This window comes from Marmota flaviventris, chromosome 7 (genome assembly GCF_047511675.1).
Source record: "Marmota flaviventris isolate mMarFla1 chromosome 7, mMarFla1.hap1, whole genome shotgun sequence".
Classification (NCBI taxonomy): Eukaryota; Metazoa; Chordata; class Mammalia; order Rodentia; family Sciuridae; genus Marmota; species Marmota flaviventris.
Genome location: NC_092504.1, coordinates 60,283,226 through 60,345,056, shown reverse-complemented (window position 1 = coordinate 60,345,056; position 61,831 = coordinate 60,283,226). Strand labels below are relative to the sequence as shown.

The 61,831-nt window shown below is 39.8% G+C and overlaps 2 protein-coding genes across 2 annotated transcripts in view; both read left to right on the top strand.

Annotated features, from left to right (window-relative positions):
• The window catches only part of Naaa (N-acylethanolamine acid amidase), a 21,048-nt gene extending 4,898 nt beyond the window's left edge, over window positions 1-16,150 (top strand). Inside the window, exons 4-11 of the mRNA XM_027939808.3 lie at window positions 2,303-2,393; window positions 4,656-4,732; window positions 9,021-9,193; window positions 9,340-9,402; window positions 10,088-10,154; window positions 10,545-10,573; window positions 15,319-15,396; window positions 16,029-16,150. Coding sequence (XP_027795609.1) covers window positions 2,303-2,393; window positions 4,656-4,732; window positions 9,021-9,193; window positions 9,340-9,402; window positions 10,088-10,154; window positions 10,545-10,573; window positions 15,319-15,394 — 576 coding nt within the window. The 3' untranslated portion in view covers window positions 15,395-15,396; window positions 16,029-16,150. The remainder of the gene's footprint in view (window positions 1-2,302; window positions 2,394-4,655; window positions 4,733-9,020; window positions 9,194-9,339; window positions 9,403-10,087; window positions 10,155-10,544; window positions 10,574-15,318; window positions 15,397-16,028) is intronic.
• Window positions 16,151-28,018: 11,868 nt separating this feature from the next.
• On the top strand, window positions 28,019-60,954 carry Ppef2 (protein phosphatase with EF-hand domain 2). Its single transcript, XM_027939855.3, has 16 exons — window positions 28,019-28,073; window positions 36,952-37,079; window positions 37,584-37,641; window positions 38,499-38,674; window positions 40,145-40,259; window positions 41,298-41,344; window positions 42,107-42,273; window positions 42,757-42,793; window positions 42,885-43,034; window positions 47,960-48,346; window positions 49,882-50,067; window positions 51,314-51,456; window positions 55,025-55,131; window positions 56,104-56,267; window positions 57,361-57,448; window positions 60,749-60,954. The coding sequence occupies exons 1-16, from the start codon at window positions 28,019-28,021 to the stop codon at window positions 60,952-60,954; spliced, it is 2,214 nt and encodes a 737-aa protein (XP_027795656.3).
• The last annotated feature ends 877 nt before the right edge of the window (window positions 60,955-61,831 follow it).

Sequence of the window (61,831 nt, the reverse complement as noted above, 5' to 3'; positions counted from 1 at the left end):
ATGGGATTTGTTGGTACATCATCACACATGCATACAATGTACAATATAACAATATAATTTGACCTATATCACTCCCCATTTTTATTTCATTTTGAAACAGGGTCTTGCTAAGTTGCCCCAGACTAGCCATGAACTTGCTATCCTCCTGCCTCAGCCTCCCAAGTCACTGGGGTACAGGCCTGTGCCACCATGCCTGACTAGAAATATTCTTATAAATAGAGAAAATAATAAATGCAATAAAAATAAACTATTTCAACTGTTCCTCTAAAACTTACCCTAACAATTGTCACTTCATTTGTTTCTGTTTGCCCTGGATCTCCCATGAGAAGCAGTCCCCTGAGGTGGCTTCACTCTCAGATTCTTACTGAATCTAGTCAGTATACACGTGGGTATTAAGTTTTAGCAGAGAATTTGTGGCCAATAAATTATTTTGCCAAATTAAGAACAGGTAATCCACACAACAATTCATTTCTCATTTGTGTTTAGTGTTCATGATTTTAAAAATAGTTTTCTATATAGGACCTCATTTGAACCTCTGAGCAGCCTTGTGAAGTTGGCCCAAGTCAACATTTTCATTTTTATTTTAAGGGGGCTGGGCCTCACAGAGACTAACCTGCCTCAAATCACATGGTGGAAATGAGGTGTAGGTCTTCAACTCCTAATGGCTTTTTTTTTGGCCAAAATTCAACCTCAGTTAAAATATAAATTAGAGTCCCCTGCTAAGGGTTTTTTCATTTTAACTGACTTGGCAAAGACAATTGGGAAGTACAAACATTTAGAAATAAAGGCCAATTTGCAGAGCTGCCTGATAAAATATCTTACAACATTATGTATAACTTGAAACTACAATGTGATTTTGATTTTTAGGAACTTTAATTTCTCAACCCTTCAAGAGTGACAGTAGTGTGAGGGCCAGTGTGTCATGTGAATGGAGTGACTGTATACTTACATGTTTTGTTTTTCATATAATTATTAAAAGGCCTTTAGTAGTAACATAAGCTTACTCCCGTTTCATGGCTGTGAATGGAGATGGGGGAAGTCACAGAAGGCTCTCGGATAGTCCCAGCAACTCGAGAGGCTGAGTCAGGAGGATTGAAAGGTCAAAACCAGCCTCAGCAATATCGAGGCGCCAAGCAACTCAGTGAGACCCTGACTCTAAATAAAATACAAAATATATAAAATAGGGCTGGGGATGTGGCTCAGTGGTCGAGTTCCCCTGAGTTCAATACCTGGTACCAAAAAAAACAAAACAAAGGCCACTTGTAATTTAGCTACTTTACCCTGTGTTTACAGCCAGAGGAGGTGAAGATAAATAATTCAGTGAAAAAGGTTGTTAATTAAAGATTAAGCTTTCTAAACAAAAAGATTAACCTAGGCCCAATTTATTTCTCAAAATATAAAGATACAAGTTAACCCTTGGACAGTATGAGCTAAGCACTGTTCAAAGTACTTCCTTGAAAAATAAAATGTGGTATTGGAAATAACTGCTAGACCTTGATTTTTTTCCTGGGGTATTATAGTGGTATGTTTTGATCACCAGAGCTTAATTTAAAGTGGGGTGATTCATATCACATAGGATGATCATAAGGGTTAAATGAAAGATATGTAAGATAACTTTTTAAATATTTAAAATTTAAATGTGATTCTTATTGGTGAGCAGTCCCACTTGTTTCCTCTGACTTCACAGAGCTTATCAAATGTGTGAGATTGATCTCTTGTAACCAAGTCAAAACAAGTTTTTAAATCAAACACCATTTTTGACGTCTGGAATGAGGCTTATTTGTGCATGGATTTCCTAAAATAAGATTTATGGGATTATAAAAGAACCCAGTTATATTGAAATACAGTTATTTCAGTATTATATGTTTAAACACATTAAGTAGTAAGATTTAGCAGTGAGTTTAATAACTACCATAATTTCAGAGCAGTGACAACTGAAGGAGGCAGCATTTCAAGTTATCTACAACCACCATGGTGCATGTGAAAATAGCTGCCATTTCTACTGGGGACAAAATCACCACACCATTGTCACTGCTTGGTTTGTCATATGCATTCATGATAGAGGGAGTTAACTTTCAGTTAGAGGTTAGTGAAAATAAAGATGTACCTTTTTTCCCATCCAATCGTTCCATTGAATTCTATTCATGGATCCCCAAGGTTAAGAACCCCTGTTCTAGAAGGCTATTTTAGAGTCTTATTCTGTTAGGAAAAAAAAAAATCCAGGAAATTATGGGACAAAACAATTGATTTCAATGTATGTTTTGTTGGAACAGTAAAATGATACCTTGTCTCTTGATTTCAGGTTGCATTCACAGGAACCACTTTTATTGGCTACGTAGGATTATGGACTGGTCAGAGTCCACACAAGTTTACAGTTTCTGGTGATGAACGAGGTAATCAAACTCTGAGCATCTCCCACCCTATCCCTGTTCAGTTCTAGCCAGGTATTTCCTTTGCTCAACAGAATATGTGGGAGAACATCTACCACATGATAGGGACCTTCATCCTAGTGACAGGAGAGGGACGGTAGGCTTGGAAGCAATGAAGATGATCTCAGGGAGTGGTAAGCACTACCAAAAAAGCAGAACAGGAGGACAGGGAGAGTGCAGGACAGCCAGGGGAGGCCCCTCCAGGGGATCCCCAGCCAGTTCTACAGAAGCTGCTACCCTCGCCTTCCTGTAAATCTCTCTCTCCCCAGCACTAGAACGATCACGTGGTCACCCTGTTTAAAACCCACTGTAACTCAGGAAGACACATGATTTCACTTACATGTGGAATCTAAAACAGAGAGAATATCTACATATTTTTACTCACTAGAAGAACATTGAACTTACAGAAGAAAGGAGAATGGTGGTTACCAGAGGCTGGAAGTAGGGATGGGGAAAGGAGAAATGTTGGTCAAAGGGTACAGAGTCTCACCTAGGAGGAATAAATTCTGGTGGTCTGGGGTCACCTGGTGTCTATGGCTAATAATAATGTACTGTATATTTCAAAATGGCTAAGAGTAGATTTTAAACAGTCTCACCACAAAGAAATAATAAGGATATGAGGTGATGGATATGCTAATTAGCCTAATTGGCTCATTCCACCATGTGTGCAGGTATTAAAACATCACATGGTAGCCACACAGGTGGCACAAGCCTGTAATCCCAGCACCTCGGGAGGCTGAGGCAGGAGGACCATGAGTTCAAAGCCAGCCTCAGCAATTTAGCAGGTCCTAAGCAATTCAGAAAGACCCTGTCTCTAAATAAAACACAAAAAGAGCTGGGGATGTGACTCAGTGGTTGAGTGCCCCTGGGTTCAATCTCTGGTACCAAAAACAAACAAACAAACAAACAAAAAAAACCCCAAAAAACCCACATTGTACTCTATACATAAATACAATTATTATTCATCAATTAAAATAACAATACAAAATTTTAAATGTCACCCCCAAAAAAACTCTGCAGTGGATTTTCCATTTCACTTAAAACAAACTCAAGGTCCTGATTCTCACCCCAGAACCCTACTTGATCACCTCCTGCACCTTGTTGTATTCCTCTCTCCCTTGCCCTTCCTCTGCCTGCACCTCACTGGCCTTCTTTCTCTTCCTGAAGTCTGCCCTGACACTACGCCTTCTGTCTGCCCACCTATAATCCCAGTCACTGGGATTACAGGTGTGGCCCTTTGCCCAATTTTGAATTGAGGTGTTTTTGTTTTTGATTATTATTGTTGAGTTCTCTATATGTTCTGGCTATTAACTACTTATCAGATATCTATATGTAAATATTCCCTCCCACTCTATTACTTTCACTCTGTTATTATCTTTTAGTGCACAAAATTATTAAGTTTTTATGAAGTCTAATTTGTCAATTTTTTTCTTTTGCTTCCACTGCTTATTTCTTGCATGATTTTTTTAAAATAAATACCCTACAGAGACTTTTAAAGGAAAATAATTTGGGGAATGACTGAAAATATGTATGTTTTTTAAAAAATGTAAGCCCAAATCAAACTTAAAGTTCTTAGAGATATATGTTATAAAGATAAAAGTTCTATACATTCTTCCCAATATTTACTGAGCCGCTTTCCTTAAAAGATACATGATTTAATTTTGCCTGGGATAATTAATACAGTGTTTTCTTTTGCCATAATTATCCTTGTATCCAGGTACCAAAAATTCTACTTTCAACACTTGAGAGAATATCTGCATATTTTTACTCACTAGAAGAACATCTATGTTTATTGTATGTATGTGTACACACATAGGCATATGTATATGATGTTCTTATGTCACTATGAAATTCAGACTTAATTTTTGAAAACTGCGTACCAGTAAATCACTTTTTCTCACCAGCCTTTCTCTTCCATCAGCTTGTAAAATGGGAATGAAACAAAACAAAACAAAACAAAAATTGTTGTTGTTGTTGCAGTATTGGGAATTGAACTCAGGGACGCTTTGCCACTGGTCTACACCCTGAGTCCTTTTTATTTTTTGTTCTGAGACAGGGTCTCTAAGTTACCCAGGCTAGCCTTAAACTAGTAATCCTGATACCCCAGAGTAGTTGGAATGTCAGGTGTACACTACCACTCCTGGTAGAAATTAACAAAATTTAAGAAAAAAAACATTTTCATGGTGTTTGAGTAACAAACTTATTGTTTCTTCTTCACCTCGGCAGATAAAGGCTGGTGGTGGGAGAATATGATCGCTGCCCTTTTTGAGAGATACTCTCCAGTCAGCTGGCTTATCCGCACTGTGAGTATATTTATTGTTGAGCCCACCTCACACTAACTTCATCTTCTAGACCACTGTGTTCTTGTTGCGATGTTCTATGTCACTTAGAGATACTGCTTTTAATGTAAAAAGGTGCTGAAAAGAATCAGAACTTAAATGTTTGCAAACTGCACTTAAACCTTTCAATAATAAGTATCAAAGGTAAACAAAGCCAGGCCCTAATTAAAGTAGCAATTAGAGATTTTAATCAGTAATATACTACAATTAGAATAAGGACTTGGATTTGAGCAGAGGTGGTTGGCTATTTTAAAGGAAGAATGAGGGAGTAGAAAAGGAGTTGAATGGAGGCTTAGTAGAGTCAGGGAAGGGAAAAATTCTGAGTGGAAAGGAGGGGTTGCCCATGTGAAACCCATCTGAGTTTGCTAACTGGACTTATGGAAGTTGAGCTCCTATCCTCCCACTAAGGCTGGGAGATAGAGTACTATTTTCAGATGTTGGCTGGAATGAATTCTTTTGATGACCTTGAGTGTTCTCAGGCCAGCAGAGAGGGTCATCTTAGGGATACAGCCTTGTACAAAATGGCTAGTGTTTGTACTTCTTGATCGGTCAAAGTTAGGGCAAGTACAAGAGGACTCAGAGGAGCCCAGCTAGAGTTTGTTCAGGAGAGAATCTTTATCATAGGCTAGAATTTTGCACAATGTAAGACATTAATTTAGGTTCTTCTGTGGGTATAGATATATACACTCCTTTTAGAATCTCCTTTACAAATATCTGAATTAATGAATCAAATGCATTAGAATTTAGCTTCACATACCACTAAAGGAACATATGCTTTATACAAGTCTATTAAATGAGTAGCTTCCAGGCCATATAAACTTTATTTTGACTATAGAAAGCCCACTTTAGGGAGCACATCTCTGGTATCAGGATCTGGCCCTGTCCAGCTTTACCTTTCTGACCTTTTCTCACTTTGCTCTAAATCATCTGCCCACTGCCTGCCTCTCCTTGACCTCTCGCATTTCTCTTCAACTTGTTGCAGGAGCACTCCCTAAAGATGCTGTAAAACTATGCATTCATCACAAATGAACTTCTCTTCTTCCCTTCCAGCCCCCCTTATTGTGTGTTAGCATCCGCATAACAGAGAAAACATTTGGCCTTTGGTTTTTTGGGGGATTGGCTTATTTCACTTAGCATGATAGTCTCCAGTTCCATCCATTTCCTGGCAAATGCCATAATTTCATTCTTCTTTATGGCTGAGTAATATTTTGTGTGTGTGTGTGTATATATATATATATATATATATATATATATATATATATATATATATATATATATCACATTTTTCTTTATTGATTCATCTGTTGAAGGGCACCTAGGTTGGTTCCACAGTTTAGCTATTGTGAATTGGGCTGTTACAAACATTGTTGTGACCATGTCATTATAGTATGCTGATTTTAAGTCCTTTAGGTATATGCTCAGGAGTGGAATAACTGGGTCAAATGGTGATTCCATTCCAAATTTTCTGAGGAATCTCCATACTGCTTTCCAGAGTGGTTGCACCAATTTTCAGTCCCACCAGCAATGGATGTTCACTCTTATACTTTCATGTATCACCCTCTCAGGGCCTGGCACATGATGCCTGATACCCCCCACCCTCTCACCCCAGCCTTCCTTTGAAATATCCATGGAAGCCTCCATAGTTCTGTAACTCTTGTATTCTGCATTCCCACAAAACCAGAATTAAGTGGAAAATGCCAACATTTGCTGTCAGCAAGAGCAATAGCCAGGCTTTCATGGACCACAGCTACAGTGGCCTGTAAGTGCTTGGATGACTGAGCATGGTGAAATGAATTCTGGGGAAACAACATCATACATAGGCAGTCCTAAAAGAGGAGGGCATCCTCTGTACTTTCTTCTCAAAGCAAAGTATTTCACATGAGATTTTACTTTTACACCCTTGAGTCTACTATGGGTGGGGGTCTGGCCAGTTGTTGAGATGTCTTCAAAGCAAGGCATCTTTTCTGTTGTCTCTATGCCTATTGCATGGCTTAAGCTTAATGGTGCTAATATCTCCAGCAACCACAACTCCCTGGGCCCCAATTTTACATGTGCTTTTTTGGTCAAGCTAAATTTTTTTTCAAATCTTTCTGTTCCGCTTCTTGCTTCTGATTCAGACTTTATACCTGGCTAAAAGCCACTGCCTGGATGCTGTGTTGCCTTGAAATTTCCTCCAACAGATTAATTAGTCCATCACCTTTAAATTCAGTTCATACAAAATCTCACAGCATGTACAAAATGAGAAAAGTTCTTTGCCGGGATGTAATAAAAATGGCCTCTAGCTCAATTCTCAACAAAGTTCTCATTCTCATCTGAAACCTTGTGACTACAGTCTTTACTCTCTGCATTTATTTCAGACTTCTGATCTTCTGAACTCACACCAGAATTGTTCATTAAGCTCAGCTTACAATATTCTAGGGCTTCTCTAGCCTGTATTGCCAAACTTTTCCAAATGCCTCTCCATTCCAAAGGCCAGGTATAGAAACAGCACCAACCCCACTTCTCGGAGTTCATTTCTGTTTTAGTCAGTTTTTCATTGCTGAACCAAAATACCCAACAAAAACAAGTCAGAGCCTTTATAATTCAACCACTTCCCCAAATCCTCGCCTCTGAACACTTTCATTGTGGACCACACCTTCAACACACGAGCCTTTGGGGGATACTTCATATCCAAACCTATTTCCTCCATTTCCTGAAATAGATTCCCCATTTCTTCCATTTCCTGAAATAGATAAGGCACTTGTTTTCTTTGACTTTGTCACTTGAGTGAAATAAGTCACTAAATATGCCTTCACTATTTCTTATTGATGTTCTTTTGCATTGTTCACACAGAGCTCTCTGTAAGAAGCAACGCATTGTTTAATAATAGTTGGGTGATGATATAGTTGGGTGTTTGATATAATCAAACAAATATCCCATCACTCCAACTACCTCACTTTGTCATTTTTCTGAGTTCAGAACAAACCAATGGAAATCAAAATACCCCTCACAGCAGTACGTATAAGACAAGGAATAATCTACAAAATCCTGCCATGAGGTTTATGATTTATGGGTGCTGAAGGATGGAACATTTGCAGATACCAATATTTTGAATTATTCTTTTTATTTTATTTTATTTCTGGTACCGGGGATTGAACTTGGGGCACTCAACCACTGAGCCACATCCGTAGCCCTATTTTGTATTTTATTTAGAGATAGCGTCTCACTGAGTTGTTAGCACCTTGCCATTGCTGAGGCTGGCTTTGAACTTGTGATTCTCCTGTCCTGTCTTAGTCTCTGGAACTGCCACCACACCCGACTTTGAATTGTTCTTTTATTTGACCCTATCCCCACCCAAACCCTTAACAGTGTGTCTTGACAATATTCAAGATGAGTTAGCCTAAAATGTACTACTCTCAAAAAGTTAATTATGAAGGTGCAGGTAGAAAGAACAGGCCTTCTACTGTAGAATGTTCCTGAGCAGATCAGCTCAGAAGGAGCACCCATGGAAGCTGAGGATTTTGAAAGATTCCCTTGACTGCCCATGCGATAGAACTTTGGAAGTCTTCATGGACCCTCAGGGGTGTCAGAACAGCAGTTAAGCTCTCCATTCATATGTATTCTTTTATCTCAAGCCTTTGCTAATAAACCCATTGAACTAGAACTTTCTACCCCACTCCCTGTCCTCTTTCTGCAACCACCACTTTCATAATTGAGTTCAGCTCCTGTGATGCTTCCATGGGAAGCCATTTCTACTGCCCTGGGAGAGGATGGGCCCCCTGCTATGACTTCTGCCACTTTGCCTTCTCCAGTGCTAACACTTACTATTCTGTGTCCCCATTGCCTGGTTGACTTTTCTGTCTTCCTTGGAAATTTGGGAAGAAAAAGAACCAGGTCACTCATATACACTACTCCAGCCTGGCTCCTGCACAGTGCCTAGCCACCAGTAGGTACTCAAGGAGTGCCCTTGAAAGAACAAATGAAGGGAGAAACACAAGGCATCTGTTGAGACTGAGATCTGCCTGGAAAGCACCTAGCTTGTGTTTGGTTAACCCGGTGTGGGACCTGCAACAGTTTTGTCCTTTCATGAGGAATTCTTGCTGATTTTGGCCCCCACTGCAGCTGAGGTTTCTTCCATCTCAGGAAGATAAGTTAGAGTAGTTCTATGGCTCAATATATCAGGTGAAAGTGCTTTGGATCATTTTTGTTCATCATTGGGGGTGGACCATTCCCTTGGATGATGTTGCCTATGCTGGTTTGTCTTTTTGTTCAGACACTGAGTGAGTCGGAAAACTTTGAAGCAGCCGTTTACAAGTTGGCCAAGACTCCCCTCATTGCTGATGTCTATTACATCGTTGGTGGCACATCCCCCCAGGAGGGAGTAGTCATCACCAGGAACAGAGGTGGCCCAGAAGACATTTGGCCTCTAGATCCTTTGAATGGAGAGTGAGTAGAATTAAAGACTCTGGTCATTTTGTATCAAATCTTTCTTTTTAATTTGGTGAAACTGAGGTATTTTTATTTTTTAATATTTCTTCTATAATTATATCTCAACAACCTTGGATAAGACAAGATGATGTGCTCTGTTGTAGGTGGTTCCGAGTTGAGACAAATTATGACCACTGGAAGCCAGCACCCAAGAGAGATGACCGGAGGTAGCCTTCCATATGCTTTCTGGTTGGCCATGTTTTTTTTGTGGTCAAGAGAATATCCCTTTCCTACCACAGGGACTGGAGGTTGTCCCCTCCTAGAGAGCATACTCCCCCCCCTCACCAGTGTCTTGACCAGGGTGGGGAGTACAGTGTGTGGAGGAGAGTCATGGTGAGGGCCTTTTGGAAGTTGCTGGGGTTGGAAAGGATGAAGTTGGCCCTGGCCTAATGGCTAGAACCCCTGAAGCTCACCACCAACCTCACTAATAACTCTTTGTGTGGCCTCTTGGATCTTTGTTCACCCATCAGTAAATGAAAGGACAAGGCCAGACTCATGAACTTCAGTGTAGTTGGGGTTTTTATTGTCCCTTCTAATTGTGAAAATTCTATCACTCATTGTGGCTGCAAAGAACAGATGACTGTATACTTCACTTGCCTTTACTATCCCAAATTTGGTAGCAAAAATTTAATTCTGAAACTTCCTTGAGCACAGGAGCCAACAGGACCGACAGCTGAATGAGTCCCATCATGGTGGTGTGAGCCAACGCAGCTAATATGCTTGGGGGCCACAGTCTGTTTTGACATAGGGGAGATAATGAGACAGAGCCCTGGATGTGTAAAAGAGAATAACAGCTGATGGGATTCAGAGTTTCCTAAAGTACCTAGTGACCTTTGACGGTTGTCCTTGCAGAACACCTGCCATCAAAGCCCTTAATGCTACAGGACCAGAAAACCTCAACCTGGAGACACTTTTCAAGGTAAGTTGTGTCCTGATGTCCAGTTTACCCAGGATGTTTGGTGAAAAAAGAAATTCTCTGAAATCAAACAAATGTAGTAGATGAAAAAGTTATAGTAACAGTTCTACCTAGTTAAAAACTTTTTAAAAAGTTACATGACATTTATTGAGCTTTTTTCTGTATAGGCTAAAATTCCACCTTCACCTAAGTTTTTTATTCACATTAAAAGTAAACAGACATAGTTGTAATATATGTTTATTGTTTAAAAGAAAAAAAAGAGCAAGGATTAAAAGGTTTATAACTATAGCCTTGAGATACACTAAAGGGTTAAACGGTTATATTTTTTCTATAGATATTCTACACGTATTTCTTCTACCTTTTCATGTTTTTGTAATTTTTTTTTCTGTGCAGGTTTTGTCAGTGGTTCCAGTTTATAACAAGTAAGTTAAGCACATCTGTTCATCTGTCATCTCAGAACAGTGACTTCACTCACCCACTGTGGCATGTGGGGGCTCCTGGGATCAGACACCATAGGTGTTGTCAGTTCAGCAGTGGACAGAACGGTCTCCACTCTCAGGGGACTAACATTCTGCGTGGGGAGTGGGGTAGATAAACAAATACACCACAAGTCAGGTGAGAAATTCATGCCGAAAACTAAAGGTGAGGAGGACAGAAGATGGAGAAAGAGGAAGGCAGTGACATCTTCACCCTGATTCAGTCTGTTAGCTGTGGGCAGTTTTCACTGGCGATGAGCTCCTTAACATCACTTTGTTAGAACTAGATTTTTAGCACCTTTGGTGTTCTTTATCTTCCTGGAAGTTTCCACTACCTCCACCCCCATGTTGTTCCTCATTCCACACCCAATTTAGTAAGAATAGTTCCTTTAGCCTGCACCCTTGAGGGTAGCATTGTGTGAGCTGTGGTTTCTCTGGACTATAGTTCAGGATTTTATTCACACTTTTTGGGCAAAGCTCTAGGCCACGATTAGCTCTTAGCTCAATTTGAGAGGCAGCTGCGCCAAATCTGTTGGGGGAAACTGTGAAGGTCCATTGTTACCACCACTGCAAAGCTGAATAGGCCATCAACCCCCTCCTTATCATCCCCATTAGGGGAACACTGAGGAAGGGGACTCACCCCTAACTGCCTTATTCACACCCAAGACTACCTCTTTAGGAATGCAGGCACCTTCTTATGCTTAGTGGGGCAGAACTGAACTTATTAAAATAAATGAGGAAGTACCTGCAAGCAAAGATAGTTATCTCCTTCCTTTACTTCAGTAAACTCCAAACAGCATTTCCTACTTTCTCATCTCTGCTTTCTCCACAGCAATAATATCAAACTGTATTCTTCAAGAAATAACAAGTAAAACTTTAAACATCCAGTAGAAGCCAGGTGTTGTGGCACGTATCTGTAATCCCAGATACTAAGGAGGCTGAGGCAAGAGGATCCCAAGTTTGAGACCAGCCTGGACAATTTAGCAATATGGAAGGGCACTTGCTTAGCACATGTGAGGCCCTGGGTTTAATCCCCACTATTGCAAAACAAAACAAAACAAACAAAACAATCAAATACCCTATAGATTTTTTTTCTTTGCATTTGTATCTGGGTGCTTTTAAGAATCCTGAGTATAAAGATATTCTCAAAACTGTTATTTTGCACCATAATAGAAATCTATCTCCAAAATACCTCTTTGGAAGTCTTTTCATTGAGTATGGCCTGATACAAAGATTGACAAGAATTTATTTCATAATTTTCTAATAGCCAACATAGAAAACAAATTAATCAGTATTCTACCAACATTATGTAGCCATTTAAAATTTTGAAGGCTATTCAAAGCATAGACTATTTAAATAAATATAGTAATGAGTTATTACAAAACTAATTTAAAAAATATAGTCATTACTTATGTAACTATTTTAAAAACTATAAGAACATAGAAATAGTTTCTTAACCCTTTAATTTATTTTTATTATTTATTTATTTGTTTATTTTTTGGTACCAGGGATTGAACCCAGTGGCTCTTAACCACTGAGCCACATCCCCAACCCTTTTTATTTTTTATTTTGAGAAAAGGTCTCACTAAGTTGCTTAGGGCCTCACTAAGTTGCTGAGATTGTCTTCGAACTTATGATCCTCCTGCCTCAGTCTCCTGAGCTGCTGGGATTACAGGCATGCGCCACAGTGCCTGGCCTTTCCTTTAATTTCTTTTTATTCTTAAATTTTTAAAATTTTTTGGTACTGGGGATTGAACCCAATGGCACTTTACCACTGAGCTATAACCCAAGTCTGTCTTTATTTTTTAATTTGAGACTCTTGCTAAGTAGCTGAGGCTGGCCTTAAACTGGGATCCTATAGCCTCACCTTCCCCGGTCACTAGGATTACAGGCAAGTGCCAACACACCCAGCAACTCCTCATTTTAAAAATAAATATTCTAACAAATAAGCTATTTGGATAAAGAACCACCCCCAATACCCCCAATGATCTGTTTATAAATTAGTTCTTTGGGGTAGGGGAGAAAAACAAATAATTTCCCTGATTTTTAGCATCTGTCAATTTCCTATTGTAAATACAGATAAAGTATCCCTTATTCAACATGCCTGGGACCAAAAGCGTTTCAGATTTCAAGTGTTTTCTGTTTTGAAATATTTGCATGGACTTGACCAGTGGAACATTTCTAATCTGAAAATATGAAACATTCCAAAATCCAAAACTTTTTGAGGGCCGACGTAGTGCTCAAAATGTTTTGGATTTCAAAGCATTTTATATTTTGGATTTTGGATGCTCATCCTGTACTTTCACCATGGCTGATTTGAAGCTTTCAATTGGTTCATGAATTACCTATATATTTGACAGTTGCTCTCACTAGCCTGTAGGAGCCAGCTCTAACACTTTATTGGCTGTTTCCCTCCCACTAGGATATAATTTTGCCCTTCTAATATTCATTTTAAAAATAGGGTTTAAAAACTCGGCTTGGGGCTAGGGATGTGGCTCAAATGGTAACGTGTTCACCTGGCATGCGTGCGGCGCTGGGTTCAATCCTCAATACCACATAAAAATAAAATAAAGATGTTATGTCCACCGAAAACTGAAAATAAATATTAAAAACATTCTCTCTCTCTCTCTCTCTGTCTCTTTTAAAAAAAAAAACAAAAAACAAAAAACTGGGCATGGTGTACATGCATGTAGCCCTAGATGCTAGGGAGGCTGAGACAGGAGAATCCTTTGAGCCAAGGATTTTGAGGCCAACCTCGGCAACTTAGGGAGACCCTGTCTCAAAAAATTAAAAGGGATGGGGATATAGTTCAGTGGTAGAGCGCTTGCCCAGCATGTGAGAGACCCTGGGTTGGACTCCCAGCATTACAAAATAGGGGTTAAAAACTATCTTAGTGTGCTTACAGTTTTTGAAAGTAATTACATAAATGATTACTTTATTTTAAATTAGTTTTATAATTAAGCATTTAGTATATTTATTTTAATAAAAGAAAGCAATTTCTATGCTTTGAATATCCCTCATATTTTTAAATGCTGCACGATGGCTAATTGTATACATTATAATGAAATTAATCTTTCTCCACTTACTAGTTTTTCCTCCATTAAAACTAAAATAAACATATATGTATCTCACACACCCGCTACTTTTGGATTTTTTGAATTATTTCCATTGGCTGAATTCCCAGAAGTAGGGTTACTGAGTTACAGGCTCTGACTATTTAAATCGTTTCTGAAATGTTTGTCAAAATAAAATTGTTAGAAGTTATAAGTGGTTTACTGAGTAACATTTTTCTCTATTGTGTAATCAAAAACCCAAGAGGCAATTTAAATTTAAATTTAAATGACAGTCCTCACTGAACCAGAATGAACGCAGCATTCTAACTGTCAGGTCCTTTTCATGTAATGATTAAACCCCATCTGGGCTTGTTGAGTGTGTGAGGTCAGTAGAAATGTCAGAACATACCAGATTAGCTCTATGTTGCCCCCTTGTGTCGTACTCAAAAGTTAAGCCTGCTGGCAACAGAATGTTCTCTGTGGCCATCAGCAGAGAAAGCATTAATATAGAGAGGGAGACCTGGGTGTCGTGGTGCACACCTGAAATCTCAGCTACTCTGTCTGAGGCGGGAGGTTTGCAAGTTCAAGGCCAGCCTGTGCAATTTAGTGGTACCTTGTCTCAAAATTTGAAAAAATAAAAAAGGACTAGGGATGTAGCTCCATCCTGAGGGTAGTGGTAGGGAAGTGATAGAGAATAGACCTATGACTAAAGTAAGCAAGCATCTGAAGTCCTGTTCAGAGGACCCCTGATACCCTTAGTCAAGCTTTAAGCATGCTCACAGTGCTGTCTTCAGCTGGCTGTGTGATTCAGCTGTGGTGCTCAGTGCCTCTAATTCTGCCTGTTCCTGAACAACCCAGTTCCAGTTGCTTTGACCATGTGCCCCAGCTGCTCTCTAACACAAGCAATGGAGGAAGGGAGTGAAGGAATGGGCCTTAGCATGGGTGCACATGTGTTTGTGTTGTTCTCTTGCTTTGCAGAATGTGGAATAAATGACATTGTACTTTTTTCCCCTTAGTTCTGGGCAAGAGGGGCATCTACCTTGATCCCTGAGATTTTGAGGCTGTACTCTGGCCATCCTCTGGATGTGATCCTCCCATATAAGGAATATGCTGGGTCAGGTGTCCATCCAGAATCTGCCCCAGGATTTCCTGAAAAGCCCCAAGCCCATTTCCGGGGTCCAGGTATCCTCTTTCCTGGAAGCTGTCTCCTGATGGTGGTGAGCAGCCATTGTGGACACCCTGTCCTTATAGGGGCCAAGAAATGGCTGCTTACTGGGGGATATGAATGAAGCTTAGATGTCTGAGGTGTCATATATGTGCAAGAAAGTCCCCTTGTGGGGTAAGAAAGAGCCAGGGTCAGGGCCAAAGGCTGGCTGGCTCTCACTGCCATAGCAATGGAGCTTTAATGAATCTGAGAATTTTACATTCATCTTGGTCTTCCACAGTGTGGTCAAAGAAAGAGGAAAGAACATTTTGACCTTTTGATTTATACATTTTAAAACATTCTGACATATATGAACCTCTATTTGTATTCTTGTCCCAGATCTCAGTGTTAGGGAAGGGCTTGATATTTTTTTCCCTGTCTTTAGAATATTAGAGGAAATGATGTCTATATAAAAATTCCTCTTGTTATTTCAGCTATACAGTTTATACTACAGTAATGAGTGCTGCCAACCCAGAAAAGTACAAAACGAGCATCAGAAACTTGAGCTGAACGTGAGTAAGCTGAAGAGTGAATTTGTCCATGCTTTGAAAGAATTGTCATAGCTTGTTGATATTGGGGTGGGATGAGAGGTGGGTATGTGCTGGTATTTCTCACGAAAGATGGTGATACTTAAGATTTATATGTACATAGTATTTTCTGACAAGCATTTGGCATATGATTGACATCATTGGGTATTTTATTTTGAATTGTTTGAATTGAATGAAACTGAAATCTTCCAGTGCCCTGTGCCTCTTTACCTATAAATATACCCTGTTCTCAGGACAAGGTATTATCTCTTCACACACACAGAGGAGTACATATCTGGGAAGACTAATGTGTCCCCAGAATAATAGTGAGGCACAGCACCTTCCATAGCATTGGAAGACAGATTCTGAAGGCAAAGGACACTTCCAGAATTTATTCCAGGTACTGGTGAGTCCATAGGTAAGGAGAAGGACATTAAGGAGAAAGCAAGAGTCTCCCTCCTGCTACCCCTGAAATCAAACCAGGACAGTGCCATTCTAATTGCAAGAATCATCTGGAGTTTGTAAACCTGGCCTGATGTTTTGGTCACTGTTTTATCTTGGGAATGTTCAAAATCACTATTTGAATTAAATGCATTTATTTTTTTCTTCTGTTACAGATTTTTAAAAAAATGAAATTCTTGAAGAGCTGCACTTAAAAAAGGACAAAGTGGAAGTATTTTATTATTTTATGAACAATACAGACTCCTTCCTCATTATACTTTTCAACCTTATGAAATGGAGGTCATTTCGGTGGCATTTTGATGGAATGGGTAATAGCATTGTTTTGCATTCTCTTCCCTTCCTCGTCATCTTGATTTTTTTTTTTTAAGCTTCTACTCTGGCTTTACTCCCAGCTTCTCATGATTCTGTTATCATACCTCTGCTTATCCCCTAAAGAAGTCAGCTAGAAATACCTCTTTGTTCATTATGAAGTGCTTTTAGAAGAGCCCAGTTAAAAATTTCTTCTAAGGCTTAAATAGGTCAGTTGTAGAACTGTACATGCTTGAGGGCCCAGATTCTATCTCTAATACCACACACACACACACACACACACACACACACACACAGAGGCAGAAGGATTTCTTCTAAAAAAAATGGAGAGCTCTATTTTGAATAGAGCCTGTTTGAAGGTGTGTTCATGGGACCTTTGGTTGTATATTTCCATGTGATGGGATTCTCACTTTTTATATTTCTTTTTTTTTTTTTTTTTAGTATTCTTCATTTCACTTTCTTTAATTAAAAATTATGCCAGAATACTTTTTATATTTCTAATGTTTTTTACTTCAACCAGTGGACCTTCTTTTTTTCTAAATAATTTCTTACCACTTTTTGAGGGGAGTATGAAATCAAGTCATTTTTAATAGTTACTTATTATTTGTTAATAAAATATTGAAAGAGATGTTGGCAAGGAGAATAAAACTGTTTTTCAAGATACCAAGTGTTGTGTCCTCTGTGCTTTCTTACCCCTGGGGTCAAAGGGATCTAAACAGCTGTTCTGAGAAGCAGCTCTCCTAGTTGTGATGTTGTTTACAAGTTTCAGGATTTAAGGGAGTGAACAGCTGTTTTGTAGAATTTGACTCCCCCCATTCCCCCCCCAACCATGTACATGAAAGAAACTTCTTTGAGGATGAAGTCACAGAAGATTAAAATCATGAACACAGGAATTTTGACTGGATATTCTTGTTTAGTGTTTTAGCCAAATGAAGGAAGATAAATGTCTAGAAGGAAGTGTTACCTGGTCACAGAGGACCTCTACCCCTCTGCATGACACACCTATCCAGTGGCCTGGAATAGTCATGGTTCTTCTTGGATAGTGTTATTCAATTTCCATCATACAAGGCTTTCTTTAAATCAAATATCAGAGATAGTTTACTCATGCCAGATATATCACACTGTCATTGAGACTAGAAATTTCCACTAATTTATTTCATTCCATTCCTGTTTTCTTGAAAATATATTATAATCTTTGGATGGAAATTTGGAGAAAACCCTAATTTTAACCAGGCAAGGCCATGCTATTGAGGATTTCCCAGCAGGAGAGCAATCTCTGGTTGCTTTTCAGATGTCTGTCCTTTGTATTGTGTGGTTTGACTATCATATGTCTGGATATAGACTGGATTTTATTTAGCCTGTTAGGAATTTGTTGTGGTATACAAATTTCAAATTATGCCTTTTATTATTCAGTTTTGGTTAATTGTCAGTTATCTAAGACTTGCTCTCCTACATTCTCTCTTCTCCTGAACTCCAAGTATGTTGAAAGAGTTCAGAACACATCACTCAAATTATGCCATTTTAGGATAAGGGTTATTTTGAGCTAAAGGCACTTGAAAAACCAGCAGACAGAAGGTTGCTCTGACCCTCCCCTTTTCTTCCTTGAAAGCAGGAGAGAAAACCCTGTGTGGAAGATGTCCTCCCTATCTCAGGAGGAAGGCAACAATCTTATGAAGGACAGGCAGTAGAAGCAAGATAATTCTGTACAAACAAACCTTATTAAACTAACACTTATATTCCTATTAACTTCCCCACCCAGTTAATTCCCCTATTCTGAGCCCCTGTGCCTTGTCATGCTTTCTCAATTTAGTATTCTTTGTCCAGCTTGCTCCTCAACTTAGAATGGGTTACAATATGTGAGGTGCTTTTGTTACAATATGTGAGGTGCTCTTGTTACAATATGTGAGGTGCTCCTCAACTTAGAATGGGGTGACATCCAAAGAAAAAAAATCATAAGTTGAAAATATTCTAAGTAAAAATTGCATTTAATACAGCCACCTTTCAGCCATCACAGGAAACAACACAATACACAATACATTGCTTCTTCCTCATGATTGTGTGACTGACTGGGAGACATAGCTTACTGGAGATGGGAAGCAGGTGAGAATCATACATCAAAATTCAAAATTTGAAGTCTTTTTTTTTCCTGAATGTGTATTGCTTTTGCCCCATAATAAGATCAAAAAATATAAGTTGAACCAAGGTTGAGTTGGGACCATCTGTATAGTAAAACAAAGAATAAAAATGTCTTGAAAGATGTAAATACGATCTAAATGTCCATCCATGGATGAATGGATAAAAGAAATAGGATGTGTACATACAATAGAATATTCTTCCTTTTAAAAAGAGGGAGATGATACTACAGAGGAGAAAAAAATATCAAAATCTCTACCCATTTTAGGTTCTTGGATTGGAGTCCTGTAAATTAGACTAACAAAGACAGGTTAACAAACCAAAAAACAATTTTATTAACGTGTTTCATACTAAAACATGCAGGAGCACCCAGAGATGAGTAACTGAAAGATTTGGTCAGAGCATGAGTTAATATAGCTTCTAAGCAAAGAAACTTCTTAGCAAAGTGTTTATAGAAATGACAGAAGAAAAGGACCCTGAGTCTCTAGGGTGGCAAACTGTCGGAAGGTGTAACTGAAACTAGTGGTAGATAAAGGCTAGCTAGTCAAGTTTTGTTAGTAGATTTCTCTGCTGCCCTAGAGTTTTCTCCTGTGAGTAACTTTATCCTTACAGATAAAGAAGGGAAGAGAGACACTGTTGTAAATTTATGTCCTCCCTATATCAGGAGGACAGGCAAATAGGGAGGGGGCAAAGAACTTTTCCTATGTTTGCTGCTTTCTAATTGCCTTTTGCTCAAAATAATTCTTGTCAAAGAGGCATATTTTGGGTGACATTTGTTACAATATGTGATAACATGGATGAAACTTGTAGACATTAGGCTAAATGACAAAAGACAGATGCACAAATACTGTATGATTTCACTTACGTGGAGTATCTCAAATAGTGTCAGAAGCAGAGAGTAGAACCGAGGTTTTAGGGGTTGAGCGGTATGAAAAATGGGAAGTTGCTATTCAACCAGTATAAATCAGTTTTGCAAGGTGAGGGACTTCTAGGGATCTGCTGTATCACATCATGCCTATAGTTAATGATATTGTATGGTACACTTAAAAATCTAAGAGTATAAGCCAGGTATGATGGCATGTGCCTATTTCCCAGCTACTTGGGAGGTTGAGACAGGAGGATCCCTTGAGCTCAGGAGTCTGAGGGCAGCCTGGGCAACATAGGGAGATTCCGTCTCAACAACAACAATAACCCAAAAATGCAAGAGGTAGATCTCCTGTTGTATTCTTACCATGATAAATCAAAAATAAAAGAAGAGCAAAAATAAGAAAACAAATTTAAATAATTTGGCCTACAGTAGTTGCATGGAAGATGGAGAGTTGATGTTTTAAAAAATAGCCTTTTTAAAAAGTATACAAGTAAAATAAAAACAAACCAAACAGTACATATTGTATTCTTCTGCCTCTCTTCCCACCTTGTAGCTAATACTCCCTCCAGACTGTATTCACCAAGACAGTTTTTTAATATGTCAATCAATTGATGCTCTGAGAGCATAAAAGTAAGAGGATTTTATTTGGGCTTTTATGAATTAAAATTCAAGAGAATTTCAGATAGCACTGAATGAATGTTCCAAAGGTGACAGGGGAAGTAGGAGCTTATATAGGCAAGCAGTGCTGATTTATTGCAAAGTGGTAAAAATTCTCTCATAGGAAACTTCTGTTGAAGTAGAAAGAACAGGGGCTATGGGGTAGGGATTATGTAACCAATTAAATCTAACAAAAAGAATGTATTACGTAATAAAAATGTTCATAAAACAAGAGTCCAATAGTCCCTTGACACACATCTTGAATCTCTGTACATGATGTAGTTATTCTGGTCATTCCAGATGCCTGAAGTCAAGGGGTAAAGGTTACTAAATATTCACATTCCCTTGAGGGCTTCCTGACTCCATCTTGAAAAGCTCTTTTAGTGTCGCTTCTACTGTGATTTTCGTTTTATTTTCACAATGCATATATCTTTTAAATTTTAGATTTTATATTTATTTAGATATGGTGAGGCCAACAGGTATGAGAAAATTGCCATTGAAATTAAAACAGTTACCAAGAGGAGGGGCCATGCATGACCACAGTGGAGAACACTGAGGTGGGTCACAGGCAGAGAAAGAGACAGGAACAAAGGACAAGACACTCTCTATAGGAAACGAATGGTTAAGACAGGGTAAGCACAGTGCCTCACACATGCTAGGCAAGTGCTCTATCACTGAGCCATAACCCCAGCCCGAAAAATTGTGTTCTATATGTGTAATAAGAATTGTGATGCATTCTGCTGTCATGTATTTAAAAAATAAAAGCCAAAAAAAAAAAAAGAGAGAGAGAGAGAGGGTAAGCAGGCTATACAGGGCTATACAGGTTTAGGACAGGCTAGTTGGAATAATTTCAGCAGATTCCTGAGTGTAGGGACTACTCCTAGTTATTTGATATCTGGTTTGGGATAGTTTTCTTTTGGAATCAGCTAACCATGGGAGGGATACCTCCCTCTGGTCAGCAAGGCCCAAAGATGTCAAAGCATCAATATAGATTCTATACCTAGGAAGACCCCAAAAATTCCACCAGAAAACTTCTAGAACTAATAAATGGATTCAGCAAAGTAGTAGGATATAAAATCAACACCCATAAATCAAAGGCATTTCTGTACATCAGTGACAAATCCTCTGAAAGAGAAACTAGGAAAACTACCCCATTTACAATAGCCTCAAAATAAACAAATAAATAAAATACTTAGGAATCACCTTAATTAAAGAGGTGAAAGACCTCTACAGTGAAAACTACAGAACGCTAAAGAAAGAAATTAAAGAAGACCTTAGAAGATGGAAAAATCTCCCTTGTTCTTGGATACACAGAATTAATATTGTCAAATTGACCATACTACCAAAAGCAATATATAGATTTAATGCAATCCTAATCAAAATCCCAATGACATTCCTCAAAGAAATAGAAAAAGCAATCATGAAATTCATCTGGAAAAATAAGAGACCCAGAATAGCCAAAGCAATCCTTAGCAAGAAGAGTTAAGTAAGTGGCTTTACTATATCAGATTTTAAACTATACTACAGAGCAATAGTAACAAACATGGCATGGTATTGGCACCAAAATAGACTTGTTGACCAATGGTACAGAATAGAGGACACAGAGACAAACCCACATAAGTACAATTTTCTCATCCTAGACTGTGGGATCACTCGGTCCAGCTGAAGCCCACCAAATGGCTGAGGAGGGTGTGGCGATGGAGTTGAAAAGATACCTCCAGAGACCAGTTTCAGAGAACTTGATCCACTTTATTATTGCATAGGCAAACCTTTTATGTATAGCCTGTTACTGGACAAATTTGCTGAGGGTCATAATAATCCAATGAACTAGCAACACCCTTACAGATGGCAACCAATGGGCTAATACGTCAGTGGCAAAAAAAGCAGAAGGAAGGGAACATGCTGTGCACCAGCAGGTTACCATGGTAATGGGGCTGGTCATGGTTGGTGTTCCAAACCACAAATATCTAGACTCAGTGTGCTGAGCCCTGAGAGCCCCTCACATATGTGACATCACGGGCCCAACACTAGACAAAGGTGCCAAAAACATATGTTGGAGAAAAGATAGCCTCTTCAACAAATGGTGCTGGGAAAACTGGAGATCCATATGCAATGAATGAAATTAAACCCCTATCTATCACCATGCACAAACTCAACTCAAAGTAGATCAAGGACCTAGGATTTAGACCAGAGACCCTGTGCCTAATAGAAGAAAAAGTAGGCCCGAATCTTCATCATGTTGGATTAGGCCCCAACTTCCTTAATAAGTCTCCTATAGTACAAGAAATAAAATCAAGAATCAATAAATGGAATGGATTCAAACAGGAAAGTTTCTTCTCAGCACAAGTAACAATCAGTAAGGTAAATAGAGAGCTTACAGAATAGGGGCAAATTTTACCACATGCACATTAGATGGAGCACTAATCTCTAGGATATATAAATATATATATAAAAACAAATAACTCAATAAATGGTCAAGGAACTGAACAGATACTTCTCAGAAGAAGATATACAATCAATCAACAAATATATGAAAAAATGTTAAACATCTCTAGCAATTAAAGAAATACAAATCAAAACTACTAAGATTTCATCTCACTCAGAATGGCAGCTGTTAAGAATACAAACAACAATAAGTGTTGGCAAGGATATGAGGAAAAAGGCACACTCACACATTGCTGGTGGGACTGCAAATTGGTACAACCACTCTGGAAAGCAGTATGGAGATTTCTTGGAAAATGGATCCACCATTTGAACCCAGCTATCCCACTCCTCGATTTATACCCAAAGGACTGAAAAACAGCATATTACAGTGATGCAGCCACATCAATATTTACAGCAGCACAATTCCCAATAGCTTAATTGTGGAACCAATCTAGATGCCCTTCAGTAGATGAATGGATAAAGAAACTGTGGTACATATACATAATGGAATATTAGCATTAAGAGAGAATAAAATCATGGCATTTGCAGGTAAATGGATGGAGTTGGAGAATATTATGCTAAGTGAATAATCCAATCCCCCAAAACCAAAGGCCAAATGTTCTCTCTGATATGTGGATGCTGATCCATAATAGGGATGGGGTGGGAGGGGAGCATGGGAAGAATGGAGGAACTTTAGATAGGGCAAAGGGGAGGGAGGGAAAGAGAGGGGGCATGGGGAAAAGAAAGATGGTGGAATAAGATTGACATTATTATCCTAAGTACATGCATGAAGACATGTTTAGACTCTACTTTGTGAACAACTAGAGACATGAAAAATTATGCTGTATATGTGTACTATGAATTGAAATACATTCTATAACAAATTAGAATAAATAAATTTAAAAAGAAACCAGAAAATGGGGTGAATACCATACAAAAACAATTTTTAGGTTATTTTTTAATTTTTCATAATCACAAATAAAATAGTAATGAAATCCTTTATTTTTTGTTGGGTATAAAATTTAAGCTGAATTTCTGGATCAAAGGGTTTATATATTTCAAATTTGTAATTTAGTAGATACATAATTTACTAAACTATAATTAAAATAATCTAGGGTTAGAGTAGTAGCTCAGTGGTAGCGCACTTGCTTGGCATGTGTGAGGCCCTGGGTTCGATCCTCAGCACCACATATAAATAAATAAATAAAATAAAAGACCCACTGACAACTAAAATACATTTAAAAAACTTAATAGATTCCAAAAATGTAAAATGATTTACATTTTGACCAATAATATCTATACAAGACTCTTTTTTCTCTTACTCTCAATAATACAGGCTATTATCAGTCTTACAGTCAATTTGGAAAAAGAATGAAAGCAGTCAACCACTAATAAAAGGTAACCCAGTGTAAAAATATTAATATCAGACAAAAGAGAATTCAAGGCAAAAAGGCCTTAAAGGGGAGAGCGATATTTTTTTAAAAATATGTTTTAGGGGGGCTGGAGATGTGGCTCAAGCAGTAGCGCGCTCGCCTGGCATGCGTGTGGCCAGGGTTCGATCCTCAGCACTACATACAAACAAAGATGTTGTGTCCGCCGAAAACTAAAAAATAAATATTAAAAAAATTATCTCTCTCTCTCTAAAAAAAATACTTTTTAGTTGTAGATGAACACAATTTATTTTGTTTATTTTTATGTGGTGCTTAGGATCGAACCCAGTGCCTCACACTTGCGAGGCAAGTGCTTCAAGGCCAAGCTACAACCCCAGCCCAAAGGTAGAACGATATTTAATTGTGAAAAGTTGCCCTCTACCAAAGGAGTAACACGGTTATAAGCCTTTATGTATTATAATTAGGTAATTGCCAATGGCAATTTTATATGATCCAAAGTAATATATAATTATAGAACTTCAAAATACATATGTAAAGACTCAAATACAAGGAGAAATTGCTAAATTTCACCATAGAAATCTTCAAAACACCTTTTTTGAAGAAGGGCAAAATCAGAAAGAGTAAATAAGGATAAAGACTTGAAAAATATAATTAACAAGCTTAACCTGCTAGATACTGATAAATAAACATTATTTTCAAGTTCCAATGAAATATTTAGTATTTACCAGCCCACACTCAAGCATCTTAGATCAATTGCCAGTAAATTGAGACTGCGGATTAACAACAGTTTCGGTTATATCCTAAGGGGAAAGTGGCCACAGGAAGGGCATGATATTTCAATCAGGTTTAGAAACAAGCCAGCCACAAGGGAAAATGTCTTGTACCTCCTGTGTGGCTCCTGATGAGGACCCCTGAACTCTGGAGCCCCCGGGCCCCTCTGTCTCGTCAGCACTCTTCTATTTCTGGGTTAAGGAGATCAGGCTTCTCACACGTGGCTTGGGAAACGTGTCCTCCTAATCCAGGAGAGTAAGAAGATTTAGGACTGGGGAGGAGCTGGAGTGAGAGAGAGAGTGGAAGGGGGACTACCTGCAGGCGTGGGCCTGGGTGTGCAGAGGGCACCTGACTACAATCTCTCCTTTCCAGGGCCTGATCTGAGTAAGGTCTGGTGTGTCCAGTGCTTCAAGGTGGGGAGCCCTGAAAGTGTCTCCCTGTCACAGTGGATGTGTGGCCAGGGCTGTGGATATCATCATTGCCTTTCGGAGAGATAATGTGCCAGACTGAGACTGCATTTTATTTATTGGACCTGTAGGTCTGGAGAGATCAGATTGGCCGGATCCCTTGGCCAACTCTGAAGACAGAATGGCCATCGCAACTGTATGTTGAAGGTTTCTGTTTTCTTGTGCATCATAGTAAGAAACATCCAAGAAGGTAAGAACCTATTAGCCTGCAATACAGAAATGGGTCGTGGGGACTGTCAGGGCAACGAATGCATGTTTTCCACAGGAGATAAATACAGGTTTGGTTTCAGGACCAGATGGAAAACCCCTCTGTTATTTCATCAACTCAGCTAGAGAGGGTCTTTGGTGTGTGTGTTCCAGGGTCTTCAAGTCCTGGGTAATCAATCTTTCTTCCATTTATTGGGCTCATTTACTGGGCAGATAAATACTAATTACATTTTTAAAAACTGATAATTCCAGGTATGGCTATGCTAAGTCAAATTCTAGAGGGATAAGCAGTGGTAGAGATGTATCAATCACCTAAAAAGACGGTTCACCATATGGGTCACCAGGCAGAGAGCAGTTAGTTATCACCAAAAAGTACTAATTCAACGGGGTGAGGGTACAGCATACCTAATTTTATGAAGTTTTTACTCTTTGAGTTTTTCTCTTGAGAATTATTTCACTTTTCCTTTCTATTAATTTTTTTTTAGTGACTTCTGGAACATTCTCTACTAGTCTGTGTATAACTTCACTTTCTTCTCTTAACTCTATATGCAGGATCTATTTAGTCATTTTTTTTTCTATTTTTTTCTCATATGGAAAAATTGGGGGAAAATATCATTAATTATTTTTTGTGTTCTAGAGTGCTGGATATTGAACCTGAGGGTCTTCTTGTGTGTGCTAGGCAAGCACTCCACCACTGAGTTATACCCCCGCCCTCATTTATTACTTTTTTATTTGTTCTTTTTACATGACAGTAGAATGTATTTTAAGACATTATACATACATGAAGTATAACTTCCCATTCTTGTGGTTGTACATGGTGTGGTCATTTACTAATTGTTAATGATTAAAGTTATTAAGAGAACTATGTAAATTCAAGGAGATTTTTGTCAGGTATGGTGGTGCATGCCTGTAATCCCAGTGGCTCTGGAGACTTGAGGCAGGAGAATTGAAAGTTCAAGGCCAGCCTCAGTAATTTAGGGAGACCCTAAGCAATGTAGTGAGACCCTGTCTCAAAATAAATAAAAAGGGATGGGGATCTAGCTCAGTGGTTAAGTGCCCCTGGGTTCAAACCTGGGTACCAAAAACAAAAAAAGAGAGAGAGAACTTCTCTTACCCAGCTTCATTCTCCCAAAATAATCACTATTAACAGTTTGGTGTATACTCTTTGATCTTTATACACTTACTGATTGATTATTTTTTATATATAGATGAAAGCATGAGACAATATTAAACACACTGTTGTGCAATTTTATTTTCTTTGTTTTGCTTTCAGTACTAAAAATTGAACTCAGGGGTGCTGTAACACTGAGTTACCTCCCCAACCCATATATATATATTTCCCCTATTTGAGACAGAGTCTTGCTAAATTGCCCAGGCTGGCCTTGAATTGTCATCCTTCTGCCTCAGCCTCCCAAATCATGGGGATTACAGGCATGTGCCACCATGTCCAGCTGCAGTTTGCTTTTCTTCACATTACAGTATATCTTGAGGATATTTTCAGAGGGTTGCCATATGAACCTGCCTTGTTCTTTGTTGTTGCTGAAAACTATCACATTGTTTTTAGCATACCATGACTTTTTTAGTTGACTCTGTACTGAAACTATTTAAGGTGTTTTTATTTTGTAGGGAGAGATATTTTAGGAAATTTTTGAGAGTGTCATTTAGGAATGTTTCTAGTCTACACTTTTCATGAAAATGACAAACATTTGCAAAGTAGTCCTCATATATAACTTCCCTTCCCCCCAATAAAAACTCTGGTAGAAAAACTATTATCCATACACAAAGGAGAAACAGAGACCCAAGCAGGGATCGCATGCATCTTTGCTGTTCTAGTGACAGCTGAGAGCCCTCTGCCTGCTTCCCATTGGTTTATAGAAGTACATCCTTTTGTCTTTGGTGACCCAGTTACAACTGGATGTGTGGCCTTATGGAAGACTTCATCACTTCTTCGCTGTGCAGGAGTGCCATATTTCTATCTCCAATAACCTTTTTATATGGCAAATGACTCTTAAAATCATCTTATTCTGCTACTGTGTTTAGATTTCCAAACTCATAAGAAACAGGTACCGGGAGGCAAAAGAAGATTTATTCAATAATAAACGTTAATGCAGCAACAATCAGTATTTTCCTGTTGTTTTATGCTGAAATTTTGTGACTTCTAGTTGCTTCTAAATTTGAGCCAGGGACATATTTTTTATTGTTGGTAACTTAAAATAAATATGATATCAGTTAATTCATTCATTGATGAGGAGCCGGGCGTGATGGCGCATGCCTGTAATCCCAGTGGCTCAGGAGGCTGAGGCAGGAGGATCATGAGTTCAGAGCCAGCCTCAGAAAAAGTGAGGTGCTAAGCAACTCAGTGAGACCCTGTCTTTAAATAAAATACAAAATAGGACTTGGGGTGTGGCTCAGTGTCACGTGCCCCTGAGTTCAATCCCCAGTACCCCCCCAAAAAAAAATTCATTGATGAGGTCAGAGCTTTCCTGGTCCAGTCACTTCCCCAAAGCCTCACCTCTGAACATCGGTGCATTGGGGACCAAGATTTTAACATACAAAGAGCCTTAGGAGGACTTCATACCCAAACCATAAGAGGAGGTCAAAGGGTAATTATGATTATGAAGATTTGCTCTGAAAATGCAGCAGAAGCCAGTTTGTTTCTAGACTGTAAAGGAAAAGCCAGTAGAAAACAAGATAGAGATGGGGTGACAAATGGAAGGGGAGGAATACCTTGTGCACTGGGGCTGGAGAGGTGGGAGGGATGCTCTCACATGAGGGCAATTGGTCTCTCTCGGAGACAATTTGTCCTTCCTAACACTCTACCTGAATTTCCCTATTACAGATTCCCCCTCTCATCATCAAACAGCTCACTGCCCCGTGGATCTGCTCTCTGCGTCTGGTGGGAACACTGTACTTAAACCATGGGGAGCAGCACCTCTATCCATCATCATTTTGCTTTTCAGAATGCAGAGAAAGGTATGTGTTTCCCCTGTTCCAGGTACCCCAAAATCCATGTTGCATGTGGAGGGGCTTCTCAAGGTGGAAGCAGAAAACCATTACATTTCTTCTCAAGGCAACTCTTAGAAATCAGTTTCCCCTTGAAACATGACCACCAGAAGGCTCAAGACAACTTTATTTGACAGAATTAAAATTTTCCCAGAGAGTTAATGTCCTCCCTTGGAGTTTATCTCAAAACTAAACCCATACAAGTTAAAAAAAAAATAAAGGTGGGGAAAAAGAGAATGAAAAGCATCCCAGGCAGAGTACGTACAGCATGGGCAAGGGACACGTGACCGGAAGAACCAAGGTGTGGTCAAGGATCTGAAGGGTCTGAAGTGACAGAGAAGGAGGGTGACATGAGATGAGGCTGCTGAGGTAGGCAGGACCCAGGTCTTGGGGTCTTGTAGGATTTTAAACTTTGCCCTAAAAGGGTGAAGAACCAAAGAGGAATTCAAACTAGAGAGTTCTATAATAAGATTTACCTATTTAAAACATCCTTCCGGCTTCTGTGACGATGAGTTGGAGGGGTGAAGTGGATGGAAGAATGGTAGATGGTTGTTGAAGCCCTGACAGGAGATAACCTGGAGGCAGAGCAAGGGCAGAGCACAGCCTGGGGCCCAGGACAGTCATGAGGGACTCCAGCACTTCAGCAGCATGTGGATGAGGAAGAACCTGCAAAGGAGGCTGAGGAGAGGGAGCCAGAGGTGGAGGAGGCAAGCAAGGAGCACGTGATATCTTAGGAACCAAAAGAAGAATGTTTCAAGAGCACGGTCACCCTCAGCACAGATGAGATACTAATTAAACGCCGGGTAAACACACCTGCGATTTAGTGGTGGGACTATAACTGGAACATTGATAGAACCAAATCCAAGCTGAGGGTAAAAGTCAACCACAGCATGGAATGAAGAGTGATAGAAAAAAGAAAATGGAGAAGGGTGTGTAGCTGCTAACACTTTGACAAGTTCAGCTGGGAAGGTTTTTGTATCAAACACAGAGCATCACTACTACGTAACACAGAGTGAAGAGCCAGAGGGTCTGGGTTCAAATCTTGGCTCTACTACTTACCACCTGTAAATGAGATCCTTTTAATTTCTTTTGATCTTAGTATTCTTAGTTTTTAAACCAGAGAAAATAACAAGAGTATGTCCCCGCACGTGTTTTTTATGAGTATTAAATGAATGAGTTAAGACTCAGTACTTACAACAGAATGTGGCTCACAGTAAGTATCGAAGTAAGTATTAGCTACCTTTGGTACCAAAATTTGGGGGTGGCTTGAAAATAAACCAAGGTTAGCTGTTCGTGAATGTCTGAATGCTGGGATGAGGAGATATTCATGGACCTTGTGATCCTGCCAAGATGGAGAGTATCCAGAGAGGTGGGAGGGGAGCTTTTACATCCTTTGAAGGCTGTACTGAAAGTTGAAGTAAACAAGCAAAAAAATATCATAAGATAAAATTAAAAGTGGCTTTTACCTTTTGGGTAAGTAAGTGGTTAGAACAAGTCATGGATATCCTCCTAAAGTGAGGACTGACCAGCCAAATCTGGAGGGGAAGATGCGTAAGTCACAGTGACCAGGGTGAAGGGGAAAGAGAGAAGGTGTTTGAGTCAGAAACCTGGGCTCCTGCCCTGCTCTTCCCTGGAGGTGTGCTACTGGTCAAGGACACTGTGTTAGTCAACTTTTCACTGCTGTGACCCAGATGCCTGACAAGAACAACTTGGCAGAAGAAAAGTTTATTTGTGACTCATAGTTTCAGAGGTTCAGTCCATGGTCCGCTGACTCCATACCTCTGGGTCTGAGGTGGGGCCGAGCATCATGGCAGAAGGGTGTGGTGGAAGAAAGCAGCTCACCTCATGGCAAATAGGGAGAAGAGAGAGATCAGGGAACCAGGGACAAAATATAAATCCCAAAGGATGCCCCAGTAACCTCCTTCTTCCAGCCACACCCTACCTGCCTATAGTGACCACCCTCTTAGTCCATTCAAATAGGAGAGACTTGATTCATTTACAGCTCTCGTGATCTCATCATTTCACCTCTGAACTTTCCTGCATCAACACAGGAGCTTTTGGGGGACACTTCATATTCAAACCATAATGTGCTCTGTGCCATCCATGAAATGAAGATAAATCAATAAAGACAGTGGTTTTCCTTAGGGAGCGCTCACTACATGCTTTACATACATTATTTTATTTATCTGCTCAACAACTCTGTTTGATTAATCTCCATTTTAAAGATACAGATATAAACTGCCCCCCCCCACCTTTCAATATTGTCTTCCATGAAACAGGGTATGCAGAAGAACTTTTAAACCATAACATGCCAGTTAAATGTGTTATTATTTTAACTATCTTTGGAAAAGAAGGCTGTGATGGATGTGTAGGGTGGCGGGCACCCTGGAACCCTGAGGGGGGTCTCCCTTTCTCTATCCCTTCTGCACAGTCAGCTGATTCCTTTAACTGTGACCACCCATATAAGTCTATATGGAGGTCTATGGGTCTCCCATGGTGAAGACACGGGAAGAATTAGTACTCTGAGAAAAAATTAAGAGTCTTTGACTAACTTACCTCTGAAAAGTCTGACCTGTCAATGTGAATAAGGGGACAGTGGAGAAAGAATAGCATTTAATGTCCCTAGAGTGGGGAGAGCCAGCTTCTGTATGAACTGGCCCCACCAGAGGAACACAGTGAGGGAGTGAGGACGGGCACAGAGCTGAAGGAGGGGCTTGTGTTGGGGGGAGCACCAGCATCAGCACCTGGTTTGTCAGGGCATCTCTGGAAGCCCGTGGCTGCCCTGCTTCCTAGTGTGGCAAGGTGCCGAGCTCATTCCGAGTGGTTTTGCCTAGGATCAGGAGCAGCTGTTTCTCCAGGGCTCTGTGGTGTTCATTGCTCCCAGGCTGGGTGTCCTTTCTAGGTGTTTTCAGTGAACAGAGTCACAAAGCAGGTATTATTTGAAGAGAAACAAACATGACCAATTTAGGATGGCAATATTTTTACTTAACAGCCTTGATAATGATATTTATATACACTTTCTCTTTGTTAAACATTTCTATAATGACATTAACATAATGCTATTTATCCTACAATTTATATAGTTTCAGAACAACAATAAAAATATGAAAATATGGTTGCTGGAAACTCTTTAAGATTTCTTTGTAATTTTTTTTTGGTTCAAATATATCCTCTAGGGATGTACAAGTTTCTGAATTTTCAAGTTATTTGAAATAACTCCTTTCTGTGTGGGTGAGGCCACCAACTTATACAAGGTTAGGATCGCTTTACTTTTTGCTTTTAGTTTTTAGAGACTGTTCTCTTTTTTCATTTTGATTTAAATTTGTTTTATAATTTTATGAAGCTTTTATACCATCCCTCTTCCAGTTACATAAGGCTGTATAACAAACTATTGAAGTATTAGAGGCTTATGATAATTATTTTATTCTGCTCATGACTTTGTGCGTTCGGATATTGCCAAGGGCCTAGCTGGGTGGTTTATATGATGCCCGGTGCACCTAGGACTGGAGACTCTTCTTCTAAGTTGGCTCTTCACAAAGCATGTGGCTTCTCACTGTGCCCAGCCTCTCTCCCCAAGCCATACCTCATCTTGCAGGCCTCCCGTGGGTCTCGCTTCTCACACCATTAGTGGTTGGTCTCAGACTAGTCAAGCTGAGACTAGTCTGAGACCATGGCAGCTGGCTTCCCCTAGGTGAGCATTCAAAAGCAAACTCCAAGAAGCAGGAAGCAGAAGCGGTTAAATTCTTAAGATCTGAGCCTGGAAACCAGCACAGTCTCATTTCCGCTGCATCCTCCCAGTCACAGGGATCAGAAAGCCCACCTCGATTTGCAAGGAGTAGACATAGACTCCGCCCCTTGGTGAGAGAAGTATCAAAGAATTTGCTGTCATCTTTAGTCTTCCACAGTTCCAAAGTCAAATCTACAAAAGGTCCACTCAGAGAAGTATAATTTTTGTCTCTGTCCTTTACACTTGGTTTCTTCCACCTATAAGTAATTATATAAATTTTTGAAGGGGGTTGGGGCTATAGCTCAGTGGCAGAGTGCTTGCCTAGCATGTGTGAGGCATTGGGTTCGATCCTCAGCACCACATTTAAAAAATAAATAAATAAACAAATAAATAAAGGCATTCTGTCCATCTACAACTACAAAACTTAAAGAAATTTTTGGTTTTATTTTTCCTAAAAAAATAAGCATTGTGTGTGTGTGTGTGTGCGTGTGTGTTCACAGTTTCCCTTTTCTTAGATAAATGGTAATATCCAATACACCCTATCCTTTTCCTTATTTTGCTTAATAACATATTCTGTAGATTGTGCCATAGCAGAAGAGCAATATCCCCTATTCCTTTTTGTATCTCTCTATACTCCGTTATATGATAGTAGTTTTGTTTACTCAGTCAGGTCCCCAGATAACTGAATAGTTTATAGTGCTTTTCTATTACAACTCGTGCATACAGCTTTTCATATTTTTGTCAGTTTATTTCTGTCATAGATTTCTTTCAATATAATGGGATTGTGGGGTCAAAGAGTAAATCCCTATGTAATTTTGTCAGATATTGCTAAATTCTTCTCCAGTTGCATTCCCACCAGTGATGTTGTGTTGGTTTACTAGAGCTGCTAGAACAATACCACAGACTGGGTATCTTAAGCAACGGAAATGTATTTGTTCACAGTTCTGGAAGCTGGAAGTCCAAGGTCTTGATTTCCCCTGGACCCCCTCCCCTTGACATGTTGATGAAGGCCTTTTTGCTGTGTTCTTACACAGCTTTCCTTTGTACACAAAACTCCCTGGTATCTCTGTATGTCCATATTTCTCTTCTTATAAGGACACCAATCACATTTGATCAGGGCCCAACATATACTTTATTCTAACTTAATCACCTCTTTAAGGCCCTCTCTCCAAATAGTGTCACATTCTCAAGTACTGGGGTACCTCAATTTCAACAAATGAATTTGGGGGACATACAATTTAGCCTGTGGAAAATATCTGTTACCTCCCAGCCTCACTAACAGAGCACAGTGCCAAATTTTATATTTATAACCATCTAATAGGTGAAAATACATCTGTCAGCAGTTTTAACTTCTCTCTCTTATTATGAGTGAGGTCAAATATCTGCATAGGTTTAAACCTTGTGCTTCTTTTTCCACAGGACTGTCTCTTTACATCTCTTGTTTACCCCACCCCCCAGTTAATTGGTTTTTTTCTTCTTTCCTTTTTGAATTTCTTAATATAGTGGGGATATCAATTATCTGTAATATAAACTGCAAACACTTTTTCCCAATTTGTCTGCAAACATTTTTTCCCAACACTTTGTCTTTTTTGTGGACACATTTTTGAGTTAGCTTCGGCTCAGGTTTGCTTACCTAGTGACAAGAAGGCAACCCACACATGGCACAGGCTGAGACTTCCTCTCTCACAGGGGACTTTGGGTTTATGTCAGCTCATTCCCTGCTGTGAGTGAGTTTGGGAGGCAAAGATTTACCTGTTTCCATCAGGAACAGAAACTTCCCCAGCTCTTGCCTTTTTGCAGACTGTCAGTTATAGAGCCTCGCAGTCCACAGAGACCAGCTACTGGGACTCTCTGTTCCATATTCCCCTGGGAGCTGACTGACATCAGTGCCTCCAGGTGCTTTTGGCTATAGATTCTTTCCTCATTTCTGACATCTGGAGATTTCCCTTTAATTGTTTTTATTTCATTTTATTTTCTCAAAATATTTTTTTAGTTGTCAATGAAACTTTATTTTATTTATTTATTTTTTTATATGCAGTGCTGAGAATTGAACCCAGTGCCTCACATGTGCCAGGCAAGTACTCTACAGCAGAGCCACAACCCCAGCCCCCCTTTAATTGTTTTGACTTCAGCTCTCTGTTAATTTTTTTCCAAATCACTTTATGCAGCATTTCTCACTTTTGTATTGTTTTTCTGGTGCCAGGGATGAAGCCCAGTGCCTCATAAATGGTAGACAAGCACTCTACCATTGATCCAGAATCCCCGCAATATGCAGTGTTTTTTTGTTTGTTTGTTTGTTTGTTTTTAATGCATTGTGGGTATGGGGAATTCCACAATCTGTTTAAGCATTCCATTTCTAACTGGCACATAAAAACTCTGTCTACTATTCATGAGTTTGACGTCAGTTAACCCACAGGGTTTGCTTTTTAATCCAGCTTTATCCACAAATAGTCCATTCATCACTAGCAGTACCTCGGATTAGTTTTATATGTAGTCCAAGTAAGAGGTGTCCGAATACTTGGTATTGTGCTATTGAAAACAGATGATGGGGTAAAGGATCCTAAAGTATCCCGCAATTAAAGGTTACCTAGACCCCAGGTAGAGAGCTGGGAGAAAGAGGAAAAGTAGCCAAAGCAAAGCTGAGGATGTCTAGTTATTGGCAGCACTTGCTTTAGAAGGTTGGGGGCAAGGTATTAGCAACCAACGTCCCTGTCCATGATCTTCTTCAGTGGATCTTAACCTTGGTGCAAGTAAGAATGATGTGTGGAGCTTGTTGATTCCTTCCGGGGTTATACTTTTAGAAATTCTGATGCTGCAGGTCTAGAGCAAGTGCAGAAATCTCCGGATTTACCAACAGCTCCTATAGAATCTATAGTGCCTATTCTGCATATTTCATCAATGATTCTGGAAATGGTTTTACAGAATTTGATTGGTAAAACTTCGTCCTCATCATTTATTATTTAGCAAGTAGCTTTGAGAAATACTTACTTTTAATTTCACAGGAAATCAAAATTAACTCTGCTTAAATTCTTTCCAGTTTCTCTTTTCTCACTTCACCATCATCTTTCCTCTTAAGGAAATCAGCAAGAAATTGATCAACTCTCTAATGCAAGCTAAATAGATTAAGTCAATCTGTCTATTATTCACGAGGTTGACCTCAGTTAACCTGCAGGGTTTGCTTTTTAATCCAGCTTTGTCCACAAATAGTCCATTCATCACTAGCAGCATGTCCACAGGAGCTTAAGAAGAATCCAGTTACTTACGTTGGACAGCTGTCCCCTCCTCTGGCAACAATACTTGACCACGGTGACCCAAATGTCCACCAAGAACAATTTAGAGGGGGAAAAGTTTATTTTAGTTCATGGTATCAGAGGTCTCAGTCCACAGACAGCCAAGTCCATTGCGATGAGGCAGCACATCATGGGAGAAGGGCGTTGCAGGGGGAAGATTCTCCATTCATGGCAGGAGAGAGGGGGGTGGGGAGAGATGGAGAGATGTGTATTCAGGGGGAAGGGACTACACGGAAGATGTACCCTTGCAGGGCATGTCCTTGGTAACCCACCTCCTCCAGCTATGTCCCACCTACCTACAATTTTCATCCTGTCAGTCCATTCAAACTAAAATGGACTGAGGTCACAGCTTTCATAATCTAATCATTTTACCTTTAAATATCTCTGTATTTTTTAAAAAATATTTTTATTAGATATTAATGGACCTTTATTTTATTCATTTATTTATTTGTGGTGCTGAGGATTGAACCCAGTGCCTCACATATGCTAGGCAAGTGCTCTACCACTTGAGCCCCAGCCCCAGCCTCAATATCCCTGTATTAATGGGAGTTTTGGGGGAACAACTCATATTCAAACCATAAGAGGTCCTAAAGGTCAGATGAGGCTAACACATCCTAATTTTCCCTACAAGGTCAACTGACACAGGTCCTGGCAAAAAGGAGAAGCCCAAAGATGCAGTCATGGATATTTTATGATGGGTGTGCCTAAGACTCACAGAGATATCACCAAACAGGACTGGGAAATACTCTTCACCCCTGGCACTGTGAAATATTAATTTGGGGGTTTAATGCTTGTTTTCCCCATCTTCATCTAGTCCAACCCCTTTTCCAGATGAACACATGGAGGCACAAAATGAGCTGTCTGTGGCCATATAGCTTGGCAGGGCTGTTCCAGGCACAGGACCCAGATCTCCTGAGATTCGATCTATTGTGATAATATCAAATGTCCTCCCCTTTTCTCACTCCCCACATTATCCCAGTCTTCCAGGGTACTGAATTCTTAAAAATCTCTCCAGAATCCTCAGAGTACAACCTTTCTGTCTGTACAGTAGTCCCTCCCCCGCCTTATCAATGATTTTACTTTCTACTGTTTCTTTTATCCATAGTCAATCACAATCTGAAAATATTAAATGAAAATTTTCAGAAATAAACAATTTATAAGTTTTAAATTGCATGCTGTTCTGAATAGTGTAATAGTGTCCAGCTCCATCCCACCCAGGACTTGAATCATCTCTTTATCCAGTGTATCCATACTGTATACTCTACCTGCCCATTAGTCACTTAGTAGTCATCTCAGTTATCAAATCAACCATTGCAGTATCATAGTGCTTGTTTTCAAGTAAATCTTTTTTTTTTTTAACTTAATAATGGCTTCAAAGCATTAGGGTAGTAATGCTGGCAATTCAGATATATCAAGAGAAGCTGTAAAGTGTTTCCTTCAAGTAAAAGGTGGAAGTTTTTGACTCACTAAGGAAAAAATAAAATATATAGGTTTCAGTACTATCCACTGTTTCAGGCATCCACTGAGGGTTGGGAATGCATCCCTTCAGACAGGGGTGAGTTGGGATAGGGGAAGGGGTTAGTGTAACCTATAAATATTTTCATCAATAAATGGTATGAATGGAGGTGAGTTTGGGATGGGTTGAAAGAAAATGTCTATGACCAGAAATAAAGCAAATACCTTCCTACAGGCATCAATGGTTAGTGCTGTCCCCTCCATTTTGTCCCCACATGTGTAGTGGGAGAGGGTCTGTGTACTTCCCTCGCCCTGCTCCCCATCCCCCGCCTGGGGAGTCCCAGCTCACAGGCTTGTATCTCCATCTGTGTCACAGCCTTCAAGGCAGCGGTCCTGATTCAGAGATGGTACCGGCGCTACACGGCCCGCCTGGAGATGAGACGGCAGTGCACCTGGAGCATCTTCCAGTCCATAGAGTATGCTGGGCAGCAAGACCAGGTCAAGGTGCGGAGGGAGGAGCCGGGGCTGCCTCCAGTTCTGCTTTCTAGGCCTTGGGCAGCAAACCCCAGGTGCTCAAAAGGTGCAACCAGTCTGGACACGCCCAGGTTCTCTCTTCCCTCATTTTTTAAGTTTAATTTTTTATTTGTTCTATTTCGATATACTTGACAGTGGAGTGTTTTTGACATATTACACATACAGGGAGTAAAACTTATTCTAATTAGGATCCCATTCTTGAGATTGTATATGGTGTGGAGTTTCACTGGTCGTGTATTCATGGATGAACATGGCAAAGTTATGTCCCATTCACTCTACTGTCTTTCCTAGTCCCATCCCCCACCCTTCCCTTCATTCCTTTTTGTCTAATCCAATGAACTTCTATTCTTCCCTCCCTCCACCCCTTATTGAGAGAACATTTGGCCTTTGTTTTTTGGGGGACCAGCTTATTTCACTTAGCACGATAGTCTCCATTTCCAGCCATTTACTAAGGCTCATTGGGTTCTTTTACAGCTCCATGATTTCTTCAGTTACCTTATGGATCACTTCACCCCAGACAGCCACCATGAGAGTGAGTATGAACTGCCGTGGGGCATGTCCTCCTGTCTGAAGGTCGTAGATATCAGAGTGGGGTGGAGGATGCACAGGGATTGAGACCACGAATCTGGTGACAGCCAGTGAATGAGTGAAGGGCTGACAACAGACTGGAATTTTATTCTTGGTTCTCCCCCAAACATACCTAGAAACATGCCTAGTTAGGTTGTAAGGAGTTTGTTACAGTGCAGAAAACACTAGGGGGTGGATGTGGGGGGAAGCTCATGAAAGGGAGGCAGCCAATCAAGGGTGAGTCACTCAGCCAGCAACTGGGAGGGGAGAAGTGGGAAATAGCACAGAGCACAAGCCTCAGAATAGTCCCACCTACAGATGAGGGAACTAGGGTCTGTAGATGTCAGCTCTTGAGTCACTGATTGGGAGCAGGGATGGGAGGTTGGGTTGCACAGTCTATATGGCTTGCTACATGAGGCCCTCAGTGCATCCAGGCTGGAGAGGCAGAGGCAGGCAGCTGGAGGTAGCTTCAGGCACGGAGCCGGTTGGAAGGCCTACCAACTCCTCCCACCCTGCCTGTGCCCTTTCCTCCTGCTTACACACCCAAGCCTCACAAGTCTGCACTTTCTCAGTTTGACAAATGTTGATCTTTTAAAATAAAAATAGAGTCCATTACCAGTTAATGTCTTTATTAACATGAAAACAAAACCTTCCCTGCCACCCATACCAGGCGTCCTGGGTTCCCTTTTACTTTTCCTTTATGGGAGCTGATGCCAGTCTGGCCAGGTCCCACTCCAGCTCTGGTCCAGGGTGGACTAGGTTCTGTGGCGCCGTGGACTGCATGTCCGATCACAAGTCAGCCCCCCTTTTCTGTCTGACTAGGGGAGTTCCTGGACCGCATGTTCACTGAGGAGAGATTCCCCCAGGAGGCCGAGATGGAGAAATACAGTGACTACGAATCCATCGAGGTGCCAGACAGTTACACAGGACCACATCTCTCCTTCCCGCTCCTCCCTGACCATGCCACTGCCCTGGTGGAAGCTTTCAGACTGAAACAAGTAAGCTCACCTGGAGAGACTGGGTCCCCACCCACTCCATGCCATGTGCAAAGGGAGACCAACGGCAGCACAGAAAGAATGGCCCTGGCCTTGGGGTGTTCATACCATGCGCTGCCTGGTGAGACCGCATGTTCCCTTTGCTAAGCCAGGACCCTTGGTCCTTCAGCCGGTTTTCCTGAGTCAAAGCACCTCCTGATCATGTAAGCATCCTGCACATGATTATGGAGTCGGCTGTGGGCCCACACTATTCTGGGCACTGGGGATATAGCAGTGAACAAGACAGATACATATCCCTGCCCTCATGGAAGAGGCAGATAATAAATAACAAATAACAGTAAAAAGTCAATTCTGTGACATGTTAGAAGGCAACAAAAAGCGATGGGAAAGATAAATGTCACTTGTGAGGGGGAGGGTCAGCAATTTCATAGAGTGGCCTGGGAAGGTGATTTTTGAGCAAAGGTACAAGGTGGTGCCCTGTGAATATCTGGAGAAAGAGTATTTTAGGCAGAGGGGACAAATGGAAAAGGCTTGAGGCTGGAACTCGTCTGGGCTGTTCAGGTGTTTCTTAGGAGAGCCAGGGGAAGAGGAGATGAGTTGGGGAGGAGTGGAGTTTTTATTCTTCAGAGCAAGATGAGGAGACATTGAGAACAGTGTGTGGCTTCCTTTCAAATTTTATATATTTTTGTATCAGGAATTGAAATCAGGGGCACTGTACCACTGAGATACACCCCAGCCTTTTTTATTAATTTTGATACAGGGTCTAAATTGCGGAGGGTCTTGCTAAATTGCTGAGTTGTTCAAGGCTGAACTTGAATATAAGATCCTCCTGCCTCGGCCTTCTGAGTCATTGGGATGACAGCCATGTGCCCTCACACCTGGTGTGACTTGCTTTTTAAAATGGTACTTTTGGCTGCTGTGTAAGGAGAGCGCGTACAGGGAAGGGCTGATGTCAGCAGTTCTCATAATGCAGTGATCCAGGCAAAAGATGTTAATGGCTTGAAACCCTGTGGTAGAGGCAGAGGTGAGAAGTGGTCAGATTCTGGCTCTTTCCCCTCTTTCATACGAAGATGCCAGATGCCAGTCTTTCCCCTCTTTCACACGAAGATAACTCACTGCAAGAGCAGTGAGTTGTTTCTTGGCAGTGTCAGGGTCACCAGATGCCATTAACATACATGTACTTATTAATAGTCTATAGAAATAATCATGAGCTGCTCCCCAGCTAAAGGAGAGGAAGGATTTTAGGGAGTAACTAGGAAGAGCAAATGAGCTCAGTATCTGTGGAGGGGAAAATGAGATGATGAGAAGCAGATACAAGAGCAGAAGATGGGTGAGAGAGGAAGGCTCTGGGCAGAGTCCTAGGAGCAGTTCACTGGGGTCACTTTTGATGTCTTTAGTGATTGGGGTCGTTAAGCAGCAAAGTTGAGGGCCACCTGTGTTGTTTTGTTCCCTACCTCCTCTTCTTCCTAGTAGCAGCTCCATGCTAGATACGTCTTGAATCTTTTGTATGAGGCCAGGAAACACCTGGCACAGCTGCCTAACATCAACCGGCTCTCCACCTGTTACAGCGAGGAGATCACAGTGTGTGGTAAGAACCTGCCTGAATGACTCCCCTTGTTAGACACAAACTAGAAAGCTCTCCCTTGGAGAATGGCAGGAGCAGGATTTGTCCCAAGGGAGGTGCAGTGGCAAGTGGGCAGGTCAAGTTTCACGCCCTTAAATTGACCATTTACAGATTTCCCCATATTTAGTTAAGGAAGCCATGGTTCAGAAAGGGGGAACGTTGGAGCCCAGGGCTCAGCCTCTGCTTTAGTTTTCAAAGCAATTCATATTGACTGCAAACTCTCATTCCCCACTGAGAACAAAACCCCTGCAAACCACCAGACAGACCCTCCTTGTTAGAAGAGAATTTATTCATTGGTACATGAGCAAGCCCCTCAATGCCTAAGGAATTATTCCTTCCATCCATATACATTCCTCTTCCAGAGAGAAGTCCTGCAAATGAGAGGTTCTTCCATTTCCTTGTATTTTCTCATGATGTCAAGCATCCAAATAGACTGATGCCCACACTATATCCCAGGGAGGCTGTGTCCACGCCAGGGACCATGAACTGGCACTTCAAGGGCCACATGCAGCCTGTATATATGTCCTGTTTGCCCTACAATGTTTTTAAAGCTTTTAAAATCAGTGTTCTCAACATTTGAAAATTAGAGGATTTCATAGTAAAGTCTAGATTTTACAACTTCTCTTAAAGAATCTCCTCCTAACACTGGTCCATAAGTGAGTGGCAGCTTCCAACTTTAACAGGGGCAAAACTCTCCAGTTCTCACCTGGGTTGCGACCCTACATTATTCTGTCCCATCTTTTCTTCAGTGAAAAAATGTAGGCCATTTACTCTTTATTATAAAATACTACTTATGACAAACTTGTGCTTTCTGCTTTCAGTATTAACCATCTCTGCAACAAGGGGAAATGAATATTTATCTCACATATGGAAAAAATTAGTAACCCTTGATTTCTTAACTTTGTCAGATTTTTCTAGAAACAGTATTTTCCCTTTTATAGTAAAAATTAGAAACAATAGTAAGAGTCAATCAGCACTGATATTCTTTTTTTTTTTTTTTAGGAGATTTACATGGCCAGTTAGATGACTTAATATTTATATTTTATAAGGTATGAATGTTCCAATTAAGTTTCTTACTTGCTCTGAGGCTTAATTTAGAACCTAAAACACAATATCTATTAAACAAATGCTTAAATATTGCTTGGATTCTTAAAATATTATTTTTAATAATATTTGCTTCTAGGTAGAAAATATATAATATAAAAGTCATCATTGCATTATATTCTGGAAATATTATTTGTGAACTATGTTAGCTTAATAAGTAGAAGAAAGCATTATTCATCAATTGATTTTTTTCCAGATAAAGAAAACTGATTATTATCAAAGCAACCAATAGGTGTAAACTATTTTATATCTATTTTTAGCTATAAAATGTAGAACATGTAACAAAGTATATGAATATAATTGTGTTTTATCAATGTAATGTTGCTTTATACATATACTCATTTCCCAAAGCATTTTCCTACATATTGTTTAATCCTGAGGAATCCGCAGCAGCTGTTATTATGATGTTGCCAGAACTTAGGCTGGCCTTCAGATCACATTTCCAGTGCCCTTTACTGCACACCACATGGACAGTCTGGCTTTCTATAACGTGTCATTCTGATAATCATCTCATAAGCTCATCTTTGCTGGAAAGGAAATATAACAGTAGAAAATATTTCCATCTTTGAGTGATGTTTCACATTTGGAGGAGATGTGGAAAGCAAAGAATTGGCTATAGACCTGATGGTCAGATGGCCATTGGCTTTAACCAGATTTTCTATTCTCTTTCCCCCACTGGCTCTTGAACTCATCTTTGTGTTGGGAAGAATGGCCTCCCATCACCAGAGCGAGCATACGTGTTCAATGGTGACTTCGTGGATCGAGGCAAGGATTCAATAGAGATCCTGATGGTTCTTTTTGCCTTCATGTTGGTTTACCCCAAAGAGTTCCATCTTAACCGAGGAAATCACGAGGACCATTTGATGAACTTACGGTACAAGCCAAAACATGCTTGGGTATTTGATACTTGCTTGTTGCAATTGTAAAAAATTATCTTGCTAGAGCTTCTTATTTTAGATACTTTTGAAAAGTGGTTTTCTAATTTCTGAAAGTAGAAGACACAATATATAATATTTTAAAATATTTTTTTAATTATGTTATTCTATAATTCTAATAAGACTATTAATTTGTACCCATGTCCATATTATTTAGCATGTAAATTATAAGGATTCACCATAGAAAAAGTGGGAAATATGGATTATCAAAAGAAAGAAAATTAAAATATCTCACAATTTCTTTATCCACATATAATGTTATAACTGAACATTTTGGTGATTATTTCTCAGTCTCTTTTCTAAATATTTCAAATATATATATATTTATATATATATATAATGTGCTTTTTATAAAACTGTGATCATGCCTTAACTGTTGTCACTAAATTTATTTTAATACCTACTTTCCCTTCTGTATCTAGATATGGCTTCACCAAGGAAGTGATGCAAAAATATAAGGTGTGCCTGTCTTTATAAGCTAAAGTTTCTCTTCAATCAGATGAGTAAGTTATTTGAAACTTAACATCTTGCTAATATCATTTTTTTTCAGGTACATGGAAAGAAAATATTAAGAACTCTTCAAGATGTGTTCTGTTGGCTTCCATTGGCCACTCTGATTGATGAGAAAGTCCTGATTCTTCACGGTGGAGTATCAGACAGGACTGACTTGGAGCTTTTGGCTAAACTAGACAGGCACAAGGTACTGATTCATGAAATAATACAAATATCACCTTAATGTGCAGTTTCACTACCAACAAAAAATAAATGTCATTTTGCATGAGGACTCCTGGTGACTAAGAAGAGCATAAAGACTGAGAATCCATAGCTGGGATCAAGTATGCTGTAATCAACTGGTAATGTCTACCATGGACACACGAGTGGCAGGAGGTAGCTAGTGCTACGTATTTGCCTTTCCTGATCTAGATAGTTCTAATCTCTACCCTTCTATCCATTTCCCAAATAATTCATATCATTTTTAAACTCAACACATCTAGTACCTACCACATGCAGGGAAGGTGCCACTGGCAGATACATAGATGAAGATCAATTTCAATTAAACTAAAAAATATCTGTTTTACATGCTTACGATGCATAAAGAAATTGTTAGGGGAGATATCAAGATGAACCAGAGATGGTGCCTTTCCTGAAGGAACTTATAATCACCAGTGTGTGTTGGAAGTGGAAGGGTGGGAGAGTGGGAGACGGATGTATTATAGCCTATTAACAACAAATGGCTATTTTCCAATTCATTTTAGCAGTGAAAACCTTGAAAGTAAAAGTTGTATTTTCTTTTAATAGTAGACTCTTATATTTGAATTATACCTTATGGTACCCCTATTCCAACTGCCCATCCCACACAGGAAACTCTGCTACAACAGTCTTTTCTTTTTTTAAATTTATTCTAATTAGTTATACATGACAGCAGAATGTATTTCAACTCATTGTACACAAATGGACCCAAACTTCTCATTTCTCTGGCTGTACATGATGCAGAGTCACACCATTCATGCAATCGTACATGTACATAGGGTATTAATGTCCATCTCATTCCACCATTCTTCCCACCACCATACTCTTTCTCCTCCCCTTTCTCCCCTCCATCCAATCCAAATTTCTTCCATTCTTCCCTACTGCCCCCCACATTATGGATTAGCATCAACATATCAGAGAAAACATCTGGCCTTTGTTTTTTGGGGGGATTGGCTTATTTTGCTTAGTATGATATTGTTCAACTGTATCCATTTACATGCAAATGCCATAATTTCATTTTCTTTAAGGCTGAGTAATATTCCACTTTGTATACATACCACATTTTCTTTATCCATTCATCTATTGAAGGGCATCTGGGTTGGTCCCATAATTTAGCTATTGTGACTTGAGCTGCTATAAACATTGATGTGACTGCATCATTGTAGTGTGCAGATTTTAAGTCATTTGGGTATAAACTGAGGAGTGGGATAGCTGGATCAAATGGTGGTTCCATTCCAAGTTTTCTAAGGAATCTCCATACTGCTTTCCAGAGTAGTTGCACCAATTTGCAGTCCCACCAGCAATGTTTGAGTGTACCTTTCCCCCCACATCCTCACTAACTCTTATTGTTGCTTGTATTCTTGATAATTGCCATTCTGACTGGAGTAGTTTTGATTTGCATTTCTCTAATTGCTAGAGATGTTGAACATTTTTTCATATATTTGTTGATTGCTTGTGTATCTTCTGTGAATTGTCTGTTCAGTTCCTTAGCCGATTTATTGATTGGGGTGTTTGTTTCTTTTGGTGTTTTTTGAGTTCTTTATATATCCTGGAGATTAGTGCTCTATCTGAGGTGTGTATGGTAAAGATGTTCTCCCATTCTGTAGGCTTTCTCTCCATGTTATTGATTGTTTCCTTGCTGAGAAGAAGCTTTTTAGTTTGAATTCCATCCCATTTATTGATTCTTGATTTTATTTCATGTGTGTTAGAAGTCATGTTAAGGAAGTCAGGTCCTAATCTGACATGATGAAGATTTGGACCTACTTTTTCTTCTATTAGGTGCAGGGTCTCTGGTTTAATTCCTAGGTCCTTGTTTCACTTGAGTTAAGTTTTGTGCATGGTGAGAGACACAGGTTTAATTTCATTTTGCTACATATGGATTTCCAGTTTTCCCAGCACCATTTGTTGAAGAGGCTATCTTTTCTGAGAGGCCTAAAACCAGTTATTGTATTTCTTTTGTTAATTCCAATGTATGCTTTTGGCACCTTTGTCTAATATGAGAAAACTGTATTTATGTGGGTTAGTCTCTGTGTCTTCTATTCTGTACCATTGGTCTACATGTCTATTTTGGTGCTAATACCATGCTGTTTTTTGTTACTATATCTCTGTATAGTGTAGTTTAGTATAGTTATCCATTAGTATATCCATTTAGTATAGTTTAGGGTCTGGTATTGTGGAGCCTCCTGCTTCACTCTTCTCACCAAGGATTGCTTTGTCTATTCTGAGCCTCTTATTTTTCCAAATGAATTTCATGATTATCTTTTCTTTGAAGAATGACATTGGGATTTTAACAGGAATTGCATTAAATCTGTATAACACTTTTGGTAGTATGGCCATCTTGACAATATTAATTCTGCCTATCCAAGAACATGGGAGATCTTTTCATCTTCTAAGGTCTTTTTCAATTTCTTTCTTTCATGTTCTCACTACAACATTCTTGATGACATTTTCCTGAGCATTCCAAAGAGAGGGAACTTATCACCACACAGGCCAGGCTACTTCAAGTTTGGGCAGCTCTACTGGATATGAAAGTTTCTCTGCATGAGGCACACATGAAAGAGTCCACCAGATTGGGTTTGAATCTTGCATTACCCAGTAAGTGCCTGATATGGCAATTTGGTTCTATGAAGTTGTTCAGAGACTCAGGATTATTATGTCTCATTTCCCATCTCTAGAGTGCATCATTCAAGAAAACTTGTTACCACATTCAAATCCTAAGCAATAGGAGAGGGGAAGGAAAGGAATAAGAGTGCTCTTTTCACAGTATAGAACTTGCATATCTCCCCATTCTTATCCTATTGGTCAGAATGTGAGTATGTGGCTACCCCTCACTAGAAGGGAGGCTAAAAATGCTGTCTTTTTCATGGCTGCCAATCTCCCCAGCAAAAATTGAAAAACATATTTGGGAGGAATGATAGTCTTAGCCATGTCAGAGGTGTTATCAAGATTAAATGAAAACATTTGTGGCTTACAAAAGTGAAAATGGTATTTACTTTTGACTGAAGTGACAAAAAACTTCACGAAAGACATGTTTATATCTCTCATGTAAACAAAGGCTGAAAGAGAGCAATCCAGGGTTGGTATAGTGATGCTATGAAGTCACAGGATTTCAGACTTCTTCTGTCTTGCTGATTCACCATGTTACATCATGATCAAAGATGGCCGCTTGAGTTCCAAGCATTATGATCACATTCTAGTCAGCAGAAATTGAAATTAAACAGAGTAAAAGAAAGGCATGCTTTTTCCTTTTATATGATTGTATAATTGAATATCCAATTATGAAGCAAACCTTTTCATATTTAATTGACCAGAATTTAGTCATGTGTCTACATTTAGCTGAAAGGGAAATTTGCAAGTAAAGTCTTTATTTTAGGTTGTTATGTGCCCTCATAAGAATCAGGGATTCTATTACTAAGGAAGAAGGGTAGCTAGATATTAACACTGATTTAAGTTAGGGTAGCAACATTCTAGGTTGGTTTGTCCCTTTGGCTCCCCAAATTCCAATGCCAGCTCTTCTTCCCACACATAGAAAAAGGCTCATCCCCTTTCCAAGGGAGACTTTCAAGAATCATCCAGTAATTGCAACCAATTCAAAGGCCAAGGGTTCTGAACTTTGGTCTTACTTATCAGGTCTGGTTGTGGCTCTTCATGGTTTGGTAACTGAGTTCTATGTCCTATCCACCCAAACTCAGTTCAAAGAAGAAAAGGATAACTCTTTGGTAGAGGTGGAGGTGAGAAGGCCTGCAACTTCCTCCAAAAGTCTTGGATTTTACCAATCTTTTCTCTACCTCTGTGCAATCTCAACCCTTTTATATTCTTGAAGAGAGCATGGAGCCTGAGAGGCCTAAAACCAGTTCTTGGTATTTCTTTTGTTAATTCTGCATGTTTCCCGGCACCTAATTATTATTATGTTTTTTAGCTTCTACATTTTTATACCTTGGTGTTTCTTGAAAACTTTGAATTCAACCATTCTGTTAGGGTGTGTTGGCCCAAAGGCAGAGAAGAGACATTAAGTCACAGTAGAACATATCATGTCATGGAAGAATCATTTTTAATTATGAAAACAGAAGTAGGAGGAACTTTGAGGAAGAATACTAACAGCTGACTTTCTGTGGCTAATTAAAAAATAAACTAACTTCCTAATGTTTGGTTTGCAGAGTTCTACAAAATGGGTAATATAGTAATTTGTGTGGTCTGGGGAACACTTGGGAAGGAAGTACAGAGAAATATGGGCTCTGGAGTCAGAACTCTGTGGCTTCAGTCCTGGACAAGTCTTAGTATCTATGTGCCTTTGTTTTTTATCTGTACTATAAATAATGATGCTATCTCATAAGGGTGATGAAGGAGAATCAGTTAACTTGTGTGAACTGCCCAGAATTGTACCTATTTGGAAAGGGCTCAATATATGAATTTGAAACATATGAAAGTTAGGAAATTCAGTAAGGATTTGACCTTCTAAAGATTTGCCCTTTTCCATCTTATCTGAAAATCATAGGTTCTTAGAGAGAAACAATGCCCTAGGTTAGTGTTTCTCAAATTATCCAGGTTTTAGAATTTTCCAATTAGTCACAGATCAATAACTTGTAAAATACAATACATATGAATCATTAAAAAAATTAAATACAAATGAAAAATATGAGCCCACTGATCATGTGCTTGAATGTCATGGCAATATCAAATTGCTATACAAATTTTTAGGGCTTACTCTCAAAGGTCTGTACCTGTCTTGTTCTAGGCCAAGGGCCATCAAACAGTGCACAGATTGACCAGTAATTTGTCTGTGGAGCCCAGCCTTCAGGACTGACCTGTGTGCAAAACTGCTTTTCCGAAAGGATCTACAGTTTCATTATCTGTGTCTTTTTGGGACCTGTTTAGATCGTTTCCACGCTGAGGTACAAGATAAGAAAGGAAAATGACAGACAGGCAGAGGAGAAGAGAAAAGCCCACCAGACAAGCTCTGCGCAGACGCCCGCCCCGTGGTTTCTTCCCCAGAGCCGCTCTCCCCCTTCTCTACCCTTTCACCTGGGCTCAGACAAGGCCCACAAAGCCAGCCTGCCCTCCAGCGACCCCTTCGGCGCCCCGCTGGCGCACACCGAGCTGGCCTGGCTGGGGAGGCGCTCGGTGGACCCGGAGCTGGAGCGGTGCCAGCAGCGAGCCAACTTCCCGGGGATTGGGGAGAAGGAGGAGCCCTTGCCCCAGACCTCGGAAGCCCACGCAGTCCCTGGAGAGCTGCCCGAGCCCACTCTGCAGGAGTGGAGGCAGGTGGGTTTCCTAGAATTGGACTGCCATCGGGTGGGACCCAGGATTTAATAACAGCCTCAATCTCCTCCTTCCGTGTAAATTGAAGGTTATACTTTTGTGGGGTTAGAAAATGCCAGAAGAGCAATAGTATTTGCTTAATGATTCCTATGTTTTAGAGTTTCATAAAGAATGGGAAGACGCAGCAGGTGGGCTCTCTTGCCTGGTTTAGTGACTTAGCATCAGTGGGTAAGAAAGTAAGCTATAATTTATTGGAAGGTATTAAATGCTAGTTTGTACCTGTCAGCAAGATGGGTGCTACATCTCAAAGACAAAAGAGCTAGGCAGTAACTTCTGTCCTCTGTTATCAGGCAACTAAGACCTTTCCAAAGGCTCCAGAACTTTGTCACATGCCCTCCTCCCCGAGCTTCAAGGGAGACTGGAAAAAAGGAGTGTTTAGTTGGACTCAATGTCATCCCAGACATAATCATTTTGTTATATTGGAAGAAGAAGGAGGATGGATATCCAGTGGACACTACTCAATTAGGCACAATGCTTGCTAAAACCCATGAACAGGCATCCAGGTGAAGGGCACATTTCATGGGGGCAAGACTGTGGCAGCAAGGTCTTTTAAAAGACTGTTGTAGCTCAGTGGTAGAGTGCTTGCCTAGCATGTGCAAGGCCCTGCCTCGAACTGGAAGGCAGGAAGGCAGGAAGGCAGGCAGGAAGGCAGGAAGGAAGGAAGGAAGGAAGGAAGGAAGGAAGGAAGGAAGGAAGGAAGGAAGGAAATATTGTAGGAGATGATAGTGGTGATCTTGGGCAGTAGTGTTACTGAACTACATGAACTTGCTAGTATTTAATCATTATTTTACCTACAAAACCTACCATTTTATATGGTTCACCCAGTAAAGAAAAGAATTCAGAATTAAGATGTAAAATTAGCAGAACTGGCTGATTGATTGGAGGAAGGGTGGTGAGAAAGAGGAGGGGTTGCAGCTGACTCTTGAAGCTAGAAACCACAGAGAGAGAGAGAGAGAGGGTGAGTTTAGGAACATTCTCCCAGACATCCATCTGGGCTTCAATACTAATTTAGAATTGAAATATTAAAATTCAGGCCTTTCCTTTTGCAAAACATGACTCAATAATAATGTGCAAGTACTTGTAAATCACATTCAGGTTTTATTTTTTTGTTTGTTTGGTTTTTGTTTTGGGTACTGGGGATTGAACCCAGGGCCACTCAAACACTGAGCCACATCCCCAGCCTTTTTAAAAATATATTTTAGTTAGAGACAGAGTCTTACTGAGTTGCTTAGGGCCTTGCTAAGTTGCTGAGGCTGGCTTTAAACTCGTGATCCTCCTGCCTCAGCCTCCCAAACTGCTGGGATTACAGGCATACGCCACTGCACTCCAGCTTGCAGTTTTATACTTAGAAGTACATTTGGGATAAACAACTGAAATATACTCAATTATTTCACCTGATTAGGATGAGACTGGCAACCTCCTCCTTCTGCTTTCATGTGAATGACTCTGAATGAATACCTGTCTCTTGGTCTTCCCAGGTTGTCGACATCCTGTGGAGTGATCCCATGATGCAGGAGGGCTGCAAAGCAAACACCGTTAGAGGAGGAGGCTGTTACTTTGGGCCTGATGTGACAGAACAGTTGTTACAGAAATACAACCTGCAGTTTCTGATCCGTTCCCATGAATGCAAACCTGAAGGCTATGAGTTCTGCCACAACCGCAAAGTAGGTGAACCCACTGCAGCAGTGCTGGTTTGTGTGTCACAAAAGCGTCCCAAGAGCTCCTCCTAGGCCTGGACTGTGAAGTGCACTTGTTGCCAACTTGCTCAAAGCAACTGGGCCCTTTATAGTCATTTATCCATGACTTTTATAGCCTCTTTTTCTTTACTTTCTTTTTTCTTATTCTTATTCTTTTTTTTTTTTTTTAATGATACTAGGGATTGAACTCAGGACCTTGCACACACTGAGCTACATTTCAAACACTTTCTTTTTTTAATTTTTTCTTTTCTTTTTTTCTTTTAATTTGAGACAAGGTTTTTCCTAAGTTGTCCATACTGGCCTTGAACTTGGGATCCTCCTGCCTTAGCCTCACAGGTAGCTGGGGTTACAGGAATAAGCCACAATGCCCAACTTCCCATCTTTATTCTTTAAAGCTTACTGTCATATGTCTCAAGCAACCTAACAGGGTAATTAGATTTCTGCACTATTCCAAGTGGGGATTCAGGATCATTTGTTTTCTCAGGAGTAGAATGAATATCCTAACATCTTTGGGTATTTCCAAATCCTATAATATTTTTCTAACGTAATGCCACTAGAATGGGATTCTGTCTTCCTGGGAATACTAACTTTATAGGAGAATAAGGCATTTCCATGGCAAGGGGTGTGTGAGAGATCAACTAATGGAAGAAATGTTTGCTTAAACGGTTACATATGAGTTTCTTGGTTGCAAGACTTCTGAGAGCCTTTGATTTCCTATATTCATTGTAAATCTCCAGGAAGAGATACCATGTCTAGCAACTTCCAAGGTATCGACAATGGAAATCTCTTTCACAGAGAATCTCAGAGGAGGCACAGAAATCTGTATAGCTTTGAGGCAGCACGACAATTTCATAAACTCATTTGCCTGCTAGTTTTTTCATGGCCATTCCAGCTCATCAGACCAAACCTGCCCTTAAATTAAAACAAATGACTGGTTTTCTCTAAACCATGCCATTTTTATTTGGAGCAAAAATGTGAAAACATGTTATAGGCCTCCTTTTGAAATTCAAGTATTCCTATGACTTGAGTCACAATTCATGCCCTCGTTAAAAAAGAAGAACAAAGGAAAGAAGAAAAGAAGAAAGGAAAAGAAAAGGTTAATAGACCAGTGCAAAGAGGAACAGCAGCCCTGACATTGGGTTGGCCATATGGGTTTGAGGTTGAAGGGTTCTTCAATGAACATGAATGCTATCTCTCTTCTGTTTTGATTCAGGTGTTAACCATCTTTTCTGCCTCCAACTACTATGAAGTTGGCAGTAACAGAGGGGCCTATGTCAAACTGGGGCCATCCCTGAGCCCATATATTGTGCAGTATCAAGCTAACAAGGCAACCCACATGCTCACCATGAGGCAAAGGCAAGACATTTCAATGAATGGTTTTCAGAAAAAAAAAATGCAGTGTTTAGAGAACTTTGAGATGCCAAATGCAATTACATTTATCCAAATTCAATGTGAGAATTCAGAATTTAGCTATGTCAGCATACAGCTGTAGAATAGACATTATAGCCAGGGTCTTATAGAACTCCATTTTTTGTTTCTATAATGAAGTACCTGAGGTGAGAGATTTATGAAAATCGGTTTGTTAACACATAGTTAAAAGCTGAAAGTCTAAGATTAGGCAGCCCCAATGGTTCAGCCTCTAGTAAGGGTATAATAATAGAAGGTATCATGGCGAAAATGAGGAATGAAAGATCACAAATCGAGACAGGAAACCAGAGGAAGAGGGAGGAGCCAGCTTTGCTTCTTTTATAACAACCCTCTCATAAGAATTAACTCAAGGACTCAATGAAAACTTCCTTTATCCCTTCCAAGGGCATTCCTCCAATGACCTAAGAACCTGCACAAAGCCCCACTTCCCCAAGGTCCCACTAACACACTGAGGACCAGGCCTCTAACCCATGAACCTTTAGGGGACAAACCATATCCAAACCACAGCAGGTTTCCTCCTTCTCCTCCATATACTCTTAGTATCCATATCTACCCACCATTCATGGGAGCAATCAGTTTGCTTTCTGCAGAAATTCTCAATGGGTACATCTTGAGTAAGTCCATATATTAGGCCACTAAGTCTTGCTAAGGTTATTCTTCAATTTCTCTCATCCATAAAGGTTTGGGTTATTCCCCCTCCCCCAGTAAGCCACAACAAATGTTCTTTCATTATCTGGGGATTTGGCAGATAGATTTCAGTGCACATATTTGTTAAAGATATCCTTTCTTTCTGGCAAGGAAGTATGTAATATTACTAAATGCTGTCTATTGAGATGATTCTGGATGGTAGCCTTAGATGAGAACTTACTGCCTGTTAAGTATTATGAAGAGTTTATGTATATTTTCTCACAGTAAACTTATGAAGTAGATATTTTGATTAATTTCAGTTTGACAGATGAGATCACTAAGGAAAAGAGGTTAAATCAGTGGGCCAGTAGTGACCCAGGCAGTCTTGTTTCAGAAACCACATGTTTAATGACTATGCAGCATTGCCTCCCACAGAGCAGAGGGCCTTGGAGTATATAAGATGCTAGTAGGTACAATTTTAGTCTCCCAAACAAGCTTCTTTAATTATTCAGCCTAACTAAATTAAAAATCAAAATGGACAAAATTCGCATAAATCAAGTGGATAGAGAACACATTAATATTTAGTATTTACCCTCTATGAGTGCTGTAAAATTGGATTATTTAAAATAAGCCTTGTGTTATTAAATACAGATGGGCCCCAGCACTGGAACAGCCTCACATAAAAGGAAGTGCTTCAAAAACAGAACGGCGAACAGCAAGGTTGAGGAAGTGGATCGAGGGGGTGGGCAGAGGAAAGAGAAGGGGGAAATACTAGGGAAGAAATTATGAGCAAATATGAATATGCCACAGTGAACCCCACTATAGTGTATAAATATAATGTACTAATTAAAGAAAAGGAAGTGGTGTTTAAAAATAAATTATTATTTTTTTGAGACAGAGTGTTGCCAAGTTGCTGAGGCCGCCTCTGTCTCATTCCTCCTGCCTCAGCCTCCTGAATTGCTGGGACTATAGGCATGGGCTACTGTTTAGAGAATTGATTTGATATATAAAAATCTAAACTGATCAAGTGAGAATCAAATGTACTGTGCAGAAAAATTTTCTGTGGAGCTTTATAAAAAATCAGCAACCTGAGCTTCATCCACCCCTACCAAATCATCATCTCCAGGGGTGAGCCCCAGCACTGGAACACCATGATTCCTTAAGTGTTGTCACCATAAGAGTCACTGCAAGGAATCCTATAAGTAGTGCGTTTTAATAAGGCAGACAAAGAACTCTTTGAAATACTCATTGACTGCATTAAATAAATGCAACATCACCTGATTTTCCCAGAAGTTACTTACCCAATGACACCAACTCTCTGGAGCACGGTGGTTAACTTAAAATTTAGAGAGAAATATCTGAGCAGCTGTAATGGATATGTCAATGTCCATAAAGTCTCACTTGCTTTTCTTAGAGAAACCCTCATTCAGAACTTATTTACTTTTTGTTTAAATCCACTTCTCATGATTATGGCATACCCAGCCCGGAGTCCAGCTGTCAAGATGGCATAATGATTGTGCCCTACTTCAGTGGGTGTGGAAGGGTTAATAAGAGAATCCATGTAGAGTTCACAAGGGCTTCATCCATGCTGCCTGATGGCAGGGACAGAGAGCCTTGTACACCCAGATAGTTCTTAAGGGCATTGCCATATACTCCATCCCTGAATAGGTATTGATGACTATCGTTTACAGTTTCCAGGAAGCAGTTTAATTGCCTTACATAACTAGTGGTTCTTAAACTTTTTAGTGGTCCCACTTCTATCAGCCTCTGATAAAACAATAAACATGCTCCAGTTAAAGTGCATATGCTCACATACCCATGAAATTTGGAATGAGTTTCAGGTGGTTCACATTTTTTTAAGGATCTATAAAGGCCATTTACCAACTGTTAATTATCTTAAATTACAATGAACATTTTCATTAAACATGATTAAATGTTTTTTTTTAAAAACTTTGGCACTTAAAAAGATAGATAAGCTGGTTATTATTTGTAGACTGGCTGTCCCTCAATGAGACGCTACAAATAAAGTACATTTAATTTTTATTTCTTCTTATATTCTTATTCATTCAACTGTAAATGTCTATTGAGCACTTACTTTGGGCCAAATATGCTGCCCAGCAATATTCTATTAACTCAATAAGAATGAGAAAGCTAAATTAGTGTTATTTTATTATTCATAAATTATTGCCTTCTGACTGCTTATCATAATAAAATATAAGGTGAACATAAAGATTATAATGACTACCATTTGTTGAGTTATTTTGATGGGCCGGGATTTAGTGCTGTTCATGAATTTTCTCATTTAATCTTCTCAGTGATTCTATGGATAGGTACTGTACTTAGGCCTGTTTTACAGATGGAGAAACCGTGGCAGAGGCTTGTTAGACAACTTTACCACGGAGGTGATCTTTCTCCAGAATGGATCCAACCACTGTCCTAAACTGGGAAGGACAGCAGTCTCCCCACTCTTTCCCATTGTACACAAATAGGTTCCCAAACTGACCCTATTTGTGTACAATGGGAAGAGTAGGAAGTAGTGGGAAGAAATAAAAGAAGGAGTTCTTCCCTCAAAAACAGCTCCTGTAATCCCAGTGATTTGGGAGGCTGAAGCAGGAGGATCACAAGCTCAAGGCTAGTGTGGGCAACTTAGCAAGACCCTGTCTCAAAAGGGGCTGAGTATGTAGCTCAATGGTAGAGGACCTCTGTGTTCAATCCCCAGTACCAGAAAACAAAACGAAAAACGAAAGAACCTCATACCTGAGCCCTTGGGAGGTTACAATATTAAGATAAAGGAGAAATGTAGTAAAACCTGTAACTATTTTTTTCTATACCAACTTTTAAAAATATTTGTCTTCATCTTCTGTCCCAGGATTAGCAGAGTAGAGGAATCAGCTCTGAGAGCTCTGCGGGAAAAGCTATTTGCTCATTCCTCAGACCTCCTTGATGAATTTAAGAAGCACGATGCAGATAAAACTGGTAAGAATAAAGTAGGAGCTTCATGGAGGAAGGAACCCAGCCAGAAAAATCTGTCTCACAATAGATAGCAAATAAGTTACATGTTGACTGACTGAAAGACCTGAACTACCCTTGACTGCTTCTTCCTCTCATTCAACTTAGTGTCTCATTTATTTTTTCCAAATTTTTAAGTTCTAAATTTTTAATACAATATGAACGTGGCCCAATAGAGATGAAGATGATGAAAATAAATAGGGTCAAGGGAAGAAGGCCAGAATAAAAAAAAAAAAAAACAGAGTGGAAGAAATTACAAGAGTGTGCCCAAGACTAGCAAAAGGTCAATGACTTGCCGTCTTCTTCTTGTTGAATCTGTGCTTATCTGTTCCATGTTCTGTATTCCAAGCTAGAAATTTTGTCTTTGTTCAACTCAGTGGACTATCTACCCAAATTTGATTAACCACATCTCTATCAAAAATAACAGTAACATTTATAGATTTGTATCTTTTCATCTACACATATTGTAGCCTCCCAAGAATTTGGGTGAATGCTATATTCTAAGAAATCAAGAGATTTGAATTTTTTAACAATTAATGCTGTATATGGTCAATGTTTTATGATATTGTTTTAAGAGCTAATATAGCTTCTGGTTGTGTTGCCAGATTTAATAAGTGAAAATTTAGGATGCATAAAGTTTAAATTTTAGGCAAATAGTCAAGAAATAATTTACGCAATATTTGGCTCATACTTAGAGTTTGTTGTCTGCTGAAATTCAAATTTTACTGGCCATCCTGTGTTTTCTCAGGCAAGTCTGGTTTCCAGCCAGCACTGACACAACCAACAACAAACACTGACAATACCCATTATTTCAGTTACTTACAGGTAGTACGAGAATGTCAGGATGATAATGTATGTACATTGGTTGGGAAACGAGACTTCCAGGTGACACTTGTCACCTTCCAGGTGACAAGTCAATAAGTTAGCTTTTTCCTGTAGGTTTAATCACTCTGACTGACTGGGCGGCAGCCGTGGAGTCCGTGTTGCATCTGGGATTGCCATGGCGGATGCTGAGGCCACAGCTGGTGAACAACTCAATGGACAACACACTGGAGTACAGGTCCTGGTTGAAGGACTTGGCCAAAGAACAGCTGAGCCGTGAGGTAATCATGGGATAATGTGGATGAGAGTGTATCGTGGACAGAAACAACCATCTAGAACCAAAAAGGCAGGATGGATGAGAAATAAGAACAAGCATTTGCTGCATTTCTGTTGCTTTGTGTTAAGTGGTTTACATATATTGTCTGTTAATCCTCAGAACCATCCAAGAGGTAGGTATTATCAGCTCTATTAGATCTATGAAGACCTACTGAAGCACAGAGGTTAAGTATTGGCCTTGGGTCATAGAATTTGTAAACTGGGACTCAAACTTGGGTCTGACCACGGTTGTAGCTGTGGTAGAGCAGGTACTTAGCCTGCCCAAAGCCCTGGGTTTGGTCCCTAGCACCAAAACAAAACAAAAACAAACTCATGGACTTGAAGATCCGTTCTGTTTCCTCAATACTATGCTGCTTCCCCCATTTTAAAAAGTATTTAGTCAATGAATCTTTGATGACTATATAAAGTAGGTGAGGTATTATTTTTAAAACAGCTTTATCATAATAGAATTTGCACATGATGTTAATCATCCACTCAGAGTACATAATTCAGTGGTTTTGAATTATACAGAATCAACCCTCAGTATCTGTAGGGATTTAGTTCCAGGATCCCCTGTGGATCCCCAAATCTGTGGATACTCAAGTACCCCATATGAAATGGTGTACTACTTGCACATAACCTATGAACATCTTCCTGTATATTTTCAGTCATCTCTAGCCTAATGTGAAAACTTGCTATATTGTATAGAGAATAATGACAGTTTGTACGTGTTCAGTACAGGCACAGTTTTCCCCCAGTATTTTTGATCTCTGGTTGGTTGAATTCATGGAGGCCGATGATTGAATATGGACGGTGGACTGCATTTGAAAATCTGTGAAACAATCCTTCAGCCAATTTTAGAACATTGTCATAATGGGCTATGTGCTTCTTAACCACTAGATTATTTGGAAGGCTGAATGGGGTTAAGGGAGTGGTGCAATGATAAAAATCTTTAGGTTTTTGCAAGAGTGTGCGATTGTCAGAGTTTATTGTGTGTTAATTATATATCAGGACAAGCTAAAACATAAGACATAGAGGGAAATGAGTTTTTTCTTACAGAATATACAGTCAAGTTTGCTGGAAACCCTGTATCGAAACCGATCCAACCTGGAGACTATTTTTAGGATCATAGACAGTGATCACTCAGGTAAAAACCCTCATTATTCTTCCACTTTTGATGTACCACCAGTATTTTACCTTGAACCTTTTAGTCTCCTTCCCAATTCATTCCTGATTCATCTCCACTCAGACATTTTGGGAGTAAGGTAAGTAGTATTAATGTTTATAAATGATAGACTCTAGAAAAGTACTTGAGCAATACAAGAAGACTATGTAGCTATTTGGGAGGCTGAGGCAGGAAGATTGCTTGAGCCCAGGAGTTCAGGACTAGTCTGGACAGCATAGTGAGTCCTAGGAAGGAGAAAGAAAAGAAGAGAGAGATTGAGAGAGAGGGAGAGGGAGAGAGGGAGAGGGAGAGGGAGAGGGAGAGAGGGAGAGAGGGTAGGGGAGCTCATTTAAAAAAGAATGGAGCAGAGTAGAATGAAGACAAACTAAATGAGAGTTTCTCATAGGAAGAAGTTACTAGAAGATGTGATATCTTTTTTAAAAAAAATATTTATTTTTTTAGATGTAGTTGGACACAATATCTTTATTTAATTTATTTATTTTTATGTGGTTCTGAGGATCGAACCCAAGGCCTTGCATGTGCTAGATGAGCATTCTGCTGCTGAGCTACAACCGCAGCCCCATGATGTGATGTCTTTTATAGTTCCATTGAAGATTGCCACAAAGTAATGAAGAGTGCCTAAAACCTTCACCCTGATCCCCCAATGGTTCAAAGACTTTACGATACCATTACTTTTTTTTTTTTAAGTATAGTTCACATGCCATATTATTCATTTAAAGGGCACAGTTCCATGGTTTCTAGTATATTCACTAGGTTTTGTAACCATCACCACTATTTAATTTTAGAACATTTTCATCACCCCCAAAAGAAACCCTGTAGCCATTAGCAGTCACTTCCCACTCTATCCCTTGTCCCCCATTCCCTGGTAGCCATTAGTCTACTTTCTGTCTTTAGGGACTTGTTTATTCTGGACATTTATTAAAAATGGAATCATATATATAGCTATTAGTATGATAAATGAGTTCTTTCATTTAGCATGATGTTTTCAAGGTTCATACATGTTGAAGCAGTATCAGTTCCTTTTTTATATTTGGATATACCACAATTTGTTTATTCAGTTATCAGTTTATAGACATTTGGATTATTTCCCCTTTTTGGCTATTATGAATAATACTGATACAAACATTCATGTATAACTGTTTATGTGAATGTATTTTTAGTTCTCTTGGACCTTGGAGTGCAATCATCTGGTCACCTGGCAATTCTATTTTTAAATTTTTGAGGACTGCCAAAACCTTTTTTCCACAAGAGTGTAAAATGGCTGTACCGTTTTATATCCCTACCAGGAGTGTATGAGAGTTCCAATTCTCTACATCCTCTCCAACATGCATTATTTTTCATTTTTGTCTTTTACATTTTTACTATGGTCACCCTGATTGATTTGAAGAATTACATATGGTTTTAATTGCATTTTCTTAATAATCAGTGATGTTGAACATCTTTTTATATGATTATTGGCCATTTGCCTATCTCCTTTGGAGAAATGTCTATTCAAATTATTTGAATAGACAAATTTTTAATTGGGTTATTTGTCTTCTTTGAGTTATAGGAGTTATTTATGTATTCTGGATGCTAGGGCATTATTAGATATATGCTCTGTGAGTATGTACTCTGATTTTGTATATTGTCTTTTCATTTTCTTGGTTATGTCCTTTGATGCACAAAAGTTTTGAATTTTGAAAACATCTAGTTTGTCACTTTTTTTCTTTTGTTTTCTTGTGCTTTTGGTGTCATATCTAAGAAATTTTTCATAATCCAAGGTCACAAATATTTACAACAGTGTTTTAAGAGTTTTATAGTTTGGGATCTTACATTTGAGTCCATATTGAGTTGACTCTTATGTATAGTGAGGTAGGGCCTAACTTTATTCTTTCTCTTGTAGATACATAGTTATGTCCCCATCATTGTTGAAAAAGTGATTTTTTCCCCATCAAATGATCTTGGAACCCTTATAAAATATCAATCAAGCCCAGCATAGTGGCTTAGGTCTGTAATCACAGCTCCTTGGGAGGCTGAGGCAGAAGGATCACAAGCCTCAAGGCCAACAAGGGCAGTTTAGTGAGACCCTGTCTCAAATTAAAATTTGAAAAAAGTTTAGAATATACCTCAGTGGTAAAGGCCCTGGGTTCAATCCTCTAGTACTGGAGGGTGGTGGGTGGAATTGACCTGGTCTGGTAATATGCTTAGTGGTAGAACACTTGCCTAACATGTGATCCCTGTAAAAACAACAACAAACCAGTCAACTGTAGATGTATGATATATGGATCCAAAGTCTTTATTTCCCCCTTCTTTTTTTTTTTTTTTTTTTTGGTACTGGGGAACCCAGAGGTGCTCTATCACTGGGCTAGATCCCCCAGACCTTTTTGTTTTTTTATTTTAAGACAAGATCTTACTAAATTGCTGAGGCTGGCCTTGAACTTGTGATCCTCCTGCCTCTCAGCCTGCTGAGCAGTTGGGATTATAGGTATGTGCCACTACACCTAGCTCCTTTATTTTGACAGGATCACTTTATTTTGCACAAGCTGATCTTGAACTCCTTAGCTCAAGTGATCCTCCTTCCTCAACCTCCCCTGTAGCTGGGACTACAGATGTGGGCCACCATGCCCAGTTTAAGTGCTTTTTTTTTTTTTTCTGGTGGTATCTGGGATTGATTCTAGGGGTGTTTAACCACTGAGCCACATCCCCAACCCTTTTTGTCTTGAGACAGGGTGTCTCTGAGTTGCTTAGGGCCTCATTAAGTTACTGAGGCTGGCTTTGAACTTGTGATCCTACTGCCTCAGTCTCTAGAGCCACTGGGATTATAGACATGCACCACCATACCTAGCTTTAAGGGCTCTTTTTACGAAACATAAATTAGTATATATTTGGGATGATTTGATGCAGGGTTTCTCTGTAATGGTACTATTGATGTTTTGGACTGGATAAGTCTTTTAGGAGGAGTTCATCTTGTGTGTTGTAGGATGTTTAGCAACATCCCTGGGTTTTATCTACTAGATACCAGTAGCACCCCACTCTTACCTTGGTTGTGACAATAAAATTGTCTCCAGACATTGCCACATGTCCCTGGTGGGGAGCAAAATTTCTCCCTGTTGAGAACCCCTCCTGATACGTGGTTTCTTGTGATCCCCTTGGGAGAGTTTACACTAGGTACAAGGCCTTGGATGTTTTGGATTAACAGTAGGGGAGCAAGTGTCCTTGCAGGAATGTCAGAGGAAATGAACGCTGATTGACTCACTGAAGTGATTTCTTCCCTCTGATAAGGGTTCATCTCCCTGGATGAGTTCAGGCAGACATGGAAGCTATTCAGCTCTCACATGAACATCGACATCACAGATGACTGCATCTGTGACCTTGCCCGGAGCATTGATTTCAACAAGGATGGCCACATCGACATCAATGAGTTCCTGGAGGCCTTTCGCCTTGTGGAGCAATCCTCCTCAGAGGGCCAAGCCGCAGACTGCCCATAGTCCACAAATGCTAATGACAGTGGCTGCAGTAGTTCAGGTGCCCCTTGAGAACTGTTGGACTTTATTGCCCTCAGTGCCTTCTAGGTAATGCCCAGCTTTTTGCTGTGCATAGATTTGTGGAACTTCATGCTGAGAATTTGCCTACCAATATGCATCAGAATCACCTGTGTGTTTGTGTGTGGAGGGGTAGGTATGGTGTGTGTGTGTGTGGGTATGTATGTGTGTGTGTATAATAAGTATATAGTTGCCTCAGCCTGATCTCAGAATCTTCACAAAGTAGAATAAATAATTTTCATGTGTACTCCAGTTAAGAACCACTGATAGAGCTGGGGCTGGGGCTCCATGGTAGAGCGCTCACCCAGCATGCATGAGGCACTGAGTTTGATCCTCAGCATCACATAAAAATAAAGATATGGTGTCCACCTAAAAAGCTAAAAAATAAATATTAAAAAAAAAGAACCACTGATAATTCAACCCCCTTGTTGCTTTCATTTTTCCACCTTTTGTTTAAAAATGTCACATTGGTAAAGGAAAGTTATTAAGAATTATATGCAGCTGGGCGTGGTGGCACACACCTGTAATCCTAGCAGCTTGGAAGGCTGAGGCAGGAGGATCGCGAGTTCAAAGCCAGTCTCAGCAAAAGTGAGGCACTAAGCAACTCAGTGAGACCCAGACTCTAAATAAAATACAAAATAAGGCTGGGATGTGGCTCAGCGGTCGAGTGTCCCTGAGTTTAATCCCCGGTACCCGCCCCCTCCAAATTATATGCATGGATGTTTTTACTACTTACTCTTTTTTACTTGTTATAATTAATGTGCTTATAAAATTTTATGTTCTGCATTTTCATAAGTTTACACTAATTGTAAATATTTTCCCA

Bases quoted from the DNA above. Each gene is read 5' to 3' on its own strand.
- Ppef2 (XM_027939855.3), top strand. From the start codon at position 28,019: ATGGGGAGCAGCACCTCTATCCATCATCATTTTGCTTTTCAGAATGCA. The intron at 38,675-40,144 runs GTAAGCTCACCT...TCTTCCTAGTAG, and splicing joins AAGCTTTCAGACTGAAACAA to CAGCTCCATGCTAGATACGT. The intron at 56,268-57,360 runs GTAATCATGGGA...TTTTTCTTACAG, and splicing joins AAGAACAGCTGAGCCGTGAG to AATATACAGTCAAGTTTGCT.